Raw genomic sequence first — 72,089 nt, 5'->3', positions numbered from 1 at the left:
AAGATCCTCTGTTAAAGGGCCAGGAACCCGTCTATATTGAGCCTGAAGGCAGCTGGGATAGGAGACCATCTAGATTCAGAAACTCAGGGTGAAAATAAGATTCAAGTTTTCAATTCAGATTGGGATCACATGGCTTCCACTCAAATCTCACCTGTCTAATAATGAACAAACTAGAAATAGCCTATTTATTTAACATGTGGAAAACATAACCTGGAAGATTCATGAATTTCTTAGCATAGGAAACTCTTGTCTACCAATTCTGACCAGTCAGTCAATTTAAAAAAAATAAATTAGTGCATTCTATATGCCAGGCACTGTGCTAAGCACTGGAGATGCAAAAATAGATAAAAGACGGTCAATATGCTCGTGGAGTTTACAATCTAATGGGGAAGACATTAAGAGAATACATATATTCAAAACTAGCTATGTACATGATATATAGGAAATAATTAGCAGAAGGAAGGTACCAGAATTAAGAGGTATTGGGAAAGGTTTTTAATAGGAGATGGAATTTTAGTTGGAACTTAAAAGAAAGCAGGGAAAAGTAGGCAGAGATGAGGAGAGAGAGCATTCTAGGCACGGAAGACAACCAGAGAAAATGCCCTATGTGAAGAGATGGAGGTTCTTGTTTGTAGAACAGCCAGGAGGCCAGTGTCACTGGATCAAAGAGTATGTGGAAAGGTAAACTCTATATAAATATTTTTGTTGTTTAGTCATTTCAGTCATGTCCAACTCTTTGTGACCCCATTTGAGGGTTTCTTGGCAAAGATGCTGGAGTAATTTGTCATTTCCTTCTCCAGCTTATTTTACAGATGAGGAAACTGAAGCAAACAGGGTTAAATGACTTGCCCAGGGTCTCATAGCAAGTAAGTAACTGAGGTCAGATTTGAACTCAGGAAAATGAGTCTTGCTGACTCCAGGCCCAGCACTCTATCCACTGTACCACGTAGCTACCCTATGCCACCTAGCTCCCTGAATGGGATGAACTCACCCATTAAATGGAAATGATAGCAGAATGGATTAAAATCCAAAACCCAACATGTTGTTTACAAGAAGCACATCTGAAACAGAGAGACATACACAAAATTAAAATAAGGGCCTAGAACAGAATCTGTTATGCTGCAACTAAAGTAAAAAAGGCAAGAGTAGCAATCATGATCTCAGAAAAAGCGAAAAAAGTAGAACTAAACAAAAGAGATAAGCAGGGAAACTACATTTTGCTACAAGGTACCATAGACAATGAAGAAGTATCAATATTAAATATATGTGCTCCAAATGGCATAGCATCCAAATTCTTTTTGTTTGTTTTTATTTTTTAAATTAATTTATTTTGATTTATCAACAATCACTTCCATAAGCTTTTGAGTTTTAAATTTTTCTCTCCCTCTCTCCCCACCTCCCTCCCCAAGATGGCACACAATCTGATATAGGCTATACATATACATTCCTATTAAACATATTTTCACATTAGTGATGTTGTAAGGAAGAAATAGAACCAAGAGCAGGAACCACCAGAAAGAGGAAACAAAACACAATAGAAGAAAAAATAGCAAATAGTATGCTTTGATCTGCATTCAAACTCCACAGTTCTTTCTTTGGATGTGGATAGCATTTTTTCATCATGAGACCTTTGGAGATGTCTTAGATCCTTAGATTGCTGAGAAGGGTTAGGTCTATCAATATTAGTCATTGTACAATGTGGCTGTTACTGTGTACAATATTCTCCTGGTTCTGCTCACTTCACTTAGCATCAGACCATACAAGTCTTTCCAGGTTTTTCTGAAGTCTGCCTGCTCATCATTTCTTATAGCACAATAGTATTCTATTACATTCATATACCACAACTTGCTCAGCCATTTCCCAATTGATAGGCATCCTCTCAATTTCCAATTCTTTGCCATCACAAAAAGAGCTGCTACAAATATTTTTTACATGTGGGTCCTTATCCCATTTGTATGATCTCTTTGAGATACAACCCTAGAAGTGCCATTGCTGGGTCAAAGGGTATGCACATTTTTATAGCCCTGTGGGAATAGTTCCAAATTGCTCTCCAAAATGGTTGGATCATTTCACAACTCCACCAACAATGCATTAGTGTTTCAATTTTCCCACATCTTCTCCAACATTTATCATTTTCCTGTTTTGTCATGTTGTCCAATCTGATAGGTGTGCTATGGTACCTCAGAGTTGTTTTGATTTGCATTTCTCTAATCAATAGTGATTTAGAGCATTTTTTCATATGACTATAGATGGCTTTAATTTCTTCATCTGAGAACTGCCTGTTCATATCCTGATAGATGCAGGAAAACCTTTCAACAAAATGCAACACTCATTCCTATTGAAACCACTGGAAAGCATAGGAATAAATGGAGCCTTTCTTAAAATAAGTAGTATCTATCTAAAACCAAGTGCCAGCCTCCCCAATAAGATCAGGGGTGAGACAAGAATGTCCATTATCACCACTATTATTTAATGTTGCATTAGAAATGCTAACTATAGAAATAAGACAAGAAAAAAAAATGGAAGGAATAAAAATAGACAATGAAGAAATAAAATATCGCAGATTATACTATAATATACTTAGAGAACCCTAGAGAATCAACTAAAAAGTTGTTGAAACAATTAACAACTTTAGCAAAGTTGTAGGATATAAAATAAACACATCCAAATCATCAGCATTTCTATATATTACCAACAAAACTCATCAGGAAGAAATAGAGGAATTCTACTTAAAATAATTGCAGCAATATAAAATACTTGGGAGTCTATCTGCCAAGACAAACCCCAAGACTATTTGAACAATTTTTTTGTGGGGAGAGGAAGAGTGTTCTGCTTACTTTTTGTTCTGCTTGGATACCTTGTTATCATTTGTACTTACTTAGTACTGACTTTTTATTGATTCATAAAGAGCATTGCACTGCAATAATATGGGGTGACCAGTGAACAACCTCAGTGCCCTGCTGATAACCTCCAGGGCCAGAAGGCTTCTAGCATATTGGGTCCCTACTGAAAAAGCATTTCTTTTTTTTTGTCTTCTGCCAACTTCTTCCCCTCCCCTCACAAATATATTATTTATTTATTTTTAACATTATAAATATAATTATAAAATATTTTTCACATAAATACAGATCTAAACAATTGTAGAAATATTTATTGATCATGGGTAAATCAAGCCAACATAATAAAAATGACAATTCTACAGATATTAATTTACCTATTCAGTGTCATACCAATCAAAATGCCAAAGAATTATTTTATAGAGCTAGAAATAACAAAATTCATCTAAAAAAGCAAAAGGTCAAGAACATCAGCAGGGGCAGCTAGGTGTTGCAGTGGATAGAGCACCGGCCCTGAAGTCAGGAGGACCTGAGTTCAAATCTAACCTCAGACCAAACACTTGACACTTATTAGCTGTGTGACCCTGGACAAGATACTTAACCCCAATTGCCTTTAAAAAAAAAAAAAGAACATCAAGGGAATAAGTTAAAAAAATATGAAATTTTAACTTGTATTACAAAGTAATAATCATCAAAACAATCTGGTGCTGGCTAAGAAGTAGAGTAGTGGATCAGTGGAATAGGTAGCACAGTGGGTAGAGCACTGGCCCTAGAATCAAAAGAACTTGAGTTCAAATCTGGCCTCAGATGCTTATCATCTGTGTGCCCCTGGGCAAGTCACTTAACCCTGTTTGCTTCAGTTTCCTCATCTGTAAAATGAACTGAAGAAGGAAAGGGCAAAACACTCCAGTATCCTTGCCAAGAAAACCCCAAATGGGGTCACAGAGAGTCAGACATGACTGAAATGATGCAACAACAACAACCCTCCTTAGAGGCCAAAATATGGTCAAAATTGGTAACTGATCCAGACGTGAAGGGTAATATCATAGGTAAATTAGGGGAGCATGGAAAAATATACCTGTCAGATCCATAGATAAGGGAAGAGTTTATGACCAAACAAGAGATAGAGGGGATCATAGGAAGTAAAATGGATAACTTTGATTACATGAATTTAAAAATTTTTTGCATAAACAAAATAAATGCAGCCAAAATGAGAAAGAAAATGGGAAAGTAAGGGGAGGGGGAATTTACAGCAAGTTTCTCTGATAAAGGCCTCATTTCTCAAATATGTAGAGAACTAAGCCAAATTTATAAAAATAAGAGCCACTGATAAATGGTCAAAAAACATGAACAGGCAATTTTCAGAAAAAGAAATCAAAGCTATCAAGTCACATGAAATGCTCTAAATCACTACTGATTAAAGAAATGCAAATTAAAACAACTCTGAGGTACCCACACCTATCAGATTGACTAACATGACAGAAAAGGAAAATGTCAAATGCTGGAGTAGATGTGGAAAAATAGGGTCACTAATGCATTGTTGTAGAGTTGTGAAATGGTCCAACCATTCTGGAAAACATTTTGGAACTATGCCCAAAGGGCTATAAAATTATGCATGATCTTTGGCCCAGCAATACGACCACTAGGGTCTGTATCCCAAAGAGATTTTAAAAAAGGGAGGACTTATTTGTATTGAAAAAATATTTATAGCAGCCCTTTTAGTGGTGGCAAAGAATTGGAAACTGAGATACGAATGAGCAAATTGTGTTATGTGACTAAGATAGAATACTATTGCACTGTAAGAAAGGATGAGCAGGATGGTTTCAGAAAAAGTTGGGAAGACTTATATGAATTGATGCAAAGTGAAGTGAACACAACCAGAAGAACATTGTACATAGTAACAGCAATATTGTAACAATGATCAACTGAGAAAGACTTAGGTACTCTGATCAATACAATGATCCAAGACAATTCCGAAGGACCCATGGTGAAAAAAATGCTATCCATCTCCAGAGATAGAACTTATGAACTCTGACTGAAAATTAAAGCGTATTTTTCACTTTAATTTTCTTGCTTTTCCTTCCTTCCTTCCTTCCTTTCTTTTTCTTCCTTCCTTCCTTCCTTCCTTTCTTTCTTTTCTTCCTTTCTTCCTTCCTTTTTCCCCCCAACATGGCTGATATGGAAATGTTTTGTAAGACTTCACATGTATAATTGACATTATATTGTTTGCCTTTTTAATGGGTTGGGGAGGGGTCAGAGAAAATACGCAGCTCAAAATTTTAAAAGATGAATGTGAGGGACTGTCTGATGTTGACTGCTGCCGGGAACAGATTGTGGCAAGATGGGGTAGGAACTGGGTATTGGGAAGTAACCAGAGCTCACGCTCCCAAGGCAGGGGCTGTGGTAGGCGGAGTTGTAGTGAACTGGGATGGGCTGGATACAGAGAAGTCCTGAGGCAGTGGGCAGTGCTATGTGAGCTGCGATAAGCTGGGGAAGGAACAGGATACAAGGAAGTAGCCGGAGCATGTGCTCCTGAGGCAGGGGGCTGTGCCACGTGGGAGTGGGACGGCAGAGGACGAGTTCCCTTTGTTTAGTCCCCTCCCTAAATGCAACGTCAACCCCAGATGCCTCCTTCCTGTGTCCTTCCTGACTTCCTGGGTCACGTACCTTCCCTTTGTGTAGCACTGACCCCAGACGCCTCCTCCCAGTATCTGGGCCTGACTTCCTAGGTCACATACTCTTTGTCTATGCACTAATCCCAGACGTCTCCTTCCTGTATCCGGTCCTAGCCTCCTGCGTCACTTCCTCTCCCTTGGTGCGCTAAACTCAGACATCCCCTTCCGGTATCTGACCCTACATCATTGACTAGTAGGCGGGCTGAGGAGGAGGGGCTAGGTAGGTACTTAAGGAACAATCGTGGTCGGATCACGCGCTCTCTTTGCTCCTGCTCTCTTGCTATGGCCTTCCTGCTTGGCCTTGCTGTGATGGCCTCTGAATAAAGCTCGGGTGTTGGCACCTCCTGGTAGGCTTGTCTCTGTGTTTATCCAGTTGGGGACCGAAGACTGGTAAGTATGACTCTGGCAGCCTGCTCCTTATAGGAGGAGAGTGCACGGCGCAGCAGGCACAGATGAATGTTAAAAATAAATATTTGTTTTTTAAAATAAGAAATTATTGGTAACTTTGGTGAGAGCAGTTTCAGTGGAATGATGAGGTCAGAAGCTAGACTGTAAGAGGTAAGAGAATGAGAAGAGGAAAAAATCAAGGCACCTATTGTAGATAGCCTTTTCAAGGAGTTTTATCATAAAAGGCAGAAGAGATCTAGGACAATAGTGAGGATGAAAGGATCAAATGGTGGGGTTTTTTTTTCACATATAAGAGACATGGGCATGTTTGTAGGCAGTAGAGAAGGATGCAGTAGACAGAGAGATTGAAGATAGATGGTAGTAGAGTCAGGATAATAGAGAGTGCAATTGTAGGAGAAGATGGAATGGAAGAGAGCACTTATACAGGTAGAGGTGTTAGCTGTGGGCCACCTCTTTGTGTAAGACAAGGATAAAAGAGGAGAATGTGGCAGAAGACATCTGAGTGATGAGATGAGGAAGGAAGGACAAGAAGGAACTCACAGTGAATGGCCTTGATTTTTTTTTTCTTCTGAGTAGGTGTAGGGAGAGGGAGCCATGAGCAGTTTGAGTAGGGATGAAATAGTTTGGAAGAGCCACTGTGGAAAGTAGAATAGTGAATAAGGCAGGTGTTGCAGTGGATTGAGCACTGGGCTTGAACTCTTCCTGAGTTCAAATCTAGCCTTAGACGCTTGCTAGCTATGTGACCCTAAGCAAGGCACTTAACCCTGTTTGCCTTAGTTTCCTCATTTGTAAATTGAGTTGGAGAAGGAAATGGCAAACCACTCCAGTATCTTTGCCAAGAAAACCTTAAAGGGAGTCACAAAGAGTCAGATACAACTGAAACAACTCAAGAACAAAAATAGGATTGCCTAGAAGCAATGGTGGTCCAGTTGAGATTGAAATTCAAATTTGTAGTGGACCCTGTCAGAATAGTTGTGGGATTTTCTCCACCTTCGTTCAGCAGCACATGTATAGGAGCAAAGGTGGCAAATGACTGGAGTGATCCAATGTTGAGACTTGGCAGGGTGTAATCAGTAATATGATAAGAAGTCCAGGGATTCAAGAGAAGAGGAAAATATAGAGTTCACCAAATAGTTAAGATGGGGAAAATAGAATGTGGTTAGTGTAGGGGCTATGATCTGGAAAGAACCAAGGAATGGAAGGATTGGAGGTTGTAGTATAAATAAATAATAGGGTTTTGTAAAGGAAGGCAGAGGGAGAGATAGAAAGCCAATACATTATGGTAAGATTATGGGAACTTAGAATTCTTGAACAAAGAAACATGAATGAAGAACCATCCCAAAGTGGTGCATTTGTGAGTGATAGCAAGGTCAAGGGTATGACCATCCTTATGTGTGACTGAGTGGAGTGGAGGAGTAGGTCATGGAAAGTGAGTAGGTTGAGGAACTGAATGGTTAGGGTGTTTGAAAGAGAGTCAACATGTATAATGAAGTCCCCAAATATGAGGGCAAGAGTTGGGGAAGAAGGAACAATTGTGAACCAGGTACTGAACTCATTGAGGAAAGAAGGAGAGTGACCTGGAGGTCTGTAAACAGCTTCCAGGATTTTAATTGGGTAGTAGATATGAATTGTATGAATCATAAAGGAGGAGTTACAGAGTGATGGAGATAGAAGACGAATCTGAAAGTGAAAACGAGAACTAAGGAGTATTCCAACTCACCTGACCCAACTAGTTAGCCAAGAAGAATTCGTGAAGGTGCAGTCAGTACTAGAAAGTGGGGCCAAGGAATCTGTATCATCAGCAGAGATCCAGGTTTCAGTGCTCGCCAAAACACAGAGGAGAAGATGAAAAGATTTAGGATGAAGGGAAGATTTTTTTTTTGCCAGTGGAACAGGCATTCCAGAGGGCACAGTGAAAAGGGATGGGTGGTGTTCAGTTGGCACTTCAGGGTGGGAAGGTTGAGGGGGATGAGAACAAAGAACTGGGTAGTGGGGGGTAGGACACAGGGTTTGGATGATTGCCTACAGGGATTCAGAATCACTGAGATGTGTCACTGGGTATGACTAAGTATGAATGTTCATCATTGAGTAGAAGGCATCACTCTTCTTCCCAGGGGAAGCAGGAGATAAGATAGGAGATAAGCAGAAGACAGAAGGCACATGGTAAGGTCAGATGGGTGGCTCTATTTCATTACTCCACTCTGAAGGATGGGGATTAGGCACAGGATGAAATCAGATCTATACAGTAGAAGATAGAAGTCCTGTTCCCCATTAATTTTCCTCCTCTTCTTCAAAGGATGGGTACACCTGAAGATGGAAAGCTTGAGGCCAAGGGGAAAGTTGCTTCTTTTCCCCCCAGAGGCTCTCCCCATGGAGGGAAGGAGGGAAGGAGGGCAGCAGGAGGTGGAGGTCACTTTGCTGGCACAGATTAAAATCTTGTTCATTGAGCCCCTAACAGCCTTCTCTTAGGGGACACATGCAGCCAATGGAAGGCCCATAGTCAGAGAAAAGGTCTTGCTCCTCTTGGTCATATCTATGACCCAGATAACAAGTGCTATGAAATTATCTGAAGCACATAGAGATTAAGAAACTTGTTTCAGGTCACAAAGTTAATAAGGATCAGAAGCAGAATTTGAAACCAGGCCTCGCTCACTCTAAGCTTGGAATTCTATCTATGTATTATACTACCTCATTTGGAGCCTTATAGAATAATTCATGGCATTCACACAATGGTGGTTTTATGCCATGTTAAAATTATAAATGTGAAGAGAGTAAAGAAACGTGGCAGCTAAGTGATGATGTAGATAGAGTACCAGGCCTTAAATGAAGAATATTCATCTTCATGAATTCAAATCCAGCCTCAGCACTTACTAGCTGTGTGACCCTGGGCAAGTCACTTAGCCCAGTTTACCTCAGTTTCCTCACCTGCAAAATAAGCTAGAGAAGGAAATGGCAAATCACTTCAGTATCTTTGCCAAGAAAACCCCAAATGGGGTCACAAAGAGTTGGGCATGATTGAACAACACAGAGAAACGTGGAAAGATACAAAGGAAGAACTAGAAAGAAAGTGGGTGCCCATAGGGAATGACTAAATAAAGTGTTGATATATCAAGGTAATGTGATACTATTGCAATATAAGAAATGACAGGTATAAAGTACTCAGAGAAATTAAGTAACTAATAGTTAGCATTTACATAGGATTTTAAGGTTTGCAAAGTGTTTTTTTTTTCATATTGTAACACATTCGATCTTTACAATAACCCTGTGAGGAAGGAACAATTATTATCCTTGTTGCCTCCAGGATCAAACACAAAATGCTCTGTTTGGCATTCAAAGTCCTTCATAACCTAACACCCCACCTTAACTTTCTTGCCTCTTAATCTCCAAAGCCTACTCTTCGATTCAGTGACACTGGTCTCCTGGCTATTCCACGAGTAAGACAGTCTATTTCTCAGCTCTGGATATTTTTTCTGGCTCTCTCCCAGAACACTCTCCCTCCTCCTATTTACCTACTGACCTAGTTAGCTTTCTTTAAGTCCTAACTAAAATCCTATATTTTACTGGAAGTCTTTCTCAACTTCTCTTAATTCTAGTGCCTTCTCTCTGCTAATTACTTCCCATTTATCTTGAATATAGCTTGATTTTTTATCCACTGTGGCATCTCAACTTGTGAAGTCTTATAAGAACTGGTGCAGAGATGGTCCCAAAGGAGAGATATGAGAAACCATCTCTATACAACTCCTTTGCAGAGGTGAGAAGTCAATGAGTGTGGAATATTGCATATATTTTCAGACTTTTAAATGTATTGATTGGTTCTGCTGACTTTTTTTTTCCTTCTTCCTCTTTTTCTTTATTTTTTTCTTTAAAAAGTAAGATTTTTTATGTGGTCTGGCTCTCTGGGAAGAGGAGGGGAAGAATACTGAAATTCTGTTGATATAGAAAAAAATACCAAAAATATCCATAAAATTTTATTTAAAAAAACAGCAACAATGGATGCAGGGCAAAGTAAGGATTAGGAGAGCAATTTGCATGATGGCCACTATGACATGAAGGAAAGTATCATCTGGTCAAAGCAGTGATCCACTAGTTCAGAGGACTGATGGTGCAGCATGGCCCCTTCTTGATAGAAAACAATGGATGATAATTGGTGCACAATGAGGCCAACATTTTCAGACAGGGCCAATGTGTCCAAACAAATGATTTGATCTGCCCAAGCGCATGTCTTTCTTAAGAGGGGGAGCACTCTAGTGGAGGGAAGAGGTTTATTTGGAAGTCACAGAAATGTTTGGGTTTTTTTTTTTAAAGATCAACAAAGAAATATTTCTTTTATTCTTTCATTTTCATATTTCAAGGATTTATGGTTGTATCAGTGTGGCAAATCCCAGTCCATCTACAATTTCAATGTTCTCAAGGAATTGCTGTGAAAATCTGGCAAAAAAGGGAGTGCCCAGCATTTGGGGAACAGTTCAGCCAAATGGTGTATAAGTGTAGTAGAATGCTGTTGGACAGTCAGAAATGACAAATGGGAAGAAATTAAGGATGGGAAGTCTTGGAAGAACGGAATCAGCGTGAAATACATATAACCTGGAAAACAATATGCTCAATGACTACCACAACCTAAAGGAACAAGACACTCGGAGGCATTGTGATGTTCAATGGAAGGTGTGCTGAACTGGTTGTCTTAGTTTCATTCAGACTCTGCCGGTTACTGCCTATGTGACTTTAAGCAAATCTCATTACCTCTCTGGGCCTCAGTTTCCACATCTGTCAAGTAAGGAGGTCACATTAAGTAACCTCTAGCATACTTTCCAGCTTAAACCTATGATTCTCTGAACTAAAAGAAAGGCAGACTCTGAGTAATTGTAAAGGGCAATATTGGTCCCAGAGAACAGATGATAAAACACACTTCTATATCTGGAGTGCATTCTCTTCTCAGCCTCTCTTTTGAGAAGGTTTACCCTCCTTCAAAGTTCATCCCAAGTACTGCCTCCTCCAGGAAGCTCTCTCCTGATTGTTAGTGCTCTGTCCTTCAGACTACCTTTAATTTGTTTATTTGTAAGCATGCTCTATACCCTCAGTAGAATGTAGTCTCCTTGAGAATAGGAACTGTTTCCTTTCCTCTTTTTTTTTTTTTTTTTTTGGTCTTTGTAGCCCTAGTGCCTTGTACTGGGTAGGTACTTAATAAGTGTTTGCTGAATTGCTTTAAATGTATATTATATTACTTTTATTTTTGAAATAATTTTATAGCTTTTTTAATAATTTGATAACTTTTTTTCATATCATCTACATTTTCCAAAGTGGCCTTCCCTCTCCCTTCTCAGAGCCATCTTTTGTATCAAAAATTAAAAAATAAGGAAAAGAATGCAGTTTAGCAAAACTAACATAAAATTCATTTCTAAAAAATCAAAATATAAAAAATATTAAGTTGGCACAATGAAGTATTGAATTTGAGTCACAAAGATCTGAGTTGATTCTTTACAATGTGACTAATGTGAAAATATGTTTAATATGAGTGCATATGTAGCGCCTATATCAGATTGCATGCCATTAGGAAGGGGGTAGAAGAGGGAGGAGGGGACAATTTGAAACTCAAAAGCTTATGGAAGTGAATGTCGAGAACTAAAAATAAATAAATAAATTATAAAGGAAAAAAAAAAAGAAAGATCTGAAGTGAAATCCAGCCCTGAACATTTACTAGCTGGGTGACCCTCATCACATCATGTAATTGTTCCCAGACTCAGTTTCCTCATGTGTAAAATGGCATAATAATAGCACCTATTACACAGGTTTATTGTGCTTTTGAAATGAGATAGCATGTAAAGCACTTTATAAACTTAAAAGCACTATATAAATATTAGTTATTATTCATTGGAGATTTATTCCATATTAGACTTAATCAATATCAAATTAAAAGTCTTAAATTTATTAGTTTTAAAATTCCTTATACTATTCTTCAGAACACAGCTCCAGTGCCACTTCCTCTATGAAGCCTTCCCTGAATGCCCTCCAAGAAACCTGCCTTCTCATAACTCTTAGATGCTTCCCACCAGCACCACTCATTGGACCCCAAGCATTTTCTGGCTCATGTGTCCAAGTCTTCTCTTTTCAGCCAGACCCTTGTCAGTGGGACCCGTATCTCATCCCATCTCCCCTGGCGCAGAGCTGAATACCACACAGTAGGTACATTGACCTAAAATGAATCAGAATTAGAATTAAATTGAAGGGCAGCCTCCCAGAGGGGAATTTTGCCAGGATTCCTCTAGGGTCCAGCTAGCTGTTTCCTCTCAGGAAAGCCTGCTTCACCTCCAAGCATTCCCAATGAGCAGGGAGGGCCAGGAGGGAGGATGTCTGTGCTGGAGCTTTCCTGGAAAACAAACAGAGGGGTCCTGGGACAATGTTTGCTTGTGCTCTCTGCCCAGCTCTGTTAAGTCCACCCAAGGAAGCTTATTTGCCTTGACAGAAGTTAAAAGCTATCAGGAATTTTGGCAAGCTCACTGGCCTGACTTATGAGGGATCCTTCCCTCTGGGCTGTGTTCCTTGGCCCTTAGTCAAGAGAGAGAAACAATGGAGAGGCGCTCTGTCTTTGAAGCGCTGCTTAGAGGGATTGACTGAGCCAACACATTAGAAATTGGGTTTTGCTTGTTCTGCCCCAATATAGGGAGTCCCATGAAAGGGGCTTGGATCCTAGCATGTGACTGGAAGAAACTTGGATTTGAATTTCCAATTTGTTCCTTATTATCCATGTGACCTGGGCCAAGTCACTTCCCCTTTCTGGGCCTTAGTCTTCTCTGCTATAAAATAATTGGGATAGATTATTTCCAATGTCCTTCCAGTTCTAAAATTCTATGATTCTTTGCTCTGATTATGCCACACCCAAGCTAAAAACCCTTCAGTGGCTGTCTCCTGTCAACTCAATTAACTTCAAACTCCTCAGCCTGGCATTCAAGGTCTTTCATGATCTATGCCACTTTAACTCTCCAGTCTCATCTTTCAATATTCTCTAATATATACCATATACTCCATGGCGCCTGCATTACTCACTGTCCCCCAAATATGCCCTTTGCTTTCCTATGTTTTTCATGTCCACTTAGCCAGGAACAATAATAATGACATATTTGTGTGGTGTTTTATGGCTTTTCAAAGCACCTGTCTCACAGCAATCCAATAAGGTAGGAATGTCCTACCTCCTCAACAGAATGGTACAATGAGCGTTTCCCTAAAAAGTGTACTATGTATAAGTCAGAAGATGTGGGCTCTATTCTAAGCCCAACTGTTCTGAAGAGAAAGTCCAGTTCTAATCTGTAAATAAAGTTATAAGGGTATCTCCTTTTCAGACTTTGGCAATCTTAAAGTTTGAAGGGGCAAAGACAAATGTGAAATTTTTATATAAAAAAAATAAGAAAGTGACCCATAGAGACAATGCATTGACCAGGGGCAAATACTTTCCCAGAACCTTGTTTCTCAGCTGTTCATTTGCATGTGACCAACAGCAAAACTTTGGGGAATTCTGGGTCCCACTCAATGGCGGAGATGATGATAACCTGAAATTTGCTTATTTCCTATAGAATTCAAAAATAGACATTTATCTACTAGACCATGAGAGGAGCAGAGTAATGCTGAAGAACAGAAGGGCTGCCACCTCCACCCTTAAACCCACACCTAAGAGCAGCTAGATGGGTCCAGGTGTCTTTAGATAACTGTCTTTAGTCAACTAAAGTCTTTAGATAACTGCCCACGATCCTAAAATGTCAGGTGACCACCCAGGAAGGGAGAGTCTTGGCTGACAGCCAAGTTCCAAGGGTTGTGGAATAGAAATCTGCTATGGACTTTGAAAGCAATAAAATCTTAGAGTAGAGAAGCCATGTGATGGCAGTCAAAAGAATAATGGACTTGGTGGGGGGTAGCTAGGTGGCATAGTGGATAGAGCACTGGCTCTGGAGTCAGGAGGACCTGAGTTCAAATCTGACTTCAGACACATAACACTCACTAGCTATGTGACTCTGGGCAAGTCACTTAACCCCAAATGCCTCACCAAAAAAAAAAAAAAGAATAATAGACTGGAATCAAAAGACCTAGATTTAAAGCTCTGTAGCCTACATTAGAGGAAGGAAAGTCACTTCAGAAGAGCATTGGACCAGGAATCAAAACATCTCATTTCAAAACTCATCTATCTGTTAATACTTAACCTGACCTTGGGCAAGTCATTTCATCTGATTAAGCCTCAGTTTGCAAATATGTAAGGTCTCTTCCACCTTTGACACCCTATAATTCTACAAAAGGTTTGCATTTGTTGACCTGGCTTGGAAACAGAAGCCTCAGTCCCTCAAAACTAAGCTTAGCATCCTAGACTCATAAGGTATTGGTCCAGCTGGCTTGAAGGAGATTGCTCATCCCAAGGAGACACCATCCTCCTTGGATCTCTTGCTTTGTCAGGGATACTTAGCTGGCAATGGAGCACTCTTCTAGCAAATCCCCAAATGTTTAGTTTGTCTTAATCGGGTATTTCCATTTTGGGGGCTCTGGTTGTCATGAAAAAAGAGCTTTGCAAATCTCAAAGCACTACATAAATTCTAGCTAATATTAAAGAACCTGTAATCATAGGACCATAGAATTAGAAGGGGCTTTAGAGGGCATCTAATCCAACCCCATCATTTTACCATAGAGGAAAATGTTAAGGGACTTGTCAAAGGTAACACAGACAGCAAATATCAGAAGTGATATTTGAATCCTTATACTCTGACTCCAGAGCCAGTCTACTTTCCTCTGTCCTACACTGTTTCCCTTCTTGTATCTGCAAAGAATGCCATCTCCCCCGACAATGACTCTGTGCTCTCAGAGTTACTGTGGCTGAAAATTCATTGCCCTATGATCAACCTGGTGATGAGCTCTGCCTAACTTTTCTAGGCTAGTCTTTAAATACCAGAAAGACAGTCCAATTCTGAGCCCATATTCAAAGCCTTCCAGCGTGCACAAGCATGAACCCAGGGTCTCCTCCACACCACAATGAGACATCAGAGCAGGACTTGAATGGAGCTATTATTTTAATTACCTGTAGTCTTTGATGGAGGAGCAGGGCAGGAATAAAAGATGAGGCACAACAGAGTGTACGCATAGAGAGGTAGAGGCATCCTAGTGTCCCATAAAGAGTATTGGAGAGAAAAGACATTGGGTTGAAAATTCAGGATCTCATTTACTAAGTGTATGACCTTATGCAAGTCACTTCATTCTTCTGAGCCTCAGTTACCTCATCTGTAAAACAGGAAAAATAACGAGTCACATGAGGTGACTGAGTCACCTACCTTTCTTTGCAAATGTCACTCCCTCATCCCTCTCCTGTTTCTTCACTCTAAGCTTTATTTCTCATTGGATAATCATAGGATCTGTCCCCCAAGAAAGGATTTCACTCATAGAGGAACTAAAGGAAGGACCATAGATTTAGAGCTTGATAAGATCTCAGAAATCTAAGCCAACCCTATCATTTCACAATTTGGGGAAGTGAGGTTCTGAGAGCTTAAGACACATAAGTGGGAAGTAGGCAAAATAGGATTTGCATCCAGATCTTTTGACTTAATAGCCAAATTTATATAACACTTTAAGTTTTATAAAGTATATAAAAAGCAATGGTCTTGAAGTCAGGAAGACCTTGAGTTCAAACCCAGCCTCAGACTCTTTCTAGCTGTGTGACCTTAGACAAGTTGCTTAACCTCTATCTGCCTTAGTTTTATTATCTGGAAAATTAGGATAATATCAACTACCTCCCAGTGCTTTTTGAGGATAAAAAGCGATATTTGTAAAAATGTTTCATAAACTTTAAAGTACTATATAAATACTAGCTATTATTATTTTACTTAATCCTCATAGCAATACTGTGACCTAGGTGCTATTGTTGTCCTCATTTTACAGATGAGGAAACTGAGGCTGAGAGAAGTTTTGAATGATGCCAGAGGCTGGGATTTGAGCTCAAGTCTTCCTGATGCCGGATCCAGGGTTCTAGCCAGGATTTCACTGAACTGACTATAAACTCGGCTCTCTTGCCACAGTACTAAGCCTCAGTGGATGTTGGGCTAGAAGAGAGGAGGTTTCTGGCCTCCCTGAAATCCTATGAAATAACACACATTGCCTATTCTATGCTTGAGGGTAAGGCACTGAAGGCCCCTATTAAAATGCAAATGTCACTAGGGAGGGAGGACGTCTTCATTCAATACTTTATGCAAGGTCCTGAGCTTCAGGGAGGGGAGGAAGAAGAAGAATACAAAGAACAAGAATTAGTGGGACTTCCTCTAAGCACAAAGTGTCCAGTGCTCACTCCTTGGGAGGGAGGTTTCTGAACTGTGACTCCCAGCATTGTTCAAACCAAGTACTCTGCCTCCAACCACTGCTACCCCGGGGCTGCACGTTTTCATGCCGCTGTGCTTTCCCCATACATTTTAACCCAAGACATGGCAATCATATATAGTTATTGAAATGAAAATCATCTGTGTGATTGTCATGTCTGACCCTCTAATGTTACAGAAGGGGAAATGGAGGCAGGCCCAAAAAGAGGAAGGTTATAGAATCATTGATTGGCAGAATGGAGGTTTCCCAACTCCCAAGTCCCCTCTCTTCCCCCAGGAATTTTGGGAAGGAGCTCATTCAGACAGGAGGAACCACAGGGACCTCTGTTCCCTTAAGATATCGCCTTGCTAGATGATGATGATGATGATGATGATGATGATGATGATGATGATGATGATGATGATAATGACAATAATAAGTAGCAATTATATAGTATTTTAAGGTTTGTAAAGTGCTTAACAAATATTTCATTTTAAGAGGTAGGTGCTGCTATCACCCTCATTTTACAGATGAGGAATCTGAGGCAGACAGAGGTTAAAATGATCTGTCCAGATTCATTTAGCTAGTAAGTGTCTGAGCCCTGATGGTTTTGAACTCAGGTCTTTCTGAGGACAGGTCTTTCCTCACCACTCTCTCCCCCTCTGCCCAAACCAAGGTCAAGGTCAAGGAGATTCAGGCTAGAGACACAAACAGTCTGGATGGTGGAAAGATAAATGTTTGTGTTTTTTGTGAACAGCTCCTGCACAGGGCCTGGTTTGAATTAAAGGCATAACAAGGCCTCCCTGGCCCAGGAAGCTGGGCCTAGGCCCAAGCCACGGGCTGTGTGATCGGTGTGAAAAATCCCAGTAATTTCTGTAACCCTGATAGGAAACAATGGTGCCCGGGAGCTGGAGTAAACTTCACTGGTGGAAAATTCCTACTGAAAGAGAAAGAGATTTTCTTTCAGACTTGGAAGGCGAGGCTGGATGGAAAGGGAAGGGATGTTATGTAAGGTTATTGTTCCCCAAGCCAAGGTCTGCCCAAGCCTTTGCATAAAAAGCAGGCAGGCAAGTAGAGGAGCCTCTGAGTGTTCCAAGGTGAAGGGCTGAGATGCTGGTGACAGTTTAGAAGACAGAAGACAGTTCCTGCTTCCTCAGCAGGGCCCAGACGCTGGTCAGGATCTAGCTTACTGTAACTACCTCAACTCAGTGCCCATCCTTCTCCAGATGGGGTCAGAAAAGTCTAACTAAGAGTGAAGAGTGAAAGAAGGGAAAACATAAGGAGAGCATGCCTGTGAGAACAGACAATCCCCAAGCCTGGGATCTGTTCACTCATGTTCACCCTGCCCACGAACATACCTTGGGCTGAGAATACAGTCAGGCCACCTCCTTCTCTACCACTCACTAGCTGTGTCTTGGCCAAATTTCTTAAACCCCTCTGATTGTTTCTTTGAAATGAGATTAGAAATACTTTTCCTGCCCAAAGTCAGGGCACTGGACCAGCTGCCCTCTTGAGGCTCTTCCTGCATCTAAGAACCTAGATGCAGGTTCATCCTATGACCTAGAAACACCAGGAAAGAATTATCTGAACTTTGCTTGGTAGCTTGTGGAGATAAGCCACGCATTTCTCCAAAAACATTTGACAACAGTTAGTAGTCACAAGGAAAGCAGAGATAAGGTCAAAGCAAAGTGGGGTCTGCATCCTGGTAGAGAGCTAACAGGGATGTCAGTGGGCTGCTCTGTTGTTCCATTTACTGTCTTTGTGACTTCCCAGGCCATAACTTCTTTTCCTGGTCACTGTTTCCCTATGTTTTATTTCCCCTATTAGAATATAAGTTCCTCCGGGACAGGAACTATCTCAATTTCATATTTGTATCACCAGTTCTTTTTCATAGTGCATGGTACATAGTAAGCTATAAAATGTTTTTCATCCATTCATTCACTCACTCATTTGGAGACCACTAAAGCCAAAAGGCAAAGCAAGAAACTGTAGTACAGTGGAAAGTCCTGTACTTGGAATCAGAAGACCTGGGTTTTTAGCTCCAGCTCTGTTATTTACTAGCCATGGGACTGTGGACAAGTCAATTATCTTCAGATTCCTCATCTGTAAAATGGGGATAATAATAACTGGTACTTCTAATCTCACTGGGGAGTGGTGAGTATTAAATGAGATCAAGCACTTTTTTAAAGATTAAAGCACTAAATGTGCCAAACATTAATAATCCTGCCCTGCCTACTCCGACATGGTCTCTGAGACGATTAAATGATATTTCACTTTAGAAACTATTAAATGGTTTGAAAAAGGTACCACTCTCTGTGTTAGATGAAATGCAAAAATGAACACCAAGGCAAGCCCTCAGGAGTCTGAGAAAACAATGGAAAAAGAAGCACACCACAACCAGGTCTTATGAGGACCAGATGAATCACACACAGGTCTGGTCAGACAGTTGGGAAAAACCAACATGGAAGAACACAAGATGACCTGAGGCAAGGTTATGGCTCAGAGAAGAGATTCTCACAGCCCTTCACCGGGGCCAGGAGCTGGTTGCAGGGCATGAGCAGTCCTGAGCCCACAGGTAAGATGGGGTAAGTAAGTACACCTGGCCGGAATGGAGTGAGGGGGTGGCAGCTGAAGACAGATCCTCACAACCTCCTAGGTCAGGACTAATTACAGTATCTGCTGCTTTTCCTGTTTCAGGCAGCTCTGCAGACTCAGCAGCAAGACCCTCCCTAGACAGACACACTGGCCTCCCATCAATCTGCATTCATTTCTTTGATTTCACCAACCAGTGCCCAGGTATCTGCTATTGCCAAGTCCCAGTTCCCAACTCCACACCCTCCCCCACCCCCCACAGGGGATTCTCTGCTCTCCTTCCCATTCCAGCAACCTACAAAACTGACTCCTATAAGACCCAGCTCAAAATTGACCATGATCAGGAAACTCTCAAAAAATTCAGTTATTAAAGAGGTGCCTACTTTGTATTAGGTATCATGCTAAGTTCTAGAGTTGGAAAGATAACACACAGCTAGCATTTACATAGTTCTTTAAGGTTTGCAAAGCACTTTACATGTATTATCTCATCCCAGTCACAAATGAGGAAACCGAGGCAGAGAGAGTTTTTCGTGACTTGCCTAGGGTCACACAGCAAGTATCTGAGACAGGATTTGTACTCAGGTTGTACTGACTCTAGTGCTCTAACCACCACATTGCCTACCTTTTGGACATAGTAAGACATTGGATTCGGAGTTAGGAAGCCCTGAATTCAAATCCTGTGTCAGACATTAACTGTGTGACTCTGGCAAAGTTATTTAACCTCTCAGGCCTCAGTTTCTTCATCTGTAAAATGGAAGGACAAGGGCTTAATAATAATATAGTTAACATTTATATAGTGCTTTAAAGTTTGCAAAATCTTTCACATCTGTTTAATGAGGAGCCTTGATGGCCTCTTGAAGGCAGAGGCCTTGCCTCAGGTCATCTTGTGTTCTTCCATGTTGGTTTTTCCCAGTTGTCTGACCAGATCTGTGTGTGATTCATCTGGTCCTCATTAGCCCTGGTCATGGTGTGCTTCTTTTTCCATTGTTTTCTCAGACTCCTGAGGGCTCGCCTTGGTGTTCATTTCTGCATTTCATGTAACACACAGAGTGTTACCTTTTTCAAACCATTTAATAGTTTACAAAATGAAATATTTAATCCTTTCAGAGATCCTGTGGGAATGGACAGAGTTCTAGCTCTAAACTTCTTGTCCTATGAACAATACCCCAAATTTGACAGCAAGTTTCCAGTGCCTTCTTTATAGCAACCTTGTGAAGTAGCTAGCAGAAGTACCATCATTCTCATTTTACAGATGAAGGAGCTGAGTTGTAGAGAGGTCACACAGGAAGTCAGTGCCAGAAGCAGGACTTAAACCCAGTTTCCACTGTCTCCAGGGCCAGGGCTCTTCTTACTGCTGCACCACTGGCCTCCTGGTCTAAGGCAGCAGTATTTGCACCTAGGTTTCCAGATCTTTCTGCTCCACCACACTGACATTAAGTCCCAGCCATTCAGAACCATATGGAGGGATGCAACACGCCCACAAATAAGTAGGATACAAGTAAGATGCAAGTATGATACAATGTGATAAGGACAAAAGAGAGTCTTTGAGGGATAGGGACTCACCTGGCTCTGGATCACCCTCCTGAATTAACCCTACTCAGATCTGAAGGCTAGATAAGGCTACTAAACTCCAATGGTTCCCTTTAACTTCCAGGATCAAATAGAAAATCCTATTTGTCTTTTAAAGTTCCCCGTAACCTGGCCCCTCCTTTCACTTCTAGTCTTCTTACACCTTACTCCCCTCCATGAACTCTGTGGTCCGAGGACACTGGGCTCCTTGCTGTCCCTTAGACAAGTCTCAGCTAAAGTCCTATCTTCTCCTAGAAGCATTTCCCAATCCTCCTTAATCTCTCTGAGATCTTCTCTAATTCATTCTGTCTGTATCTTGTTAGTACATAGTCATTTACATGTTATCCCCTATTTGAATGTGAGCTTCTTGAGACCAGGGATTGTATTGTTTTTTTTGCCTTTGGAGGGTGGTATTTCTAGTGCTTAGTATAGTGCCTCATACACAGCAGGCATTACATAAATGCTCACTGACTTATTTGCCCTGAGGAATCTCAGCACTATTGTCCTCCATTAATATTATTGAATACTTGCTGACATATTGCTCTTAATTGTTCTTAAGTCAAATGTATTCTGTATTCCGTCTTCCTCACGAGGACCATGGTCTCCTCCTCAGAGCTGACAGACTGAGTCTTCTTCCCTTTCTTCTCACAGAAAATCCAGGAGAAAGTCTTTTGAACTCAACACTGCTTGGCCCCAGTTGTTGGCTAGTGACTAAGGGCAGAGTTCTCCTCCTTCTGCATTCCCCAGAGGCTCCACTTGGATGGGGAACCTACTTCCCAGGTCAATGCCTTCAGCATCTCTCCACCTGGCTTCTGTAAAGGTAATTGTCTGAGTCTTCACCTGCTCTTCACATGGGGCTTTCCTGGTTTCTCCAGCCTGCCTGAGCTTGCCAAACAAAAACTAGACTGTGATCAGTGAGTAGGCTAGGGGGAAATGAAGGAAGAGTAAGCTGATTCACCTGTCTCTGTGTCCCTTCATGCCCTATATTATTCTTTAAAAAATGAAACAAGCAAAAAAAATCAGAAGATTCCTAAAATGAACCCAGCCAAGGCCCCTACAGCCATCCTAACCAGGCTCACCCTGACAGGTAAGCCCAAAGAGCTCCCCACCCATGTCTTCCTTCCCCTCACCACCTCCTCCCCTCTGGGCAGAACTGGGAGATAGGACAAGCCCCAGCTGGGGGAAGGTAGGAGTAGGCAAGGACTCTTCTCCAACAAATTTACCTCCCACACCTATGCACATATGTACATCTTATGGAGGGAAAAAAAATAACCCTGGAGTAATAGTCAGAAGGCCCAGGTTCAGTCACTAATTCATTGTGTGGCCTTGGGCAAGTCACTTCCTTTCTCTAGGCAACAGTTTCCTTCTCCATTATGAAATAATGAGTGCTTCTACCTTCCGGACTCAGCCTAACATTCTCTTTGATGTCCTAATGGAAAAGTTCCATTTAATTCAACCAACATTTATAAGAACCTACCACATGCCAGAGCCTATTTTTTAAAAATTTTATTTCAAATATAAAATCATCAATATGAACATTTCTGAAAACAATGAACAGAAAGTGAAAATTGTATATGAAACCACAAATCTATTACATATGATTTTGTTGCCTTGTGACCTTTGGCAAATCTCTTACCTCTGGGCCTCAGTTTGTTCATCCATAAAATGAGGAAGTTGGATTTGATGACTTTCCAAATCTGACTCTCTGAAACTATGAGCATGTTTGCTGTGTGTTGTATTAAAACGTGCCCTGTGTGGCCCAGCCATTTAGTTAATCTAGTAAAGTTGCTGCAGTTTGTCCTTCGTTCTTGTACAGAACCATGACATCAGGGAGGTAATGTCATGACATGCAAGTGAATTGGATTTAAGTGAGGGAGTGCTGTGCAGAGTCACCAGCCTCACTTTCTCCTGGAGCCGTTTGGATCCAGTGGCCAGATATGGATCAGGAAAACTGGAGATGGCCCAGGATGCAGTGGGGGACCTTGGCCTTTTCAAGCTAAGGTCTTTAACAGAAACCCTCAGAGTTTCTGGCCAAGACAGAAATAACTGCTATTTTATATTCATTCTGAGCCAATCGGGGCCCAAACAGTGACCAAGTAGGGCTTGGTCTGGGACCCGAGAGATTTGGAGTTAAGGCTGGTCTTTAAGAGAAAAACAAAACAAAACAAAAAAATTCAGAGATTAAAATTCACATTCCCTTCAGGCAGAGCACCAGCAGGGAAGTAGTAAAGTAAAGTAAAATCAACCAATAAGTATCTAGTTTGTTTATTTGTTTTTCCAATAAGCATCTGTTGTGAGCCTACCTCCTTACTTCAAATTTACATAGCCATTTCATGTTTACAAAGCATATTCCTCATAACTACCCTGGGAGGGAGGTAAAGCAAACGGGATTCCCATTTTGCAGTTGAAAGCTAAGTTTCTGGAAAAGAACTGACTCTTTATAGGCATTCAGAGAATCTCAGAGTGTTAGAGCTAGAAGATACCTTGGAGATCATTTAATCCAACCCCCTCATTTTCCAAAAAGGGGTGGGGACCAAAAGAGGGAGATCACTGAGATCTTCAGCTATTGCCAACTGACTTGAACTAGGCCCTGAATGCTGAAGAAAATTTGGACATCAGGGAACAAGAGAATGGAAAGCAAGAGGGAGAGGAACATAGGAGCATAAATTTCTTTTATTTTATTTAAATAACATTTTATTTTTTCTAATTACATGTAAAGACAATTTTAACATTTTTTTTTTTAGGCAATTGGGGTTAAGTGACTTGCCCAGGGTCACACAGCTAGTGTCAAGCATTTGGTATAAGGTCGGATTTGAACTCAGGTCCTCCTGACTTCAGGACCAGTGCTCTATCCACCGCGCCACCTAGCTGCCCCTTAGCATTCATTTTTTGGGGGGGGCTAGGCAATGGGGTTAAGTGACTTGCCCAGGGTCACACAGCTAGTTAGTGTTATGTGTCTGAGGCCAGATTTGAACTCAGGTCCTCCTGAATCTAGGGCTGGTGCTTTATCCACTGTGCCACCTTGCTGCCCCCCCTTAACATTCATTTTTAAAAATTTTTGAGTTCTGCATTTTTATCCCTCCTTCCCTCTTCCCCTCCCCCTTCCTTAAAATGGTAAGCAGTTCTATATAGGTTACATATGTGCAATCATGTAAAATACATTTCCATATTAGTCAAGTTGTGAAAGAAGAAACAGACCAAAAGGAAAAAAAATGAAAAAAATAAGGAAATTGAAAAATAGTACACTTCAATCTGCATTCGGACTCTGTGAGGGACTGTCTGATGTTGGCAGCTACCAGGTTGGGCGCTGTGGCAAGGGTAGGGTAAGATCTGGGTATTTTGGAAGTCGAGGCAGGGACTGTGGTAGGCAGAGTCGTGTGTACTGGGATGGGCTGGATACGGAGAAGCCCTGAGGCAATTGGGCAGTGCTCTGTGACATAAGCTGGGTACAAGGAAGTAGTAGGGGCCTGAGCTCCTGAGGCAAGGGGCGGTGCCACGTGGGGGTGGGATGGCAGAGGACTGAGTTCCCTCTGCTTAGTCCCCTCCCTATATGCAACATCATCCCCAGATGCCTCTTGTGACCTTCCTGACCTCCGGGTCCCTTTGTGCAGCACTGACCCAGTCCCCTCCTGAGTCTGACTTCCTAGGTCACGTACTCTTGTCTATGCGTCAATCCCAGATGCCTCCTTCCTGTATCCAATCCTAGCCTCCTGTCACTCCCTCCCCCCTTGGTGTGCTAAACTCAGACAGCCCTTTCCGGTATCTGACCCTACAATCATTGGCTAGTAGCGGGCTGGGGAGGAGGGGCTAAGTAGGTACTTAGGAACAAGCGTGGTCAGATCACACACGTGCGCGCTCCCCTGGCTCCTGCCCTGTTGCTCTGGCCTTGCTGCTTGGGCTTGCTATGATGGTTTGCTGTGTTGGCCTCTGAATAAAGCTCTGGTGTTGGTGCCTCCCGATGGCTCGTCTCTGTGTGGTGATCCGGCTCAGAACCGAAGACCCAGGCGTGGGTAAGACTCTGGTAGTGTACTTCTTTTAAGAGAAGTGGGTACTGGCGCACGACTGGCAGAAGGTCGGCGTGCGGCCCGTATAGGACTCCATCAGTTCTTTCTCTGGGTATGTATAGCATTTTTCATCATGATCCTTTAGATTTGTCTTGGATCATTGTATTGCTGAGAAGAGCTAAGTCATTCCTGGTTGATCATCACACAATGTGAGCAAAGATTTCAAGCTAAAAGGGAATTTAAAGATTATCTAGTCCTACTCCCTCATTGCTCAGATGAGGAAATTGACAATATGAATATTATTTCTATCTTCAAGGCCTTGGGACCTTACTGACTCAGCCCCTCCTAGAATATATAGCATGGGCTTGCAAATGGGATTTCCTGGGGATCCCTCTAAAGGATGAAGAAGACAGGAAGATGGAGACTATTCTCCCCAGACTGTCATTTCTCAAAGAGATGATCCTCAAGGGTACCTTGATATGAAGAGAATGGAGGGAAAAGAGAAAAATCAACCAATCAACAAGCATTTATTAAGTACCTACTATGTCTCACGAACTGAACTAAGTACTGAAGATAAGATTATGAGAAGGAAATAGCCCCTGTTCTTAAGGAGCTTACATTCTAACAAAAGAAAAAACCTGACCCTTTTCAGCACAGCCCTCAGAAAGGGAATTGTGAAAATAGGTATAGGACAAAATCAGCATAAGCTTAGTTTCTCCAGCCAGGAGGTTCCCACCTGCTTTGATCTAAGGATAAACTGAAAGTCTAACTGCCCTCACCCCCTTCCCCTGAAAAAAAAAAGGGGGGGGGACTATTTGCCTTCATTTTCCTCCTAAGGATGGGGAGGGAAGAGAAGCTCCAAGCCTGATCTCACTTGAGGACAAAACCAGGAACTGTCCCCCAGCCCTGCCCAGAACCTGTCAGTGCTGGCAATTAGATAGCACTGAGCCCTCATGGAACAATACCTACTCCTTAATTAGCCTCAGATCTTGCTAACTTCTGCAGCCTTTAAAGGCCTCTTTCAAGGTCTGTCTCCTCTGACAGCTTTTTCCTTGAGTGTTCTAGCCCAAAATTATCTCCTCTGTAGATCTCCCCAGCACTCACTTGTCTGAACCACACACACAGTTTAACATTTATCCATGTTCCATTCTGTTTTGTTCTCTAGCTGTTTTGTACATGTGGGCCATCTATCCCAAAGGTCAAAATCATTCTTCCAAAGCACTTGGTAACCTGCTTTTATATACAACAGTCCCTCACGTAGTGTCTTGTACACACTTTAACACCTTGCCTAAAAAGGGAAGGCTGTGTATGGCATACTGGAAAGAGGCTTGGAATCAAGAGAGACCTGAGCAAGAATCCTGCCTTTGATTTGTACTAGCTGCAGTACATGACCATAAACAAGTCACTTAACCTCAGCATCCTCATCTGTACAACTAGGGAAATGACACCTGTGGTACCTTCTTCACAACGTTGTAGTGAGGATCAAATGACATGATGCATGTAAAGTTCTTTGTAAATTTTAAAGCACTTTATAAATGCCAGCTGTCATTAATAGATCTCTCCTCCCATGAGTGTGGACTTCTATTGGTGTAGATTGCAACCTAGTCACACCATCTCATACTAGGTAATCATTGTTGTCCAATAAATATTCTACTCAATGTTCTGGACCCTTAGCCCTGATTCATTTAAGATTTCATGGTACCAGTGCAGTATTCAGGTTACATGTCTTTTATACTGTGCTCAAACTATTTGTTGTTGTTCAGTTGTTTCAGTTGTGTCTGACTTTCCGTGATCCCCTTTGGGGTTTTCTTGGCAACGATACTGGAGTGGTTTGCCATTTCCTTCTCTGGCTCATTTTACAGACGAGCAAACTGAGAGAAACAGGGTTAAATGACTTGTCCAGGGTCACCCAGCTAGTAAGTGTCTGAAGCCAGATTTGAACTCATTGAAGACTCATTCATCTTCTTTACTCTAGGTCAGGCTCAAACTATGTAGAATCATAAACCTAGAAGCAGAAAGGACCTCAGAGGCTGTCATTTTCATTCGACTGATGAGGAAACTCGGACCCACGGAGGCTAATTGGCTTACTCAAGGCCACACGGGTAGTAAGCAGGACAGATAGGATTTAGCCAGCTCCTATGACTGCCAAAGTCAACAGGTTTTCCACGATACACCATAGTCACCTTGACAATTAGTTAATCTCCTTTTTCGTGCCCTTGACACTTATTATATTGAGCCTCACACACATGTCATTAATGGAAATATGCTGTTTCCTATTCATAACAACTATACACCTTTTCATTGCCCTTTGATGCACCGGTATTTTGATTCTTCTGAGATCCTGGTGCTTCTTGATTGGCAACATCACGAGGAGGAAATTAGTGCTAAAAATGGGCTTTTGAATCTTCAGATCAGTTAAAGCAATGCAATTTCCCAAATTTGATTCAGCCTGGTCTCTTCTTTCTAATGAATTCTGGGCTTGGCTCATTGTTCAGTTATATGGTGCCTGTTCCATGATAGAGATATTTGTGGATGCACAGTAGGCTCTTGAAAAGTGATTGTTCTGAACTTAGATTTGTCTTTAAAAAGATGGGTTTCTTCCAACTCTCCATCTATGATTCTATTAAATAGTCACATTTTTCCAACAGAGACAGAACTGGAAGGTGCTGACTTACAGATATATCCTACCGATTATATATAGGTGCCCTCTGATAGATATAAACATTTTCATATCAGGACAGGTTTCACTTCTGTCTTTGCATCTCCAACACCTAGCATTGTGTCTGGAACACAACGTTTAATAAATGCTTGTTGAAGGCAGTTTTCAGATGAAGAAATTAAAGCTACCTATAGTCATATGAAAAAATAGTCTAAATCACTATTGATTAGAGAAATGCAAATTAAAACAACCGTGAGGTACCACATCACACCAATCAGATTGGCTAACATGACAAAACAGAAAAATAATAAATTCTGGAGAAGATATGGGAAAAATTGGAACACTAATGCATTGTTTATGGAGTTGGAACTATGTTATAGTTCCAAAGGGCTATAAATATATGTATACCCTTTGACCCAGCAATACCACTATTAGGTTTGTGTCCCAAACAGATCATACAAATGGGAAAAGGACCTACTTTTGGGGGGGGGGGGTAGGCAGTGGGGTTAAGTGACTTGCCCTGGGTCACACAGCTAGTAAGTGTTATGTGTCTGAGGCCAGATTTAAACTCAGGTCCTCCTGAATCCAGGGCTGGAAAAGGACCTACTTGTACAAAAATATTTATAGCAGCTTTTTTTGTGGTGGCAAAGAATTGAAAATTGAGGGGATACCCATCAGTTGGGGAATGGCTGAACAAGTTGTGGTATATGAATGTAATGGAATACTATTGTGCTATAAGAAATGATGAGCAGGCAGGCTTCAAAAAAAACCTGGAGAGACTTACATGAAATGATGCTGAGTGAAGTGAGCAGAACCAGGAGAACATTGTACACCGTAACAGCCATAATGTGTAATGACTAACTTCGATAGACTTATCTCTTCTTAGCAATGCAAGGAACCAAGGCAACTCCAAAGGACTCATGATGGAAAATGCTATCCATATCCAGAAAAAGAACTATGGAGTCTGAATGCAGATCAAAGCATATTATTTGCTCTCTCTTTTTATTCTTTTTTGTTTGTTTCTTCTTTCTCGTGGTTCCACCCATTGGTTCTAATTCTTCTTTACAACATGACTAATGTGAAAACAGGTTTAATATGAATGTATATGTAGAGCCTATATCTAATAGCATGCCATCTTGAGTGGGGGGAGGGGAAAGATGGGGAGAAAATTTGGAACTCAAAATCTTATGGAAGTGAATGTTGAAAACTAAAAATAGATAAATAAATTAAAAATAAATAAATAAATGCTTGTTGATTGATTGACTGATTGTAGGCACCTTGAGGGCAGAAATCATATCTCCTACTTTGTATCCTTCAGGACATTGAGCACAGGTCTGGACCCAGACCAACTTTTAGGAGGTTTCTAAAGGCTAATTGATTAGTCTCTTAATGACTTAGTTCTGTGATACCATGGGACCCAGTTGTTTATGACTACAAAGTACTGGACAGCTTGTCCTGAATACCTCCAGCTGCTCAGCAATCCATGCAGAACTGATTTGTGTGACCAATGCCCAGCTGTTGCTGCCAACTGAATTAAGTAATTGCCAAAGGCTGGAAAAAGGGAGCACCCTGTTATCTTATCATACTTAAACTCAACCCAATGTGTCCCTCTTGTTCCTTCAAAGTACACCATGTATCCCCCCACTCAGTGCTGTCTAACTTGAGAATATTTCTAGTCTGGGTCCTCACTTAGTGCTTCTTCCTTTAGGAAAGATAAGATACCATTGACTGTGGGAGTTGTTCCTTCTAGGCATCTTTAACCTATGCAGAAAATTAGTTGGATAAAAAAAGAGATTATGGGCCATCACAATCATTATCATATCTGAGAATCCTCACAGTCAAAATTCAAATTCACCAGGTGTCTATTGACCACTTACTTTGTACCCAGAAATATAATGTATGGTATCTTGCAATCCATTTGGGGATATGAGAGTAGAAGATGCATAAATTCATAAGGGGATAATACAAAATAGTGTACAAAAAGTCTAAATTGAAAGTCATTTCACTTTCATCCTCCAATACTTCATCATGGAGTAGAGGGGACCCTATGCCACCAGAAGGTAAGCTCAATAGTTTCTTTCTAACTGTGAGGACAATCCTGGCAACACACTTAATCTACTTTCTGGGTACCAGCTTTGCTAAATAAGAAGAACTATTAAACAGAGTGTTGTCTGCCTACTTTGGGGGCCACAGAAACCCATGAAAGAGAAAAAATATAAGATGACCCCCCTGTATCATTTGTTCCCCCTTCCATTGCTACAGTGGCAGGGATAGTGTCTCAGAAAGGGGTGCAGACAGTGCTAACTAATACACTTGCAGTTTTTAGACCAACTAAAAATATTTATTTAACCTTTGGTATATTCCATTGTGAAATCATTCTTTATCCGGTGTCCAGTGAGAGACTTCTGGAGGAAATAAATTACAACCATATGGATATTCTCAAAAACTCAAGATGTGGGTTCCAGGCACTATGCTAAGTGCTAGGGATGCAAAGAAAGGCAAAAAACAGTAGGAATTCTCAAGGAGCTCACAGTCTAATGAATCAGAGGGAGACCTCCAGTATGTTTTATAGTTCTGCTACCAAAGATTTGTGGAAAGACATGAGCAACTCATTAATGAATTGTAATCTATGCTGGTAGAATGAGTATTCATGGAGTTGAAGTCAAAGATCCAGAGAAGTATGATCAGGTGCCCCCAAATACTTGAATGGAATATAACTGATGTGGGTGGGTCATCAGGAAGGGAAAGATCAATCTTGAGGGCAGACATCATGCCTTGTTCTTTGTGTCTACCCATGGCATTGAGCAGAGGGCTAGATACAAAGGGTTGGAGTTTGCTAAAGGCTTATTCACTGGTCTGTTGATAACTTTGTTGTCCTGTGAAACTGTGAGACCAAGTTTTTTGTGACTTGCACAGCACCAGCCAAACTACTACATAGACTCAAAGTAGCATGGGTGGGTCAAAAGGAAGGAAAATATCAATCTCATTTGGGGCTCATAGATTTACAGCTGGAAGGACCTCAGAGGCCATCTAATACAACCCTCTCTTTTTACAGGTGAGGAAACTGAGGCTCACAAAGAAGGGGCTGGCCCAAGGTCTCACATATAGTCAGCATCAGCAGTGACATTTGAATCCAGACCCTTTGACTCCAAAGCTTGTGTTTTTCCCACTGTGGCATGCTGAGGTAGAAGGAAAAGATGGGAGTGGTAGGCTTTGAGATGGGTCTTGTAAAATGGTGAAGATTTGAAGGGCAATGAAGCAGGACAGTTATTAGGACCACTGTGTTTTATCTTGTGGCCTATAATAACTCTCTGTACCCCAAGAGAAATATTGATCAAATATCAACCCATTGTAGTCCATCCTTCCTATGTATAAAGATAGTAAAGACTTCATTTTTGCGGTTTTTAAGCATTAATGGGCAACAGTCAATAGAGGGGAGGAAATAGCAGTAGTGAGTAGCTAGGTGGCTCAGTGAATAGCATGCCAGGCCCAGAGTCAAGAAGATTCTTGTTGAGTTCAAATCTGACCTCTGACACTTACTAGCTGTGTGACCCTAGGCAAGTCACTTAACCTTGTTTGCCTCATTTTCCTCATCTGTCAAATGAGCTAGAGAAGGAAATGGCAAATCACTCTAATATCTTTGCCAAGAAAATACCAAATGAGGTCACAAAGAGTCAGACACAACTGAAATGACTCAACAATAAATAATGGCAGGTGATTGGCAAGAGAATTAGAGCTAAGAGACTCAGTGGCTCCTAAACTGCCCTCCCTGAGTAATAGGTTCCCTTCCAGGATTCAAGTCACAAGACTAGAAGGTTCTGAAGGTACTTTACCTGCTGCCCTTCCAAAACTGCTCCTCTCCCTCACTCTCATTGGTGTCCCTGCTTTACAATAAGGCTGTTAAGAGCTGATACAATTGTGCAGCAACCTTGCACACAGGTATCCAAAATGACTAGCCCAGCAATGGGTGAGTGGGTGGTATAGTGAAAATAACGTGGGCATGGAGGCAGAAGACAGGTTCAAATTCTGGCTCAGCCTCTTACTATCTATGTGATGTTGTGTAAATCACTCTCTGGGCCTCAGTCTCATCTATAAAATAAGGATCTTTAAGGAACTTTGCCCTCTAAAATCCTATGCCAATTCACAAGCCCAGACTCCTGACAGGGCAGGGATTTTAGGACTGAGTGATAGAAGGAACCTTAGGGGTTATCTAGTCCAATCCCTTCACTCTTCACTTTCTACCATTGTCCCTGCCCCAGCAATTCCTGAGGTCCTCCTCTCCTGGATATTAATCCCTAACATCCTGAGTATTTACCATCCTAGTATTAAATCTCAACCCTTGGAAGCTAAGGATATTTTTAAAATGTTTTCAGTTGAGGTTAACCGCGGGAGCGATTTCCATCCACAGTAACCTAACCCTCTGCTCCAGCTGGACTCCTTTCTTCACTGCCCATCCCCCACCCCTCAGTGTCTTGCTCATACATCACGTTCCAGCTCCTCCATGAGCCTTAACAAATACAGTTATCCCCACATGGAATCCCATGATCCCTTCCACTATGATTCCTTCCCTGTCCAGATTTGGGACTGGTGAATTATCACAGGATTTTAAAAGGAAAGTTCCTTACAGAAAATCTAGTCTAGGACTTCAAATCTCTTCATAGCCTAGCCCCCCCCACCTTTCCAGTTTTCATACACCTTACTCTCTACCACATACTCTTTGGTCCAGTGATGCTGGTCTCCTTGCTATTCCACAATTAATTCACTTTATGTCTCAGGTCTGGGATTTGTCTGACTGTCCCCCATGTCTGGAATGTTCTCCTTCCTCATTTCTGCCCTCTGGCTTCCCTGACTTCCTTCAAGTCGCAGTGAAAATCCTATCTTCTACAAGATACTTTCTACTTTCCTAACCCCTCTAGCCTTTCCCAACCTCTTTTAAATTCTAGTGTCTTCTCCCTATTAACTATTTCCTATTTATCCAGTATATAGCTGATTTGTAAATATTTGTTTGATTTTTGTCCCTCCATTCAATGGTGAATTCCTAGAGGACAAGGGCTTTCTATTGCCTCTTTTTGTATTCCAAGTGCCTGGCATATAGTAGATGCTCAATTAATGCTTATTGACTGATTAACTGAATTTGAGCCTCACAACAACCCTTCAAGGTAAGTACTGCAGGAAGAAAATAAGCATTTATTAAGTGTCAGGCACTAAACTAAGCACTTTCCATTTTGCCTCATCTGATCCTCACAGTCACCTCTGGGACATAAGTGCTATTATTATCCTCATTTTACAGTCAAGGAAATAGAAGTAGATAAAGGTAATGTGATTTATCCAGTTAATAAGTATCTGAGGCTGAATTTGAACTGAGATCTTTCTGACTCCAGGCCCAGTGCTCTATCTACTGCATCATCTAGCTGCTGCAGGTGTGATTATACTCCTTTTCCAAAAGAAGTAGGCTTAAGTTAATAGGGGAGTTGGCCACAGAAGCTAGTAGGTGTCATAGGCAGGATGTGAATTCAGGTCTTCCTAACTCCAGATCTGGCCCTCTGGAATCTTCCATTATGCTCTGCTTCTCAAGTTCTAGCACAATTCTCACAGACCAGCTTATATGGGGTTGTGTGGGGGCATGTTCTCTCCCCGAAGATCTGGCAAGACAAGGTAGATAAGCTTAGCTGGGAGAGAGGTGGGGTGCTGGAAAGCCAACTGAGGGGAGCATCACAGATTAAGCAGTTAAATGCAGGCCTTGCCAGGAGGCCTGAGCACAAATGAGATGATCTTGCCCTTCTAGGAATCACTACTCACATTCAGGAATTTGTAAATTGTTATGTTTGGCCTTGTAAAGAACGCCCACGTAGGATTGTAGGAGCTGGAGCTGAAAGGGACCTAGGAGATCATCAGATACAACACTATTATTTAGAAGGAAACTGAGCCCCAGAGAAGAGAAGTGACTTGCCTAAGATGATACAGTTTGGAAGAAGCTGAGCTGAGATATGTAGTCACATGAAAAAATGGTCTAAATCATTATTGATTAGAGAAATGCAAATTAAAATAACTCTCAGGTATCACCTCACACCCATCAGATTGGTTAATATGATAGAAAAGGAAAATGATAAATGTTGAAGAAGATGTGGGAAAATTAGGACACTAATGCACTGTTGGTAGAGTTGTGAAGTGATCTAATCATTCTGGAGAGTAACTTGGAAATATGCCCAATGGACAATCAAACTGTGCATACCTTTTGATCCAGCAATACCACTATTAGGTCTGTATCCCAAAGAGATCATAAAAAAGGGAAAAGGACCTACTTGTACAAAAATATATATAGCAGTTCTTTTTGTGGTAGCAAAGAATTAGAAAGTGCTCATCACTTGCAGAATGTTTGAATAAGTCGTGGTATATGAATGGAATGGAATACTACTGTGCTGTAAGAAATGATAAGCAAGTAAATCTCAGAAAAACCCGGAAAGACTTAAATGAAGTAAAGTGAGCGGAACCAGGAGAACATTGTACACAGCAACAACAATATTATAGTGATAATTAGTTGTGATTGACTTAGTTCTTCTCAGCAATACCATGATTCAAGACAATTCCAAAAGACACATGATGGAAAAAGCTATCCGCATCCAGAGAAAGACTGATAGAGTCTGAATGTAGATCGAAGCACACTATTTTCACTTTTATTTTTTTCATAGTTTTTCCTTTTGCTCTGTTTCTTCTTTCACAACATGATTAATATGGAAATATGTTTTACATGATTGCACATATGTAATATATACCAAGTTGCTTACTGTCTTAGGGAGGAAGAGAAAGAAGGAAGGAGAAAATTTGTAATTCAAATTTTTATTTAAAAATAAATATTAAAATTTGTCTTTACATGTAATTGGAAAACATAAAGCACTATTTCAAAGGGAAAAAATGAAGCAGAGCTGAAGCAGAGTCAAGCTGGTAAAGTAGAGGAGGCACTACAGCACAGCTCTCCCAACATTCACCTCCAAAGAACTTCAAAACAATGCCTCAAATTGATTTCTGAAGTGGCAGAGCCAAAAAAAAAAAAAAAAAGGTGAGGGTAAGACATTCTTCCAGCCCAAGTCAACTTAGAAAGTCTGAAGTAGATATCTGTGACACAGGGGGACAGAGTGAAGGCTAAGCCAGAGCTCTCATGAATGCAACACAGTGGTGGAACTTGATGGTTGTGACAACAGCAGCAGTAACTTCAGGAGCTCTCAAGCCAGAGATGGTAAGGGAATCGGGCAAATGGTCAGAAAGAGATTAGGGGGATCCATGCACTAGCACCGGGCACAGGACTGGACGCTGTTTGACAACTCCATTGCCCATCCACGCTTCCAGGTTACAGTTCAAGAGCAGAGAGTAGCATTTCAGTTATGAGAGCAGGGGTCCTGAGGAGCAGTAGCACTTTCAATCTGAAGGGAGCTTTGCAAGAAAATTTTAAAAAGAGCTAACAGCCTGGGAAAAGAGGCGCAAAAACACAACTTTAAAAACATACTTGGGGAAATGGTAAAAAAGAGGCAAGATATGCAAGCTCATTGAAGAAAATAATTCCTGGACCTCTGGAAGTCAAGATGGTGGAGTAACAAGTAAGTCACTCTCGCCCTCTCTTATTGACCTCTGAAAGCCCGGAAAATATCACCTGAGGAAAAACCCCGGAACAGCTGAGCCAGCAGAAAGACAGAGTCCAGCAGTCTTGTAGCCCAGGAAGCTTGGGGGATTAATGGGAAAGGCCCCTCTTGCTATGGGGGAAGGGGGGCGGTACAGGATGGGAGGTGTCCCAGCAAGCCAGTGGCAAGCCCCACCTAGCAAACCAGGGGGAGATCTTAAGCCCCAGGGCGGTGGAGCAGGCAAGCACCAACACCAGGACTCTTCCCCCACACACACACACACACACACACACACACACACACACACACACACACACACACACACACACACACACACACACACCCCCATCTCCCCACGCTTCAGCACAGCTCCAGGCTGGCAGACATCTTCCAGCAGCCAAACATTCAAGTGCTTTAAAGAAGCCTGGGTGAGCAGGCATCCTCCAGGAGCCAGACTCCCTACCCCCACCCTGAGATCTCCAGTGCTGCTGACCCCAGCTCAGCACCAGGTAAGCTTCCAGACCCCTTCAGCTTCCAGCTGCCAGTATCTGTAACTCTAGAACACAAAGTCAGTGGCCAGGCCCCAGGTTCTCAGCCCAAGAAGCTTGAATCAGTGCCCCCTGCACTCCAGCAGAAGAGCTCAACTTTGAAAGCCAGGAAATAGACAAACACCATGAGCAGAAAGCAGAAACAGATAATGACCACAGATTCTTGTTATGGGGACAGGGAAGATCAAGGCACAAATTCAGAAGATGACAGCATTGTCAATATATCTACATCCAAAAACTTAAAGGGGAATATGAACTGGTCTCAAGCCCAAAAGGCCTTCTTGGAAGAGTTCAAGAAGGATTTTAAAAGTCAAATAAGAGAGGTAGAAGAAAAATTGGGAAATGAAATGAGAGGCATGCAAGAGAGAGTCAATAGCTTGGAAAAGGAAGGACAAAAATTGATTGTAGGGGCAGCTAGGTATGGTGAAGTGGATAGAACTCTGGCCTTGGAGTCAGGAAGACCTGAGTTCAAATCTGGCTTCAGACATTTGACACTTACTAGCTGCATGACCCTGGGCAAGTCACTTACCCCCAATTACCTCACCAAAAAGCAAAAATTAAAAAAAAAATTGATTGTAGAAAGCAAGTTCTTAAAAAATATAATTGACCAAATGGAAAAAATACTCTAAAGAAATCAACTCCTTAAAAAGTAGGATTGGCCAAATGGAAAAGGAGGCACAAAAACTCACTGAAGAAAACTCCTTAAAAAGTAAAATGGGCAAAAGGGAAAAGAAGGTACAAAATCTAAAAGAAGGAAACAGTTAATTAAAAATTAGAATTGGGCAAGTGGAAGCCAATGACTCTATGAGATATCAAGAATCCATCAAACAAAAACAAAAGAATGAAAAAATTGAAGAAAATGTAAAATACCTCACTGGTAAAACAACTGACCTAGAAAATAGATCCAGGAGAGACAATTTAAAAATTATTGGTCTACCTGAAAACAACAATGAAAAAAAAGAGTCTGGACAGTATCTTTCAGGAAATCATCAAGGAAAATTGCTCTGAGGTCCTAGAAACAGAAGGTAAAATAGTCATTGAAAGAATCCACCAGGGGAGCTAGGTGGCACAGTGGATAGACATCTAGCCTTGGATTCAGGAGGACCTGAGTTCAAATCCAGCCTCAGACAGTTGACACTAGCTGTGTGACCCTGGACAAGTCACTTAACCCCAATTGCCTCACCAAAAAAGAAAAAGAGAAACAAAGAAAGAACCCACTGATCACCTCTTGAAAGAGATACCAAATTGAAAATATCAATGGATATTTTAACCAAATTCCAAAATTAACAGATCAAAGAGAAACTACTTGCCACTGGCCAGAAAGAAACAATTTAAATATCATGGAACCACAGTCAGGTTTACCTGGACCTTGCAGCTTCTACATTAAAAGGTCGGAGGGTGTAGAATACGATATTCCCTAAGGCAAAGGAGCTTGGATTACAACCAAGGATCAACTACCTAGCAAAATTGAGCATAATCTTTCAGGGGATTCATGAAATAGGGGAATTCCAAACATTCCTGATGAAAAGACCAGAGCTCAACAGAAAATTTGATCTTCAAATACAAGACTCAAGAGAGGCATAAAAAGATAAACAGGAAAGAAAAAAAAACATGTTATTAATAAGGGCAAATTGTTTACATCCTTACAAGGGAAGGTGACACTTTTAACTCCTGAGAATTGTATCAAGATTATGACATTTAAAAGGGGTATACATAGACAGAGGGCATAGGTATGAGTTGACTTCGATGTGATGATAAAAAATCTAATTAAGTGATAAAAAAGGGATTGTCCTGGGAGAAGAGGAAAGGAGGAGGCAGACAAGGGTAAATTGCATCACATGAAAAGGCACCAAAACCTGTTATAGTAGAGGAAAAGAAAGGAGGTGAGCATTGTTTGAACCTTACTCACATCAGATTTGGCTCAAAGAGGGAATAACATAATCAGTTAGGTATGGAAATCTAACTTACCTTATAGGAAGTAGGAGGAGAAAGGGGAAAGAAAAGGGAGGGGAGTGAATAGAAGGGAGGGAAGAAGTAGTAAGAGTAAAGGGGATGAAAAGGAAGAGGGTTGATATAAGGGAGGGCAGACTGAGGGAGGTGGTGGTAGAAAGCAAAACTCTAGTGAAGAGGGAAAGAGAGAAAGGAGAGAGAAAAGCATAAATGGGGTGGTAGGGGGAGGAAATAGGATGGGGAAAAAGACACAAATGTTAATCATAACTGTGAATGTGAATGGGATGAACTCTCCCATAAAGTGGAAGCATATAGCAGAGTGGATTAAGAACCATAATCCTACAATATGTTGTTCAAAAATACTTATACAAACTGATGCTGGATGAAATGAGCAGAACCAGAAGAACATTGTACACAGTAACAGCCACATTGTGCAATGACTGACTGTGATATATTTAACTCTTCTCAGCAATGCAAGGATCTAAGACAACTCTAAAAGACTTGTGATGGAAAATGCTATCCACATCCAAAGAAAGAACTCTGGAGTCTGAATGCAGACGGAAGTATGTTATTTGCTCTCCTTTTCTTTTGTTGTTTTGTTTTGTTTCTTCTTTCTTGTGGTTCCTCCCATTAGTTCTAATTCTTTACATCATGACTAATGTGAAAATATGTTTAATATGAACGTATAAGTAGAGCCTATATCAGATTACATGCTGTCTTGGGGAGGGGACAGAGAAGAGGTAGGGGGAGAAAATTTAAAACTCAAAATCTTATTGAAGTGAATGTTGAGAACTAAAAATAAATAAATAAATATTTTTTAAAAAAAAAGATACTGGAGTGGTTTGCCATTTCCTTCTCCAGGTTTTATACAGGCAGGGTTAAGTGACTTGCTCAAGGTCACACAACTAGTGAGCATCTGAAGCCAGATTTGAACTCTGGTCTTTCTGACTCCAGATGTGCTGCTCTATCCACTGAGCCACTTAGCTGCCACCTATAAATAGCCCTACAAATAGGTATCAAAAATGTGTCAGCCCATCCTCTTTAATAGGAATTTCACAGAAACTAATGAAGCTTTTAATTGACTGGTAAGGGTGGCTGCTTACTCTAAATATATTAAAAGGTGCTACGTTCCAAGAAAATATATAAAAAAGAAAGTAATTCCTCAAAAATTAGAATTTGAGCAAGTGGAAGCTACTGACTCCATGAGACATTAAGAAACAATCAAACAAAATCAAATGAATGAAAGAATAGAAGAAAATGTGGACTCTTCCATTAGAAAAACAACTGGCTTGGAAAATATATTGAGGAGAAATAGTTTAAACATTATTAAAGTACCTGAAATCTATGATCAAAGGAAGAACCATAATTCAAGAAATTATAAAGGAAGACTGCCCCAATATCTTAGATACAGAAGGCAAAATAGAAATAGAAAGCATCTACCAATCACCACCTGAGAGAGATCCCAAAATGGAAACTCCCAAGAATATTATAGCCAAATTCCAGAGCTCTCAGGTCAAGAAAAAATATTGCAACCAGCCAGAAAGAAACAATTCAAATATTATGGAGCCACAATAGGGCTCACACAAGATTTAGCACCTACCATATTAAAGGAGCAGAGGGCTTAAAATATTATATTCTGGAAGACAAAGGAGCAAAGTACTAACCTACCTAGCAAAGCTGAGTATAATCTTTCAAGGGGAAAATATCTATTTAATGAAATTGTGGACTCTCAAGCACTCCTGATGAAAAGACCAGAGATGAATAGAAAATCTGACTTTCCAACATGAGACTCAAGAGAAGCATAAAAAGGTAAACATGAAAGAGAAATCATAAGGGATTCAATAAGATTACATTCTTATATGAGGAGATGATACATATAACCCCTAAGAACTTAATCATTATTAGGGCAGTTAAAAAGAGTCTACATAGATATGGCAGAGTCAATTATGTTGGGATGATGTAAAAAAAAAGAAAAAAACCGAATGGGCAAGAAGGATGCATTGAAAGAAGGGGGAAGGAAGAGGAAGAATGGGGGAAATTATCTCACAAAAAAGGGGGCACACTAAGAAGAGCTTTTACAGTGGGGGCAGGAATGAGGGAGGAGTGGAGGGCAACACTTGAACCTCACTCTCATTGAAATTGGTTTAAAGAGGGAAAATATATGTATTTACACACACACACACAGACACACTCAATTGGGTACAGAAATTGGTCTAATAAAAAGGAGAGATGATGAAAGGGAAGATGAATAAAGGAAGGTAATAGTCAGAAGTAAAACTTTAGAGGAGGGACAGGACAAAATGAGAGAGAAAAGGATAAACAGAAGAAAATAAGATGGAGGGAAATGCACAGTTAGTGATCATAACTGTGAATATGAATGGGATGAATTCACCCATAAAACATAAGCAGTTAGCAGAATGGATTAGAAACCAGCATCCAATAATACATTGTTTGCAAGAAAAGCACTTGAAACAGACTGACATGCACAGATCTACAATAAGAAGCTAGAGTGTCCTTCCTTCTTGAAGAGGACCATGTCATGATTTGCAAGTGAAATAGATTTAAGTGAGGCAGGGCTGTGCAAAGTCACCAGCCTCACTCTCTTCTCTACAGCCATCTATGTTCAGTGACAACACATAGATCAGGATGATTAGAGATGGCCCTGGATGCAGTGGGAGACTTGACCATTTTAAGCTAAGGTCTTTCCCAGGTCTCAACTTGTCTGAGGCCGTGCCCATTCAAAGATTAAGGATAGGTAAGAAATGAGACAAAGGATAGCCTCTTTAACCTAATAAAAAAAAAAAAGAAAAAAGAAAAAATCAACCCCTCAGGGTTTCTGGTCAAAACAGAAACAATTGCTATTTATACTCACTCAGCCATCAGAATTCACTCAGCCAAACAGAAAAAAAAATCTGTTATGCTTCAACTGAAGTAAAAAAGACAGGGATAACAACCACGATCTCAGACAAAGCAAAAGCAAAAATAGGCCTAATTAAAAGAGATAAGCAGGGAAACTACATCTTGCTAAAAGGTACCATGGACAATGAAGTAGTATCAATACTAAACATAGCTACATCAAATGGCATGGCATCCACATTCTTAAAGGAAAAGTTAAATGGATTACAGCAAAAAATAGACAGTAAAACTATACTAGTGGGGAACCTCAACTTTCCTCTCTCAGAGATAGATAAACCTAATCACAAAATAAACAAGATAGAAGTTAAGGAGATGAATAGAATATTAGAAAATTTTAATATGATAGACCTTTGGAGAAAATCCAATATAAGTAGGAAGAAGCATAACTTTTTCTCAACTACACCTGGCACCTTCACAAAAATTGACCATGTATTGGGGCTTTAAAACCTAACAAATAAATGCAGAAAAAAAGAGATAGTAAATGCACCCTTTTCAGATCATAATGCAATATAAATTACATTCAATAAAGGGCTATGGAAGCATAGATTAAAAATTAATTGGGGGGACAGTTAGGTGGTGCAGTGGATAGAGCACCGGACCTGGGGTCAGGAGGGACCTGAGTTCAAATCCGGCCTCAGACAGTTGACACTTACTAGCTGTGTGACCCTGGGCAAGTCACTTAACCCCAATTGCCTCACCAAAAAGCACAAAAAAAAAAAAAAGAGAAACCAAGTAATCTAATTCTAAAGAATGAATGGGTCAAAGGACAAATCATAGAAACAATAATTAATTTCATTAAAAAGAATGATAACAATGAGACAATGAACCAAAATTTGTGGGATCCAGCCAAAACTGTACATGAGGGAAATTCTATTTCTCTAAACATGTATATCAGTAAAAGAGAGAAAGAGCAGATCAATGAATTGGGCATGCACTTAAAAAAAGAAAACTAAAAAAAAGAAAAAATTAAAAATTCCCAATTAAACTACAAAATGGAAATTCTGAAAAATCAAAAGACAGAAAAAATTGTAATTAAAAGTGAACTAATAAATAAAACTAGAAGCTGATTTTATGAAAAAAATGACAAAATAGACAAATCATTGGTTAATTTAAAAAAAATAAGCAGAGCTGAAATTAAAAACCAGGTCTCCATTCAAAATCCATTATTCCTTCCACTGCATAAGACACCCTCTCAACTGGACTGATTATAGGATCCTAGAGTTAAAGCAAGAAGGCACCTTACAAAACGTCAAATCAAACCCTATCATTTTACAAATGAGGAAACTGAGGCACAGAGGGGCTGAGGATTTGCCTAGGATCACATAGGTAATAAGTGACTGAAGTAAGATTTGAGCCCCAGTCTTTCTTACTAATCCTGTGCCATGTGTGCAAGGGAAGGGTAGTGAGAGAAAGTAGTGAAGTTACCCTTCCCACCATCATTTCTGCTCCATTTAAGCCAGGCAAGGCCCCTAATTGTTGAGAGGTTTCTGTACAGAGCTGCAAATTCTGCTGACAGGTCAGTTATTACTTTTCTGAGAATTTCAGAGATTATTGTTCATCTTTCATTTTCAAAGAGGACAAATGACATCATGGGTGATGTCTTGACTTGTGTATGAATTAGATTTAAGTGAAGCAGAGCTGTGCAAAGTTGTCAGTTTCACTCTCTCTTCCTGAGTCATTAAAGTCCAGCAGCAGGACAAAAGTCAAGACAACTGGTGATGGCTTCAGATGCAGTGGATGATCTTGGCATGTTTGACGCCTGACCAAGCTCTAAGCACTCTTCAGTGCCTGCGTCAGCTGCCTTCATGGCTGTTGGAACAAACTGTCTTCAACCACCTATTCTACTGGGGTAAGTCTTCACATGCTTAGGGTAGACATTCTCCTAATTCACCAATGGGCTTGAGGCCCGTTGGTTCCCCTTAACCTGGTTAGCCTGTCTGCTGAGGTGGTTTTACCAGGGTGTGGCTGCTGGGCATGCTACAGCTTTTTGGAGCCATAGGTGAGAGTTGGGTGACAGGTGGACACCAAAAGTGGACAAGCAGCCCTGAAAAGAATTCAACAAGCACCAAATGTGCTAGTCCTTGCTGAACATGCCATACAGCCCAGAGATTAGAAACAAACCAATCCAATCTATTCTTTGCCCCAAACCTGTGCTAGTCACTGTGAGACTGTAGGAGGAGAAGACATGGTTTCTGCTCTCAAGCAGCTTATGATCTAGTTAGGGAGAGAAGTTTCATCCTTCTTACTTCATGAACAGCAAAAACCATTTATTTAATAACAATAATATTTATACATCAATAGATCCATCATATCTCATAATAACAGCTAATATTTATATGGTGCCCTAAGGTTTCCAAAGCACTTTACATATATAGTACCCCCACTGTGCTACTTCCCAAACTCCCTCTAGTGCTAGCAGGTTGAGGCTGAAAGGAGCTGATTATGCCTCCCTTCAGTATTTTAAGGGTAACCTCAAGGGGCTGGGGTTTATAGAAGTATCACTCATAATCCCCCTCGTGGTATAAGCCCCTTCTCAATTAACTAGCTGATATATATTGGCTTTTAGAAATAAGCATTTACTAATGTGGTATAGTAAGAACAGTTAACACAAAACATTTCCCCTTCTCCTCCTCTCCCAAAATACCTGGGGCATACTCTCCCACAATTAAACACAGAGTCCATGGAGAAAGTGGGCTCAAACTTAGAACCCACTTGGACTCTAAACACATGGCCGCAGCACAACCTATGGCTTCTGGTTACTGGAGTCCTTTTCTCCCTTTGTGGAATTCTCATGAAGTTCTGCCTCATGGATAGTCTCTTCTGGGCTCCGAAGTCAGTGCCTTTGTACAGTCTTGAATCCACTTTTCCTCAGCAGTTCTAGTTTATCCTTATCTCATCTATCAGAGCTCTCAATAAAAATCCAGGGATAATTGCTGCCAACGCTGATAGAAAGGGCTCATTTTCCGATTTTCCAACATTCACAAGGTTGTACTCCAGTCAACTGGAGGGAGAGGGAAAGGAGAAAGAATTCAATCTTCCCCCCTGCCCGCAGTTACCTCAATTGACACTAGACTGGCCTGTTGTTGGAATGCTCCTGCTGGAATCATCCTGCTGGAAAGTTTTACTCTGAACAGGCTTGCTATAATATAGATAAGACTTGAGGTGTATCTAGTTCCTTCAACCAATCCCAAAACATTTCCTATGTGGCATTATCCAATGATCAAAGTACTTCATTTCTCCCAAATCAACTAAGGACTTGTTCATATCTAGTGTACATTTTAGATAAAATTATTTAATTCAATCTTGTTTACATCTAATTTATTCCTTTGTTTGACTGATCCTGAAGAATATTGAGCTTTTTTATGTTAATTGGAGTGGGGATATGGAACTATATAGTTCCATATCCCCACTCCAATCTCATTTCATCCTCTCAGCAACCCAATGAAGTAACTATTACTATTGTCCCCATTCTACAGAAGAGAAAATTGAGGCTGAGAGAGGTCAAGTGAGTTGACCAGGGTTACACAGGTAGTCAATGTCAGAAGCAAGATTCAAACTCAGGTCTTTCTGTCCGGCACTCTACTCACTGAGCCACCTAGCAGCCTCATAATTATTACTGTGGTTGCATCCTCTTCTAGTGCAGATTAGAACATCTCCCTAACTTTTCACCCACCACAGAATTCCTCCTTGATACCTCATCTTGGTATAGAGGTGACAGTGGGTCACCAGTCATAGTCCAAGACTATGACTGTAAAGTTTAAGTTCTGAGAGGTTGGTTGGGCAAGGGGAAGAGGGCTGGATATGGAATAAGAGGATCTGGGTTCAAAATCTTAATTATTTAACTTTGTACCTTTGTGACTTCGGATAAGTCATTTCCTATGAGCCTTAGTTTTCAAATCTACAAAATGAGATTGATCCTTAAGATTCCTTCATGCTCTGCACGATTAGGATTTGCAATCATATAAAGTTCTAACAGGCAAGAAAGTGTGGGTTTGGGTGATGAGCTATTGTGTGAGAATCAGCCTAGCTAGATATGGAAAACTTCATCTCTAAAAGGGTAGCCACTAAATGATGACTTTTTTCCAGTCACAATGACCAATGACCCAGATAAAATATACATATATGGAGTTAAATAACACTCTAAGACAGTGATGGTAAGAGCCATGGACTGAGTCAGGGGCTTGGACTTGATTTTCAGCTCTAACATTGATTCCATGTGACCTTGGTCAAGTCACTTCTCTCTCAGTCTCAATTTCCTTATCTATAAAAGGGGAAGGGATCAGGGGATTGGGATAGATAATGAATGACATAAAGTCCTTTCTAGCTTCAACATTCTACTAATAAAATTCTAAGCATGAGTGGTTGTGCCACATGAGTCTGAAGCAAGAGGTGAGCAAAAGGCAAAGAAAGGGAATACTTAGAGCCAACAGACAAACTTTGCCAACTTTAAGATTTTGCTTGTGTGCTTTCAAAGGTCTCACATTCTTCCTACCCTGGACCTAGGGGACATTCCAACATGAAACCTTGGATGATTAGACTCTACTACACAAAAGTGTGGAAAGGAAACCCTAGTGTTTACTGCTCCCTTGTTTTGTAAACACCTTCTGGTGTGGAGTTTCCTTATCTGAGAAAGTTGATTATTTGTGGCCTTTCATTCCCTGGAATGTTATGATAAAAAGAAACATCCAGATCAGACAGACTTAAATTGACCCTCTAGACCACTCAAAGAGTCTAACTATGGGACAGATTAAGGGTGAGCAAAAAAAAAAAATTATGTAAGGGGCCGGATACTAAATATTCTTTTTAGTATTTTATTTTTCCCCAGTTACATGTCAAAACAATTTTAACCACCATTTTTAAAACTTTGAGTTCTAAATTCTCTCCCTTCCTCCCTCCCTACCTCCCCTCATTGAGAAGGCAAGCAATTTGACATGTTATACGTGTGTAGTCATGCAAAACATCTCCATAATAGTCATGTTGTGGAAGAAAACACAAACAAAAAAAAAAGCAACTCAAGAAAAATAAAAATAGATACTAAATATTTTAAGCATTATGGGCCAAGAGGCAAAATTGAGGATATTATAAGGGGGCAGCTAGGTGGTGCAGTGGATAGAGCACTGGCCCTGAAATCAGGAGGACCTGAGGTCAAATCCGGTCTGAGACCAAACACTTGATACTTACTAGCTGTGTGACCCTGGGCAAGTCACTTAACCCCAATTGCCTTAAAAAAAATGAGGCTATTATGGAGATGCTTATATAATAAGAGAGAAAACAAATTTTATTGACAAAATTCGAAATATAATAATAATAAATAGAATTGTTGTAATACAGGGCAGCTGGGTGGTGTTATGGATGGAGTTCTAGGACTGGAGTCAAGAAGACCTGAGTTCAAATCCAGCCTTACACACTTACTAGCCGTATGACCCTGGGCAAATCACTTAACCCCAATTGCCTCCCCACCCTCTGCCAAAAAAGAAAAAGAAAATGTCTTTTCACACAGATAGATAGTGTCAAAGACTGATATCAATACACAAGCATATGGTCTTAACTGGAGATAGTCATTGCTTGGAAAACAGTTGTATCACGGTCTGAAAAATGTTGCTGGTACTCTAGCTTATGATCTGCAGTTACACTCTTGAGAGAGCAGTCTCTTTCATAGTTGGGTTCCTTTTTTTAAATACTAATGACACCTTTGCATATCCCTCTTTCTCCTCACCTCCTCTTGGGTAAATTTCTAAATAGCTTTCTCTTTTAGCATTTACAAGCACACTGGATGTTAAAGTCAGAAGACAGGTACTACTACTTACTACTTATGTGACCCTAGACAAATCCCTTCCCTGCTCAGGATCTGTTTCCTTATGTATAAATAAGAGGATTGAACCAGACAGCCTCTAAGTACCTCCTAGCTTTAAATCCACAACCCCTGCTCCACTCTCAAGAAGCCTCTCTCAAAATCCTATAGGAAAGATGCTCTTCCACTGGCCTCCTAGTCTGCCCCAGCCCAGCTCTGCCCTTGCTACCCTAGCCCTACTCTTTCTTTATCTTTCTTTCCTGTCCCTCACTACCTCCCAGCACCTCTTGGATCATTAGCCCAATCCCCTATCCTCAATTCTCCTTATAAACACCATTGATATACTCAGATACAGTTTCTCTCTGTTGTAAAATCAGACATAGATGATCAAAACTGAAGGACTTGGTCCAATCCCTTCATTTTTCGGTGAGGTTTCTGGCGAATAATCCACGTCTTGCCTAACGCGGGTTGTACTCAGAGTCATGAACTGTTCAAGGACATCGGGGATTCAGTTTTCCGCAACAAACTTGCCAAGTTTGTCTTGATACACCCAGACAACCTCCTCATGCTGGGTCTTTCTCTTCACTCTTGCCCCCTTTTCCTCCCTCAGGTATCCAGTGCCTCCCCCTCTCCATCCCAAAACCTATTCTCAAATTTTTTATTCACATTGAGATATCAGTATCTAGTAGCTTACCATATTATTTCTCTAATAATTAAACAGATGGCCTTTTTTTTTAAAATCCCTGTAAAGAGAAAGGCTCTGATGTTAGAATTCCGGAAAACAGAATGGGGTAGGGGATAGGAAGATTTCATAGAATCAGTAATTATTAGAGCTGAAAAGTACCCAAGTAAAAACCATCCCTGAGCTGGGGGACCTCAGAACCTGGAACATTCGCTGATTCTGCAAATGTGAGAATGGAAGGGGGCCTTAAATGGAGAATGTGAGAGTAGAAGGGACCTTAGAATGCAGAGCATAAAATATTAAAACTGGAAGAGAATTTGAAACAGAGAATGTCAGAGATGAAATGGACATTAGCATACAGACTATCCAATTATGGAAGGATTTCCTAAAACAGAAGAATTTGAGGGCTACCAGGACCTTAGAGTCTAGCACAGAGGTGAGGAACCTGTAACCTTGAGGTCACACATGGCCCTCTAGGTCCTCAAGTATGGCCCTTTGACTGAACCCAAACTTCACAGAACAAATCCCCTTCACAAAATGATTAGTTCTATAAAACTTGGACTCAGTCAAAAGGCTGCACCCAAGGACCTAGAAGGCCACAGGCTGTGGCCTTGAAGCTGCAGGTTCCCCACCCCTGGCCTAGCATGTCAAAGCTGGAAAGGACTATAAAACTTAGATTGTCAGATGTCAGAGCATAGAATGAAGATATAGAATATCAGAATGGGCAAAAACTGATGTTCAGGGCCTTATCACATCTCACTCCATGCCTGGGAGTCTTTCCTTCCTCAAGTTCACTTTTTATAATCTTTTTCTTCCTTTAAGGTTCAGGGCAAGTGCCATTTCCTATAGAAACCTTCTCTGCTGGAGAAAAATTTGGAACAATGTCCTAAGAGCTATAAAACTGGGCATACCTTTTGACTCAGCATTACCACCACTAAATGGTCCATAACCCAAAGAAATCAAAGGAAAAGGAACTGTGTGTATAAAAAATATTGATAGCAATCAATATTTGATTGCTTTTTTGTGGCAAAAAAATTGGAAATTGAGGGGATACCAATCAGTTGGAGAATGGCTGAACAAGCTGTGGTATGTAATTGTAATGGAATATGTTATGCTATAAGAAATGACAAGCAGGATGATTTCAGAAAAACTTGGAATGACTTACATGAACTGATGCAAAGTGAAGTGAGTAGAACCAGGAGAACATTGTACATAATAACAGTAATATTGTAGTGATGATCAACTATGATTGACTTAGCTACTCTGATCAATGCAATGATCCACAATAATTCCAAAGAACTCATGATGAAAAATGCTATCTGCCTCCAGAAAGAGAACTGATAAACTCTGAGTGCAGACTGAAGCACATTGTTGTTTTACTTTATTATTTTTGCATTTTTTGTGTATTTGTATGTGTAACTGTTTTTTTTGCAACTTGGCTAAAATGGAAATATGCTTTCCATGCATTCACATGTAAAATGGGTACCATATTGTTTGCCTTCTCAATGGTTTAGTGAGGGGCTAAGGGAAGGGAACGAATTGGGAGCTTCATTTTTTTTAAATTTTTTTATTAATTTATTTTGATTTATCAGTAATCACTTCCATATGCTTTTGAGTTTAAAATTTTTCTCCCCCTTCCTCCCCACTACCCTCCCCAAGATGGTGTACAATCTGATATAGGCTATACATTTACATTCCTATTAAACATATTTTTCACATTAGTGATGTTGTAAGTAAAAATTAAAACCAATAGGAGAAACCATCAGAAAGAGGAAACAAAACTCAACAGAAGAGAAAAAAAAATAGCAATTCAACTTCCATAGTTCTTTCTTTGGATGTGGATAGCATTTTCCATCATGAGGCCTCTGGAGATGTCTTAGATCCTTATATTGCCGGGAAGGGTTAAGTTTATCAATATTAGTCATCACACAACATGGCTTTTATTGTGTACAATGTTCTCTTGGTTCTGCTCACTTCACTCAGCATCAACCATAAAAGTCTTTTCAGGTTTTTCTGAAGTCAGCCTGTTCATCATTTCTTATAGCACAAAAACTACAACTTGCTCAGTCATTCCCCAGTTGATGGGCATCCTCTCAATTTCCAATTCTTTGCCACCACAAAAAGAGCTGCTATGAATATTTTTGTACATGTGGGTCCTTTTCCCATTTGTATGATCTCTTTGGGATATAGCCCTAGAAGTGCTATTGCTGGGTCAAAGGGTATGCACATTTTTATAGCTCTTTGGGAATAGTTCCAAATTGCTCTCCAAAATGACTGGATCATTTCACAACTCCACCAACAACGAATTAGTGTTCCAATTTTCCCACATCTTCTGGGAGCTTAATTTTTTAAAAAATGAGTATTTTCATACATCCAAACCAAAAAAATGTTTTTTGACTGAAAAAAGAAACCTTCTCTGATCCCCCTAATTATTAATCAAGCGTTTAATAAGTGTTTACTATGTGGCAGGAACCATGCTAAGGGCTGGGGGTACAGATCTATCTCTGCAACATATCTTTCAAACATCTTCTTATCTCCGCTTGTATGGCCCCCACCCTAGTTCAGGCCCACATCACCTCTTGGTTAGACCATTGCAACAGGCTTCTGAATGGACTCCAGGCTTCTCTTCCCCTCTCTGATCTCTCCTCCACATAGCTGCTAAAACATGCTTCCTGAAACATCAGTCTTGAGAGACAGCATAGTATAGTGGCTAGAGAGCCAGCCAGGAAGATCTGAGTTCAAATCCTACCCCGTCACATATTGGCTATGTGACCTTGGGCAAATCGCTTAACCTCTCACTGTTCTGGGAACCAGATGGAGTTTCCTTTGCCTCAGAGTTTCCTATACCAATGAAATCACAATTTTGGTCTCTATCCTTATAAAGCCTATGTCACTCCCTCACTTAACAAACTTCAGTGGCTCCCTATTGCCACTAGGGTGAGAGACTCATAGATTTAGAGCTGAGAAGCCATCTAGTCCAACCTCCTCTTTTCAGATGTAAGGAACTGATGCAAAGAGGCTATTTGACTTGCCCAAGATCACAGAGTTAAGAAGTATGAGAGCTAGTATTTAAACACAAAGCCTCTAACTCTAGCTCCACTGACCCACACGAACTCCAAATAAAAGCTTCTGGGCCTGGCATTTAAAGGCCTTCCCCATACAGGTATATTTTAGTCCACCTTTCCAGGCTGATTTCACACTACTTCCTTTCTTGGGTTCTCTGGGACAGACAAATAGGCCTCCTTGCCGTTCCCCAAGCTTGGCATTCCGTTCCCTGCTGCCCTACTTTCGCAAAAGCCAACCTCCATGTGTGGAATGATTTCCTTCCTCAACTCTGCCTTTTATAATTCTTTTCTTGCTTCAAGGTTCAGTCCAGATGCTACTTCCTACAGAACTCTTCCCTGATCCTCCTAATTCATTCATTCAAGTACCATTTACTAAGCTCTCACTAGGTATCAGGCACTGGCCAAGTGCTGGGGATAAGAATAAAGGCACAGAGCGTCAGTTTACATTCTAATCTGAGAGATAACATGTAAATAATTGGGTACATAAAAGAACATTCAGAGTAGATAGAATGTAACCTTAAAGAGAAAGACTCTAGCAGCTAGGTTGACGAGGGAATTTATTTTGTATTTGCTTATCTGTTTACAAACTGTAAACCTTAGCATGATGTAAGTTCCTTGAGAGCAGGGACTGATTTTCACTTTTGTCTTTTTAGTTTTTGTGTCTGCACTTAGGGGGTGGGATTAACTCATGTTTGGATTTATTGGATAATAATAATGTCATAAATTCCATATATAATAATGTTTTAAGTTTTGAAAAGCATTTTACAAATACTGTCACTTTTTTTTTATCTTCACAACTCTGAGAGGTAGGTGCTATTATTATTTTACGGATAAGGCCACTGAGGCAGACAAAGGGTAAGTGACTTGCCTAGGTTATACAACTAAGTGTCTGAGGTCTGCATTTAGACTCAAGTCATACTGATTCCAGGCCCAGCACTCTATCCCCTGTACCCTCTACACTGTACTGAAATGGACTAGAATGGATTGAACCAGATTGAATTCCATTCAATTCAATTTAGTAGGTTACTTACTGGCCCTCTGTGGAGATTTGGGGTTGGGATCCTTGCTTTTTATACAAGAATCACATTGCAATTCATTCACAATTCCATTTTTCCTGGGCTTTTCTCACTTATCCAAGTACCTTCCTGGAAATGGGGTGAAATGCTCAAGTATCTGAAGAAAGTCTTGGGGCTTGTGTTTATGCTGCCTATAACAATAGGCTGTGCGCACACGCACACACACACACACACACACACACACACACAGAGTGAGCAAGCCCTTGATACCTTTTCCTCATTCCTCTGCTCTTAGTTCCTCCAAACACTTCCATTTCCTTTTCGGAGAGCTGCTTTGGGGAGGAATTCTGCAGATAGATTTCCTATTTGCAGTTTTAATTTAAACCTGGAGTGCTTCCAAGAATTTGGAGCTCCTGTTTGGCAACTATGTTTAAGTCTTACTGTTTGTTACAATAATTCCATTTCTGGGGACTACATATACCTCATGCCACATTGAAGTGATACACTCAGTCTGTCATCTGTGTAACTAAAAAAATTATAAAACATTATTAAAATTATTATAAAATATTATATTATAAAATATATTGTAAAATATAAAATTATTTTTTTAATGTTATTAAAATTATTAGAAGTTATAAAAATGATATAAACATTTTAAAATATTGGAAGCTAGGAAGTGCAGGGCCAACGACTGATATGTCACTTTTATACAGATTGCCACAATTTAAGTAAAAAAGTCCTGGATTTAGAATCAAAAGACCTGAAATCTAATCCCAGTCTTGCTATGCACTAGCTGTGTGACCTTGGGCATGTCACTTCAGGTGGATGGATCTCATTTTCACCCTTTATAAAGTGAGTGGGTTGAACTAGATAATCTCTAAAGTATATTTGAACTAGTATCTTAGATGTAGTCTTTTTTCAGTCCTAATTCTGGTAATGTAATATGCTAAAGTGGAGAGCCTAGGGCAGCTGGATAGAGTGCAAGCCTGGAGTCAGGAAGACTCATCATTCTGAGTTCAAATACAGTCTCAGACACTTACTAACTGTGTGACCTTAGGCAAGTCACTTAACCCAGTTTGTCTCAGTTTCCTCATCTATAAAATGAGCTGGAGAGGGAAATGGCAAACCACTCCAGTATTTTTGCCAAGAAAAACCCAAATGGGGCCATAAAGAGTCAGACACAACTGAAAAAAAAAATGACTGAACAAATAAAACAGCATGGTGGAGCATCCTGGTCTCTTCCTGGGAGAAGACAGTGGCCATATATAGACAGGCAAGAGGAATTTCAGTTTCTTCACCTGTAAAATGACTGGCTAATCTAAGATCCCTTTCAGATCTGACATTCTGTGATTCTACAACACTAACACATATGAAACACAGGGAGCAATTAAGGAATGTCCTCCAGGTTTCTTTTGTCTGAGTCTCTATATCCCTTTTGGGGAAGCAAGAATACAAGGACATCACCCCCAGAAATGTTGGCCTCAACTTTGGTTCTCTGGAAATCATCCTTCTTATTCTTTGCTATTTTTCCCTCCTGCCCCTGGAGGGATTTTTGTGAAGGAAAAACAAATTCCCACGACTAAAGAGCAAAGGAAGCTTTTGTCCTGACAAGCCTAGATTTCCTACTCTAACTGGCTTCTTTTGCTATAAACTCTTAACAGATTATCTGGACTGCAAAACCAGTCATTTAGAAGTCCTAGTAGCAATCAGTTCCCTAGAGTGAACCAAAGGGAATGGCACCCTAGGGAGAAAGGGTTTTCAAATAATGGAACAAGTCTTCTCTCTTCAGAGTGAGGCATCCACAGTCTGGAACAAAAGGCTTTGTAACTACACAGAGAAGGCGGCAAAGGTGGGACAAAGCTCTTCATAAGTTTGATGGTGAAAGGACACCTAAATGTCAGTGTGTGGATGAACCAAATTCAATTTACTTCAATTCAGTGTAGATGGAGTTGTTTTTTCCAAAGATTTTATAATCAGCCCAACCCAAGTTCCACAGTCTGACATTTGAAGCCTCCAAAATCTGATTCCAGTCTACCTTTCCAGACTTGATTAACATTACTCCCCTTTATAAGAGGAGGTGACATCTGCAAAGTGAGTCAAACCATCACCATCTCCCTTTAGACCTAATAGAGACATCCCAGGACCCTGAACCCTAGAGCCCTGAGAATAGCAATACCCCTAGCTTGCCCTACCTCCAGCCATTATCAAGGAGAGCAATTCTTGGAGAGAAGGGGACCACCAATATCAGTCACTGACCAACTGCCACCTATGGGCAAGTAGGTCCAAGAGCTCAAGGAAGGCAGTGCTTCACATTCCCAGGAATGAATCCCTGTGGAGATATGAACTAACAACTGCTTCTGCAGGTGCTAAAGCTATATCTTCTGCAATGATCACAGCTACCGAAGACCTAGGAAAGAAAGTCCTCCACACTAAACTCCTCGGCACTGTCCAATGTTTCATCAGAAACAGATTTGATATTGCTAGTGGAAACAATAATAAAGAAGATATATTACCATCTGCTTTGCTGACACACCCTAAGGACTATGGGACTTTCCCATGTGATTTGATTATCTGATTGCAGTTTGATTATCTCTATGTGTTGTTTCCTCCATTAGAATGTGAGCTCCTTGAGAGAAGGGCCTGTCTCAGCTTTTCTAATTCTATTCCAAACATTAAGTACAATTTTTTGAGTGCATTTTCATCAATTCCTGTACTGTACGTTACAGCAAACCCAAACTATTAACTGTTTCTCTACATTATCCTACCCTCTCCTTGCCTCAGTGCAATTAAGCAGGCTATCTCCTATATCCGAAATGCCCTCGTTCCTTATCTCTTCCTGTTAAAATGAATCTTTTCCAAAAAACTATAGAGAAAACTGGAATGAAATCTGGCAAAAATTAGGTTTAGAGTATTATTTACACCATATGCCACAAGTTCCAACTGTATACATGATCTAAATATTTTTTAAAATCTGAATTAAAAAAAATAGTGAAGGATAGAAGGTACTTTACACAACTATGACTAGATAGCAGATTTGTAACTAAATAAGGGATAAACATGATTCGTAGAAGATAAAATTGAAAAGTTTTTGTACAAACAAAATCAGTGAAGCTTGAATTATGAGAGAAGTATTTAATTAGGGAGAACCATTTCCTGGTAAATAAGTGGCCAAAGGATATGAGTAGGTAGTTTTCAAAAGAATATAAGTTAACTTTCTTATGAAAGACTTATCCAAATAACTAATAATAAGAGAAATGCAAATTAAAACAATTCTAGAGTATTAGTTCCTTCTCATTAGATCAGCAAGGATTATGAAAGAGGAAAATATAAAATGTTGGAGGAACAGCGAGAAAATAAGCCCAATAATGTACTGTTATAACTGTGAAGTTGTCCAACTACTCTGGGGGGAAAATTGGAATTATATCCAAGATTGCATATAATTTTTAACCCACTAATACCACTAGCATATACATATTTCAAGGAGGTCAAAGACAGAGATATACATCTTATATATTAAAAAAAAATTTGTAGCAGGTCTTTTATAAAAAAAGAACTAGAAACAAAGTGAGTGTCCATCGTTTAGGAAAAAGCTAAAAAACTGTGCTGTATGAATACAGTAGAATATTATTGCACCATCGGAAATGACAAATATGAAAAATTTGGAGAAACATTAGAAGATGTAGCAACTGATACAGGATGAAATAAACACTGTGGTGTTTGTATGAACTAGGAGAGTTTATAAAATCACCATTTTTATGTGTTTGGTCTGACTCAGATCAATGCTCTAGTGGTTTATATTTGATACTTGAAGTGAAATGAGACATTTGTGGGTCATTCAACAGTTAACAAAAGGAGATTTGCTTAGCTATAATAGGATAAGGACATTCAATGAGGATATAGAGAGAGGAAAACCTGAGTAAATTTAGCTGAGCAAAGTTCTCCTGCCTCTGAATTCTCCATTGGATCTGCCAGCCAAACATCAATCTTCATCTGGGGCTTTTCATGGATGCTTTGTACTCAAGAACTAACTAGGAAATTATTTCAATAGCTTTGATCATGGGGGCTCCACCCCCACCCCCACTCCCAAGGCAATCAAGTCTTGGTGATGGTTCCAATACCTTTTAAGGAAAAACTAGTCTAATGTATGTGTAATGGTGGTAGGGAGGAATGGTGGTAGTGGTGGTTAGGCTATTGCTACCATCACAACCACAATAATGTTAAGGAAGACAGCAATGAAAAACTTCATAAATCTGATTCATCAGTGCAATGGTTGATAAGGACTTCAGAAATCTAATGAAGTGGAAGTATGCTTCCCACCTTTCAGCAGAAAGAAAGGTGGTAGACATTGTGCTAATTTGTTTTATTTAATTACACTTATTTGTTAAAAGAGAAATAGGGGGCATGGCAAGGAGAATCAGTGGCAAATGGGCATGATGCAAAATAAAGAAAATAGTATCAATAAAACATTTTTTAAAGGAGAAGCAAGAGGTTTCTGGGGAGAACAATGTGTCCCTTTGGGTCATTAAAAACAAATAGAAAGAGAGAAAGAAAGAAAGAGAGAAAAAGAAAGAAAGAAAGAAAGAAAGAGGAGGGAGGGAAGAAGGAAGAAAAGAACCCAAGTATCATATAAGCACAGTCAAGGTAAACAAATTCACATATTGACCAAAAATGCATTACTTACTTTATATTTTAGTCCATTTTTTGTCGTGAGGGCAAACATTCTTCATTCTTCCCCTGGTATCCTAGTTGAGCAATTAGTTGATCAGACGTTTTAAGTCTTTCAGAATCAGATGGTTGTTGGTTTTTTTTTATTTGTCTTTACAAATTTGATGTTAAAATATAAATTGTTCTTCTGGTTCTGCTCACTTCCCTCTGCATCAGTCCATACAAGCATTTCCAGAGTTTTCTTCTTCTTTTTTGTAACTGTCTTTTTCTTTTGTTTTGTTTTGTTTTGTGTTTTGTTTTTAGGCAATTGGGGTTAAGTGACTTGCCCAGGGTCACACAGCTAGTAAGTGTCAAATGTTTGGTCTGAGGCCGGGTCTGAACTCAGGTCCTCCTGATTTCAGGGCCGGTGCTTTATCCACTCTGCCACCTAGCTGCCCCCGTAATTGTCTTTTTCTCCATTTCTTATAGCATAGCAATTTTACATTACGTTCACGCACCACAATTTGTTTAACCCTTCATCAATTGATGGGCACTTGCTTAATTCCAATTCTTTGCTACCTCAAAAGAGCTACTATAAATGTTTATCTATGCAGGACTTTTTCCTCTTTGGTTCCATTGTATGTGTGGTTTGTTTTTTGTTTGTTTGTTTGTTGATTGGTTGGTTGGTTTTTATTTTGTTTTGTTTTGTTTTTTTGTAAATTTTATTTCTGAGCTGCAGTCTATCTTCCTAGCAGAAATGTAATTCACCAATTTTCTGCCAGAATGGCTGCCTGAGTAAGAGGCAAGCCTACCAGCTCTTACGCATGTATTCCAACAAAACCATAAAATTCTCACCGTACTGGATAATGATCAATAAATTCAATGAGAAACTATAATAAGTGACTTCTTCCATTCCAGAACTAAAAAAAAAAAAGTCAGCCAATAATCTGTTAGGAAAGAGGAAAGGGATCTGTCCACCCATCAAAAAAGCTAGGGCCAGCACCTCCCAGTGTATCCAAAGATAGATATGTAGTCTGAGAGGTACTGTATTTTGAGATAGTAAGAATAGAGGGCACATCTAAGAAAACCTCAGAGTAGTGAGAAATCTTCAGGGTGGGGACCTCAGAAGTCCCAAAGAAGTATGAAATGCCCAGAGCAATACCACAATACTCAGTCTGGGACAGTGCAGGCCCACAGATTCTGAGGTCCCTACCACTCTGATGTGAGATTCCAGAAAGGGACATGAAATGAACCCAAGCAGGACAGACCACTATACCCAAAAACACAATAAGGGGCAGAGCCTGATCCTTGCACAAAGATTTAATCTGGGAACTAAATCTGGGGAGAGGAGTAAATCAATGAAAACACCAAAAAGTATAAAAATTATTGCAAATCTAACTCCATAACAACTGCAAGCAGAAATTTAAAGTACATGTCTATATATATATATATGTATATTTCCCCACAAATATTACACAAATGCTTAAAAGAAATAATGCAAGAGATTTAAAAAAAAATAAGCTCTGGAGGAAGGTATTGGAAGGAGATTATGTAGCTTAGAAAAGAAAGTAGTAAACCTTACCCAAGAAATGGAATCCTTGAAAACCAGAATTTGCCAAACAGAATTCAAAGCCTCCATGACAGAACAAGAAATATTAGAACAAAATCAAAGACTAGAGAACAAAAGTCAGAATAAAATATAAGATATGACATACACACACACACACACACACACACACATACACATACATAATTAACCTGGAAAATAGGTTAAGCAGAGATAATCTAAGAATTATTGGACTTCCTGAAAAACCAAGATTTTTTTTAAGCCTGTACATTATATTTCAAAAAGGCATAAATGAAAACTTCTATTAGATCTATTAGAATCACAGGCTAATGTAAAGATGGAAAAAACTTACCAATCACGTCTTTAAAAAATTCAAAGGGAAAAGTCCTAGGAATATCATAGTTAAAATTCAGGGTGCCCACATCGAAGAAAAATTACTGTAGGCATCCAGAAAGAAACAGTTCAAGTACCAAGAAACTACACAAAACGTGGAAACTTCTACTTAAAACTAGAAGACCTAGAATGCAATATTCCAAAAGCCAAATGTCAGCTTACAACCAAGAATAACTTGTCCTTCCTGCAAAGTTGAGTTTGTTCCAAATGAAAAATGGGCCTTTAATGGATAGAGGACTCTTAAACATCTCTGGTGAAAAGATCAGATCTGAGCAGGAACCTTAAAATACAAACACAAAAGTCCAAAGAAATTTGGAAAGATATATTTATTTGGGCAATCAGAAGGAGCTATATGATGCTATAGTGATAACATGCTAATGGAGATGAAATAGCAAGAGTCCCTTCAGAACCTCAATCCCTTCAAAGGGTAATAAGACAGTAAAATAAGAAAAACAGAGGTCTAGAGGTGGGTTGGTTCTGTTCTGAGGGTTTTTAAAGAGTTAAAGAAAAGAGAGTAAAAAGAAGAATATACAAGTATAAAAAAGAGGAAGAAGGGAGTGAGACTTAGTATTTCTCATGATAATTGGAACATGCATGAATGTAATAGAATATTATTTCACCATAGGAAATAATGAAAAGATGATTGGATAGTATCAACCAATACACAATAGAGTAAGCAGAATCAGGAAAATAATTTGTATTAGAGCCATGATATTGTAAAGCAAAACAACTTTGACAGATTTAAGAATTAATACAATAACCAACTAATCATGTCTCCCCAGGACCTGTGATGGAACCCACTTCCTGATAGAGAGGTAATGGACACAGGTGAAGAATATACATTTTTGGACATGGCCACTCTGTGCTTTTATTTTGCTTGACTACATTTTTTTTATGGTGGTTCCCCCCTTTTCTTTCTCTTGGTTAATTGCAGAAGGAAAGATTTCTAGGGGGAAGCAGTAACAGAAGTGATGCTAAAATAAAAAAAAGACATTGGAACATTTCTAAAAATGCACAGAAGCAAACAGGAGACAGTTAAGAAAGATGTACAAACAAGTAGGACAGTTTTGAAAGTAAAGTGTAGAATTTATATACTTTTGTAAAAAAGCAAGTAACATGAAATAGAAATTCACAAGTTCATGTAGAATCCCCTTTTTAAATGGTTGTGTGGTTGGAAATTATCTTTTTGACTCATGATGGAAAAAGCTATCCTCATCCAGAGAAAGAACTATGGAGTCTGAATGAAGATCGAAGCAAACTATTTTCTCTCTTTTTTGTTTTGTTTTTGTTTCTTAATTCTTGTGGTTTTCCCTTTTGGTTTTAATTCTTCTTTATAACATAACTAATATGGAAATATGTTTAATATGAATGTATGTGTATATTGCCTATATCAGATTGCATACTATTTTGGGGAGGGAGTAAAAGAGGGAGGGGGAGAAAATTTAGAACTCAAAATCTTATAGAAGTGAATGTTAAAAATTAAAAATCAATAAATTTTGGGGGCAGCTAGGTGGCGCAACAGATAGAGCACAGGCCTTGAAGTCAGGAAGACGTAAGTTCAAATCTGGCCTCAGACCAAAGACTTGACACTTACTAGCTGTGTGACCCTGGGCAAGTCACTTAACCCCAATTGCCTAAAAATACAAAAAAAAAATTTTTTTTTTAAATAAATAAATTTTTTAAAGGAAATGATATCTTTTGGTCTGAATAAAAATGTTCTGAATAAAGTTCTGGATAAAGTTCTGAAGTTAAAGTTCTAAATAAATAATAATAATAAAAAAAAGAAATAGAACCCACAGACTTGAACTCCACTGATGCTCAAATAATTTGTTCACTGATAATCTTGGAGATAGCCTTTCAGTCTTTTGATTTGAAAATCAAGAAACCCCATGTCTTTGAGGTTCAGCTCTGGAATAATCTGCATTGGATTCTTAACTCAGAGCCCTGAATAGGCCAAAGCCACTTACTTTCATGAAAAAAAATGGTACTACTGACCCACCATCAGCCTGCACTTGATTTGGGGACTTATTTTTCTCCTAATGGGTGAAATGGTTTATAGTGACTTAATAAAATTCTTAAAACACAAAATTTGTTCAGTTAGTCATTCATTCAACAATTATAGATTAAATATCTATTGTAGGTAGAACACTATTTAGATGATATGTGGTCTCTTCTTCATAGACCTTACCATATAAGAAATAAAAATAAAAATAAATAATTCAACAAAAGTTTATTAAGTTCTTATTGTATATGAAGTACTGTGTTATATATGCCCTGATGATGCAAATGCAAAAAATGAAATCACCCCTGTCCAAGAGCTAAAATTTTACTAGAATATTTGAACTGAAAAGATGACTGTAATACACAATAACATGTTAAATACATCAGAGAGGGGTAAAATAATGTTCTATTGAGGTCCAAAAGGGAAGGTCAGTATTGACTGGAGGGATCAATGAAGGCTAAGCCCTGGGGATATTTGCCTCAGCTTATACCTGGAAAAAGAATATCAACTATGACGCACCTGAAAAATGGCCACCAGACTTTGCTCAAAGACTGAGGCATCCCATTCTACTTTTGGAAAGCTCTAATGATTAGAAAGTTTTTCCTTAAGTCAAGTCTAAATCTACTGCTTTCCAACTTCATCCATTCTTCCTAGTTCAGCCAAACTGGAACCAAATGGAGCAATTCTAATCCTTCTTCCATGTGACAGGCTTTCAAGCACTTGAAGACAGCTATACTTTCTACCCTGAACCTTCTCTTCTCCATAACAAACCTCAGTTCCTTCAACCGACCATCATATAATATGGACTGAAGGACCTTCACCATCTACTTACCCTTTTTTGGATGCTCTCCAGCCTATCAGTAATCTTTCTAAAACATGGTGCCAGAACTGAGACTAATACTCTATCTAGCATAACATTCTGACCATGGCAGAGTCCAGTGGATCTGTTACTTTCTTTTATTCCTGGAGGTGATGCTTCTTTTATCAGAATCAAAAATCATATTAGCTCTTTTGGCTGCCTTACCCACACTGATGTATAAATAATGTATAACATAGAGAATATGTATAAAATAATAGTACATGATGTTAATATATAAAATGTATAAATAATAGATATTTGCTGTTTCATGTATAATCCTCTTTTCCTAAACTATTTTATTTGTGAAATGTTCATTTTATTTGGTGCTTCTTCAATTCAGAATTTTAAAAAAAGTTTTTAAAAGATGCTTCTGCTGTATACATGGCAATGTTTTTCTTTTCTTTTCTTTTCTTATTTTATATTTAAGTTTTAGTACTTGTTTATTTCTTTTTCCTTTTCTTATTTTGTATTTAAGTTCAAATAAAAAAATTACCAAAAAAAAAAGATTTTTCTGGATCCCAACTCTGTTTTCCACTGTGTTAGCTATCACAGATAATGTTGTCTTTTCTGTCAGCCTGACAAGGATGGCATCTTTGCCTTTATCCAAAGCACCGATAAAGAATTAAGCAGCACAGGCTCAAGCACAGATACTGGGGCACCATACTGGAGACCTCCTTCCAAGTCGACATGGAACCTTTAATGATGATTCTTTGAGTCCAGACAATCAACTAGTTCCAAATCTACTTAGTGCCTCAAATGTAGCCCATGTCTTTCCATCTTTTCAACAAGGAAAAAAAATGATACTTTATAAATGACTTTGCTAAAATCTAATTAAACAACGTGTTTATAATTCTCTTAATTTGCTGGTTTAGTAATATTATCAAAAAGAGAAAGTCACGTTAGTTTGGTGTGATCTGTTCTTGATGAAACCATATTGCTCTTTTGTAATCATCGTTTCCTTTTCCAGATGTTCACTAGCTAGCTCTTTAATAATACATTTTGGATTTTTTTTCTGTAACTTCCACCTATTAGTTCTAGTTCTGACTTCTGGACATATGTAAAATAAGTTGGTTCTTTTTTCCACATGGTAGTCTTTCAGATATTTAAAGATGATGATGATGTCATACTAAGTCTTCTCCAGCCTAAGAAACTCTAGTTCCTTCAATCATTCCTCCTATGACATAGTTTCCAGTTCTCACACACTTCTGATTGCATACCATATTTCTCCTTTTAAAATAGGGTGCCAGGAGCTGAGCATAACCCCCAGATGTAGTCTGACCAGTGCTGCCTTTCCCAACTTCCCTTTTGACTTAATGGTACATTTTTGTAATATAACTGCTTAGTGGGAGAGAAAGGCAATCTATGGGAGAGGTACTTGTGGTTTTTACCTAGAAGAGAAGACTTAGAAAGGAGGGAAGACATGATTGCTTCTTATTGCTGGACTTATTTGAAAGACTATCATTTGGAAGAGACATTTCCGCTTCACTCCAGAAGGCAGAAAGAACTAGAAACTGGAGGGTAAAGCACGATGTAAAGAAATCTTTTCTAACAATTAATGCTGTCAGACAGTGAAAGGGCCTACCTTAGGGGATAGTGGGCTCCACATCACTGGAGGTCTATGAGCAGAGGCTGGATGACCACCTGCAGGGGGGTCGTGGGACCAGGTACAGGTTATATGGCCTCCAAGATCCCTTCCCACTCTGAGATTCCATGTATATGGTTTTGTTTTATTTTGTTTTGTTTTTGTTATATCTCATTAACTGGGGGCTCCAACCAGTTGTATACTATACATGAGAACAATTTTCCCCTCAAAGCAAACTATATGATTTCTGAGAAAAAATGTTCCTCATCAGTGACCAGTTCTAAAGCAGGGAGAGTATTCTCTCCAGCTCAGTATAGCCTCTTTCTTTGAGAAGCAGAGAGAACATTGATATCTGCTACTTGGCACCCACTGGACATATAAACCAAGAGTCCATCTATGTAGGTTTAAGGGGAAAGACCCTTGCTCCATTGGCCAGGTGTCATAATGACTAAAATTCTACCATTTGTAATTCATTCTTTTGGGCCAAACATTGCCCTTTCCTGGGATCATCTTCTAAACTATAAATGTCCCCCTCCCAGAGGTAATACATTAAACTAATTCAAACTCTAATGTGAATCACTTATGGAATTCACTTTCTCCTTAACCAGAGTAGAAAATTAGAGCAGCAAGTATGGAGGAAGAAGGAGGAGGGAGTGGACTTTTGGGTGTAGATAAATCCCTGAAATGGAAGGTGAGAAGACGCAGAAGACAAATTCACACCTTCTGTTTCTTCTTTGAAGAGGAGCAAGAAAGATTATTTCTTTACTCCTATTTCCTTGAAAGAAACAAGTTACCTATTCTTAGAAAGGCCAGGTTGATGCCAGAAGACTCTTCTTCTCCTCCCCAATTACACATATTTGCTCTCCTTTCCTGCTGCCTGCGAACCAAGCCAAATGAAATGCATACTGAGAGCGTAAATCTTGGGAGTAAATCCCCGTTCAGCCTTTAAGCAGTGACATCAGCCTAACAAACAGCTGGCAAAGCCACTACAGCCAGGGCAGATGTTAAAGAGAAGAAGGTTTTCTGTGAGCTGAATAGGAGACTTCAGTCTGAGAAGGAGAAAGAAATGTCTGTACATTTTCCCTTTGGGAAACCAATCCCTCTCCACAGCGATTTCCTAAATCTGTCTGTGGTATTAACAGATTCATTGCTGATGAAAAGCTTCAACGTGCCAGCAACATACTGGATGTACATGCTGTTCCAAAATCTTCCTTTCTCTGATGAAAACAGCCTATGGTTCCTTGGCCAAAGAAATAAGTCTACATTTAGGATCCAGTTAGAGTAGGCTCCCCCAAAGCAGAGACCCAGCGGTCATTTCTTTCATCATGACTTAATAACAAAGTCTAGCATTTGTATACTGTGCTTTGTCACCCTAGGGAAGTCACCTAACCTCTCTGAGTTTCAGGTTCCATATGTGTAAAGTGGGCAAAATAATACTTTCACGCTCTACCTTCATAGGGTTGTTATGGGCAAAGCGCTTTGTAGAATTTTTAGACTTCAATGTGTTATAAAAATGTGAGATATTATTATATATTTTGAAACTTTTCCATGATTATCCCCACCTTTTATACCCAGAGAGGCAATATGGTGTGGTGTGGAAAGAATACTGGACTTGGGGTCAGGCAAGACCTGGATTCTAACCCTGCTTCTAGCACTTATTAACTCTGACCTTAGGTTAGTTGCTAACCTCTCTGAACCCTGGTTTCCTCTTGGGCATTATGTCATCTATAGTACAGAGTTGTTGTGAAGAGCACATGAGTATGTATATCCCTCATACACCTTAAAGAGCTATATTAATACCCATTATTACAGACAGGGAAGTGACTTGCCCAAGGTCATTCAGTTCCACATCAAAATAAGACTCTACTCTAGGTCTTCTTAGTCTCACCCAATCCCTGGCACTACTCGCAGCCTCATAGATCCACACTCTTTAGGAATCATCTTGTCGAACCTCTTCATTTGACAGAGGAGGAAGGTGAAGTCCAGAGAGCAGAAGGGACTTACCCTGAGTTATGCAGGTCAGTCTATGTTGTTGACTGAATAAGACCTGAACAAAATGGAACCCTTAAAGTTTTATCTTCTTGGTGTTAGTGACTCCAGAAATCCAGGTCCTGAATTTAGCCAGACCTGCCTGCCCTGGCATCTGTTGAACGTCTGTATGGATCAAGGGTGACCTTTCTCTGCCTCTGACAGTGCTTTCCCACATATTGATGACCGCTTCAAACTGGCTGGTCTTTAATCAAGCAGAAGTTCCATGAGAGGCTTTCATCAAGAACCTACAAGATTTTGTTTTCCTTTGGTCTGTGCAGCATGTGTGGCTGGTTAGCCTAGATAGAGTTCAGTGTTGTTAAGGTTCCAACTCATTGGGGCTACCGTGGTTCCATCCTACAGCCACACTGCATGGAGAGCATGCCAGTATCATGGCTCTGGCTGGGGGAAACCAGAGCTAACAAAGATACGCATGGTCACTAGCAAACTTATCCCAACTAATAAGATAACAACTCAAAGAACACTTAAAAAAATTACCAAGTCTAGACAAAAGAGACCGAACCTCTATCTGCTTCACCAAGTTAAGCATCCATCCATTCATCAAATATTTGCTCAGCCTCTACCAAGTATGACCTCAGCTTGATGGCATATGGTTTTCCAGAGCACAGGAAATGGGTGAATCTACCTTCCTTTTCCTATTCCTGATGAGCTCCCAGTGACTTCCTGCATTCACTCTTTATTCCCATTACAACTTGCTCTCAGGAAAAGAATTTTATATATTCCTCTTCAAGGTGTATTAGTCCCTGTTCCCTAGAAAGAGATTTATTCCCATACCAAGAATATGGTTGGTGTGAAGAGATGTTTCTCAGTCAAGTCAGGGAGTCCTAAAAATCACATTAGATAGGCCATTGTCCTACTGGTAGGACTGGCCAACTCCTACTATTTTCTAATTACTTCTAGAGGAGAGATTCTTAATTCTTTTTAGGTCCTGGACCCTTTTGGAGCCAACGGGCCCCTTCTCAGAATAATACTTTCAATGCATAAAATAAATGCCACAGATTGCAAAAGAAACCAATTATATAAAAATACAGTTATCAAAAATTTTTTACAAGTTCTCAAGCCCCAGATTTAGAACAGCGTCCTCCTAATTTTAAGCTCCTTGAAATAAAGGACTCTCTTCAAAATATTGAATCGAATTTGTCTCCTATTCCCTACAGTATCTAGCATAGGACTGGACACACTGCAAGTGCTTAGCAGCTATGCATGGATTTTTATTTGGTTCCTCTGCTCTACATTTAGATGGCCCCTCTCCCAGTCCAAAGCAGCAGGCTGCAAATGGGTAATTGGCTTTGCAAAGAGGGAGGTGGAGGAAGCTGCCCACCTGGAAAACAAAGCAAATGACTAAATACAGAAATAAGGGGAGAGCTTTAACATCTTCCTGGGACTGCACTGAGTGATTATTGCTCTCAGAAAAGATTCACAGAGGATCTTTTCACTGTCAAGGTGAACAAACATTTGATCAATGTGACAACTGAGACTTAAGTTAGAATATAAAGACAGTCCATACCCACATTATTTAAAAACCACCCCAAAAAAACAAACAAAAACTCCCTCTATCCTATTTGGCTAAAAACCTGGGTGACACCTTAGAGTATTGGGGAGGCCTAGATTATTAATATATTCACTTAGTAACGATTGGCTGCCCCTGGGAGACATTTGTTAATATTTTATTCCATGTAAACATCTGGAACCAATTTAGCAGGAGGTGGGGGGGAGAGAGGGAGAGAGAGAGGGAGGGAAACAGAGAGGGAGAGAAAAAGGGAGAGAGAGAGGGAGAGAGAGGGAGAGGGAGAGAGAGAGAGACAGAGAAACTGGCATTTGTCCAATTCCTAGCAATCGGTGTCTGGTGGTTTGAAAGTTCCATTCATATCTCTCCCAAAGATAAAGTTACTGTGAATTCAGCTCACAAAGATTCAGTACAGACCCTAGTACTCCCCCACCCACCAGCCTTCTGCTGAACATCACAAAGAAAATGGAAAATAAAATGATCGTTCCCACCATGGTCAAGCCTTTGTCCTGGAAAAGGCTATTAGTGGTCAAATGTTGCGCATATTCATTGCTTCTTATTTTCCTGTGCGAAGTAGTATTTCATATCCCCTAATGTATTCATTTACCCATATTCCCAGAGATGCTCTTCTGCACTTTCGTGTTCTCAATTTGGATCATTAGATTAGAAAAATAACTTGATTTAGAAATTGGAGAGCCTAGATTAGAATCCCAGCTTTTTCTACTTACTACCTGTGTGATGGGCAGCTAGATGGTGTAGGGATAGAGTGCTGGCCTTGGAGTCAGAAAGACTCTCATCTTCCTGAGTTCAAATCTGGCCTCAGACACTAGCTGTGTGACCCTGGGTTAGTCACTTCACCCTGTTTGCCTCAGTTTCCTCATCTGTAAAATGAGCTGGAGAAGAAAATGACAAACTACTCAAGTATCTTTGCTAAGAAAATCCCAAATGGAGTCACAAACAGTTGGACATGATTAAAAAATGATTGAAGAACAACAAAAACCTATGTAACTTTAGACAGATCCCTTTACCTCTCTAGTATTCTGTCTCTTTATCTATCTTGTGGCTGTGGCTTGGAAGCAATTGGTATAGCTTAGAATCTAGAGCGCTAGGCTGGGAGTTAGGAAGTTCAAATCCACTCTCAGACACTTACTACTATGTGACCCTGGGCAAGTCACTTAACCTCAGTTTCCTCAGCTTTAAAATGAGGATAATAATAGAACCTACCTTCTAAAGTTGTTGTGAGGATCAAATGAGATAATATTTGTAAAAAGCCCTTAACACAGTGCCGGGCACCTAACAGGTATTACATAAATGCTTATTCCCTTCCCTTCCCTTCCCCTTACAGATAACTAAGTCTGTCTTTATGTTCTTTATTTGCTTGAACTGGGAAATGATATTGGAAAAGTTTTCCTAGCAGGTTTTATTGTAGTGTACATTTGTCCTTATCCCAGAATTCAGAGTTCATTGAATCTCAGGTGACAGGGAACTCTAGTCCTACCAGTATGACCTTGCTGAATGCATGAATCATTTCCACAACACTCAGAAAAATGGTTGACCAATTTCTACTTTCTACCAATGGTATGAAATTCATTACCTTGCTAAACCGCCCATTCCATTGTTGGTTAGAAAATTGTTTCTTTTATTTATTTGTAGGCAAAATAGCAATCTAATTTGCAGGAACGTAGGTCAAAAAGTCACTTGCTTTGCTCTCTCCCTCCAACCTTGCTAATACAAACTCCCCGGAGGGAAGAATGGCATTACGGGAGTGGAAAGAAGCTAAAAGGAATTTTCTCACCTTAAATCAAACATGGGACTGAATTCATAGTGTCAGCTTAGATCAAATTACAAAAGTTCAAAAAACAGATTTTAGTGAACTAAGTATGGATGCCTGATATCTGCATCATAAAAGAACTGAAGATAGTCTCTAGAGCTATAAACCAAGAGTTGATAAACTCCTCCCACTACAGAAAGGAAATGCAACACAGCTAAAGGGGCAGAAGACACATAGCAGAAAGCAGAAATGCCCAACAAGAGCAGAGCTGTGACATCACATCACAAGAGAACATTTGCAGATCTGCAGCATTGTAGGTATGAGTTGCTCAGATCATGTGTACGCCCTGCCACATGTATTTTCTGTTTGAATGATGTGTGGTGGTGTGGTAACCTGTGGGAAAGTACATTCATATCTTTCTAGTCCTTTATTTTTCCACAGTATTTAATTAAATGCCTTTTGCTTTAAACTAATTTGTGTTCTGATTGGCCTAGTCAAGGAAACATATCGGTGGAAGATACAACCTAGAGTAATTTTCTGGGATCCAACAATTGAAGGGAGCCCCAGGGTAACATATTAAGCCAAAATCTGCTTCCTTGTAAATTCTGTTAGTTGGTCCTAGGTCTTGCCTCAAAAGCTATGTAGAAAGTCAGATATTTGTTAAGAGGGCAAATAAATGTCACATGTTATAGAAAGAGTGCTAAATTTTAAACCTGAATAACCAGATTTGAATCTCAATTTTTTCCATATGATCTTTTTTTTTAAAATAAGTTTTACTGATGCCTTTTTTAAAAAAAATCACAATTATTTCCAGATATATCCCTCTTGCAGACTATTGATACCTTGTTTTTTATATCACAATCATTTCCAGATATGCCCCAACTGACACAAAGAAATGCAAATACAACTAACAAATAACACATGTGGAAGAGTATACAACATTTTGTATCCATAGTCCTCCACTTCTCTACTAAATGGATAGAGGTGCTTTTTTTTTTTTTTTTTTTTTTTGCTAGACAATAGAGTTAAGTGTCACACAGCTAGCAAGTGTCAAGTGTCTGAGGTCGGATTTGAACTCAGGTCCCCCTGACTCCAGGGCCAGGGCTCTATCCACTGTGCCACCTACCTGCCCCTAGAGGTTCTTCTTTATTTCTCTTCCAGGGGCCAAGAGTATTCATTATAATTACCCAGCATTCTGGGCTTATTTTTGTTTTCTTTTTCTTTTCATTATTGTATTCATTGTGTATATTATTCTCACAATTCTGCTTTCACTCTGTGTCAGTTCAGATCATTCTTATTACAATATTGTGGTTTGGGAAAAAACTCCTTCAGGCTCCTGGTAGAAGGGAGCTAGTCTCGATGAGACTGATATGTCTTTAGAATCTTAGCGCTATCAGACCTTCAAGTTGTCATGGGCTGGTTACATAATCAAATGTGCCACAATTTGTCCAGCCATTCCTTATCTCCCAATGGCTTCTGCAGATTAAGCCATCTACTCACCTGGTCTGGGACCTTTGCATTTATGGGGTCAAAGTTGCTTAATAAAAAGCTTTTGTTTTTGGAAAGATTTTTTCAAATAGAAACATAGGGAGACTTGTTTTTTTTTACTGGTGGGTATTTACAACTAAAGACCTAGGACCTACTAGTCTCAGGGTCCAAGAAAAATGTCAAATAAAGTCTTAAAACATGTTACCTCCTTTGGCTACATGATCAGGTAAGATCTTCTGCCTACATCAGGGGTTCTTAACCATTTTTTATGTCATAGACCTTCTTAGCAATCTTATGAAGTCTATGGATCCCTTCTCAGAATAAGTTTTTAAATGTATAAAATGAAATATGTAGAATTTCAAAGGAAGTCAGTTATATTGAGATAAAAATGTATTTTTTTCCCTGTCCAAGTTCATGGACCCCTGAAATTTAACCACAAGTCCCTTAGGTTAAGTATCCCTGTCCAAGATTACAGGCAGCTAGGTGGTACAGTGGACAGAGTGCTGGACTTGAAGTCTCAATGAGCTAAGTTCAAAATTAGCTCCATGCATTTACCAGCTGTGAGACCCTGGCTAAGTCATTTAATGTCTGTCTGCCTCAATTTTCTCATTTGTAAAATGAGGATAATAATAGCACCTTCCTCTCAAAGTTGTAAAGATAAAATGAGATAATATTGTAAAGAACTTTTGTAAATTGTAAAGCAAACCTTAAGAAGCTTTATAAATGCTAGCTATTATTATTATATCAGAACATGAAAGTATTTACTGATCCTATATCTTTGCCACGAAATGAAAAATAATGAGCAAACAAACAAATTTTTGTGGAAATTTGGACAGATTTAATTTACTTCTGACCACTCATCAAAGTACAACAACTTGCTTTAAAGAAACATGATTAACTTGATGATAGAAACATTAGCCAGCTTTTGAACCATTAATACACTAATCATTTTGTATCAGATACTTGATGACATCTTCTACCTAGAGTTTGCTGTTTCATGAGTCCTACTTTGAAGCAGCTGAGAATTCAACTGTTCCCTGTTCCTACTGACTTCAGATGCATTAGCATTATCACTTTAGATTTGCTGGAGGCCTACCAGTTCTGCAAAGCCCCAAAAACCTATAATGTCTCCCTAATGAAATTCTGGTATATTGCAGGTTTGTTCATTAGATTAAAAGAAGGAGGGGGGGAAAATCAACTCCTCAAAACAAAGGAGGAGAGAAAAATCTCTCTTGGTGCCTATTTGTTCCTAGTGTATCATTTTACTTGCACATTAAAAAATGCTTAGCAGATAAGGAAAATTGTCCAATTGCTTAGCAACCAGCAGCATGGAGACAATTATAGCTACAGAGAAGCAGTAGAGTAAACACTGATTTAGAGGGAGCTGCAGCAAATATAATTATCTGGTGTTTGTGTGCTCTGGGGTTTTGCTCTGTCTTGATGTTTTGTGGTTAACCCTCTGTGAACTTGTCTACACACTCCATAGCTTTTAGACAATGCAGACCATTCTCTGGATAATTCAAGACTAAAATATTTTTTGTTGTTGGAAACACCGATATACAGTTGTCTATTTAGCAATCTCAATGTCTCCCCTTCACTTGTAGACCCTGTCTGAGGAGTAGAAGGGTAAGAAATGATGCTTGTTGATAGTTGGGGGAAACTAAAGCACCAGTTGTGTCTGTCTAACATACAATATCTGGATAGAAACCAGAAAATTACCCAGATATTTACAAATATTTTAGTCAGATACTTGCTGCATATCAACCAACTATCTAAATACTAGTCTGAATATGGATATCTGCTCTTATGTAGAAATGACTGAAGAGACACCATGACTTCCTCAAAGTCATTAATAATTGAGGCAGCTAGGGAATACAGTGGACAGAGTACTGAACTTGGAGTCAAAAGACTTGAGTTCATATCCTACCTCAGACACTTACTAGTTGTGTGACCATGGACAAGTCTGCCCATGTTTCTGTCTGCCTCAGTTTCCTCATCAATAAAATGAGCAAAAAAATAGCACCCACCTCCAAGGGTTGTTGTGTGGACAAATAAATAGTTTTACTTATTTATATAAGATAACAGTTTTTAAAGTGCTTTTCAAACCTATATAGATATAGAGATATAGATATAGATATATAGTTATCTATTCTCTTCTCTGTCTATCCATTTGCAATTTTGGGTCTGCCTCGATAGAAAACATATCCATCGAAGGCCAAGGGAAAAGTTGTTGGAGCCAAGCCTAGTTTGTAGTGGGCTAAAATCTGTAGAGTCTGGGGCTCCCAGACCCAGCAGGGAAGGTGGGTGCATGCATGAGCTGACATCATAAAAATCATCATAAAAATGCTAGTGTTGATGGTGGTGGTGGTGGTGGTGGTGCTGATGCTGATGCTGATGACGGTGAGGATGATGATGATAATGTATACAGGCAGATTTGAAAAATCAAACCGCTTAGAATCCTATATTCTCAAAATTAGAAGGTACGTTAGAAAGCACCCAACTAATCCTACCTGAAAAGCACAAATTCCCTATAGAATAGTTTTGACAAATGGTCATGTAGTTTCTGCTTATCTATATCTGGTGATAGGAACCTCCTTCCAAGACAGCCTATTGCATTTTTTTAAAGGAAGCATTTTCCTGTATTGAGCCAGAATCATTCTCTTTATGCTTCTTTCTTCTCCTTCACTTCTGCCTCTTCTGGTCCTTAGCCAGACAATCAGAATTCTCTTAGATAGAACTCAAGAGGTTCTTTTCTCAGTTACAGCGTAAGTTCCTTGAGAACAGGGTCCATTTACTTCTATATTTTTCCACGTCCTCTATAGCACCTAGCACAGAGATGGACACATAGATGACATCTGTCGAACTGAAATGAATTGAGGTGAAATGTATTGCTCTTGTCTTCTTCAAAACTGTTTGTATGTGTCAATGGTGGCAGAAGGACAAAGACATCTTGGCTGCCAGTGCTCAAACTCAACCATAGAGTAAGCTTTCCTGTCTATCGCTCTTGATTATTCCTTGAGACAGGAAAAGAGCTGTGTGGGGTGAGGGTAGAAACTATAGCATAATTTGGCTGTTGAGATGGCTAACTCATAATTGTTTCTGCTAGCAATAACCCTATAGAGCTTTCATCTATGCTGGGATTGTGATAGTTCCTCTTTGCAACTATTTCCCCAAATGAAACCAGCGTACCTTTCTGAAACTATATACATATATATGTGTATATATAGATATATATAGATATAGAGATATAGATATAGATATATAGTTATCTATTCTCTTCTCTGTCTATCCATTTGCAATTTTGGGTCTGCCTCGATAGAAAACATATCCATCGAAGGCCAAGGGAAAAGTTGTTGGAGCCAAGCCTAGTTTGTAGTGGGCTAAAATCTGTAGAGTCTGGGGCTCCCAGACCCAGCAGGGAAGGTGGGTGCATGCATGAGCTGATTTTAAATGAAAATAAACAAACGGCTTGTTTCCAATGCTGCTGAGACTTTCTTGGCATTTTTACATACTGACCTACATATTCCTGGACCTCTGAGGGTAGGCCTGAATTCAACAGTTAAGACTCAATTAATGATGTTTTTGACA

This window comes from Vombatus ursinus, unplaced genomic scaffold, assembly GCF_900497805.2.
Source record: "Vombatus ursinus unplaced genomic scaffold, bare-nosed wombat genome assembly UNPS02014786.1, whole genome shotgun sequence".
Lineage (NCBI taxonomy): Eukaryota > Metazoa > Chordata > Mammalia > Diprotodontia > Vombatidae > Vombatus > Vombatus ursinus.
This window is presented reverse-complemented; position numbering follows the sequence as displayed.